The following is a 72,089-nucleotide window of genomic DNA, read 5'->3' on the forward strand; positions in this document are numbered from 1 at the left end:
CATTTGAAAGCTCTTTGAGGCCTGTGGTGAAAACTGAACATTCCCAGATAAAAACTAGAAATAAGTTATCTGTGAAACTGTCTTTTGATGTATGGTTTCATCTAACAGAGGTAAACCTTTCTTTTGATTCAGCATGTTTGGAAAAAATCTTTAAGTAGAATCTGCAAGGGACATTAGGGAGCACTTTGAAGCCTAGGGTGAAAAACGGAATATCCCCAGACAAAAAGTGGAAAAAAAACACTATTTGTGAAACTGCTTTCTGATGTGTGTATTCATCACACAGAGATAAACCTTTATTTTGATAAAGCAGGTTTGAGACACCCTTTAGGTACAATTTGCGAAAGGATATTTGGGAGTCCATAGAGGCCTATGGTGAAAACAGAATATCTCCAGATAAAAACTAGAAAATGCTAGAAAAACTAGATCGGTGAAACTGGTTGTAACATGTGGATTCTTCTAACAGAGTTAAAACTTTCTTTGGATCAGCAGGTTTGAAACATTACGCGGAATCTGTGAAGAGATATTTTGGAGCACATAGAGGCCCAAGGTGAATAACTGAATATCTGCAGATAAAAATTAGCAAGAAGCTATCTGTGAAACTGCTTTGTGATTGTGGCTTCATATCACAGAGTTAAACCTTTCCTTTGGTTCAGCAGGTTAGAAACACTCTTCCGGTAGTATCTGTGAAGAAACATTTGAGAGCACTTTAAGATCTCTGGTGAAAAATCGAATATTCAGAAATAAAAACTAGAAAGAAGCTATCTGTGAAACTACTTTGTGATGTGTGGATTCATCTCACAGAGTTAAACCTTTCTTTTGATTCATCAGCTTGAAAACACTCTTTTGGTGAAATCTCTGAAGGGACATTTAAGAGCCCTTTGAGGCCTATGGTGAAAAATAGAAAATCCCCAGATAAGAACTAGCAAGAAATGATCTATGAAGCTGATTTGTGATGTGGGAATTCATATCCCAGAGGTAAAACTATCTTTGGATTCTTTACAGCTTCATTTGGAGCCCTTTGAAGCCTGTGGTGACAAACAGAATATCCCCAGATAAAAACTATGAAGAAGTAATCTGTGAAACTGCTTTGTGATGTGTGGATTCATCTCACAGAGTAAACCTTTCTATTCACTCAACAGGTTGGAAACACTCTTTTGGTAGAATATGCAAGGGTCCATTTGAAGCCCTTAGAGGCCTATGGTGCAAAACAGAATGTTCACAGATAAACACTAGAAGGAAACTATCTGTGAAACTGCTTTGCGATATATAGATTTAGCTCACAGAGCTAAACTTTCATTTTGATTCAGCAGGTTGCAAACACTATTTTAGTAGAATATGCGAAGGATCATTTGGCAGTCCCATAATGCCTATAGTGAAAAACCAAATATTCCAAGATGAAAACTAGAAAAAAGCTGTATTTGAACGTGCTATCTGATGTGTGGATTCATCTCACAGAGATAAACCTTTTTTTGATACAGCAGATTTGCAACACTTTTTAGGTAGAATCTGTGAAGGGACAGTTGGGAGCCCATAGAGACAACTGGGAGCCCATGGTGAAAAACCGAATATCCCCAGACAAAAACTAGATAGAAGCTATCTCAAACGTTTTTGTGATTTGTGCATTAATCTCACAGAGTTAAACATTTCTTTTGATTCAGCAGGTTGTAAACACTTTTTTGGTAGATTCTACAAAGGCACATTTGGAGCCAATAGAAGCTAAGGTGAAAAACTGAATATCCCCAGGTACAGTTAGAAAGAAGCTGTCTGTGAAACTGCTTTGTGATATGTGGATTTATCTCACAGATTTTAACGTTTCTTTTCATTTAGAGGATTTGAAACACTATTTAGGTGGAATCTGCCAAGAGACATTTGGGAGACATTTCACTATTGTAAAAAAAACTGAATATCCAGAGATAAAAACTAGAAAGAAGATATCTGTGAAACCACTTTGTGATGTGTGGATTCATCTCACAGAGTTAAATCTTTCTATTGATACAGCAGGTTGGAAATACTCTTTTGATTGAGTCTGTGAAGGGTCATTTGGGAACACTTTGAGGCCTGTGGTAGAAACTGAACATCCCCAGATATAAACTAGCATGAAGATATCTGTAAAACTGCTTTTGGTGTGTGGATTCATCTCACAGAGTTAAACGTTTCTTTTGATTCAGTAGGTAGGAAACACTCTTGGTACAATCTGTGAAGGGACATTTTAGGAGCCCTTTGAAGCCTATGGTGAAAAATTGAATATCCCTAGATAAAAACTAGAAAGAATCTATCAGTGAAACAGCTTTGTGCTGTGTGGATTCTTCTCACAGAGTTAAAACTTTCTTTTGATTCAGCAGGTTGCAAATACTGCTTTTGTAGAATCCACGAAGGGTCATTATGGAGCTTATTGAGGCCTATGGAGGGAAACCGAACACTTCCAGATAAAAACTAGAAAGAAGCTGTCTTTAAGACTGCTTTGTGATGTGTGGATTCATCTCACAGAGCTAAACCTTTATTTTGATTCTGCAGGTTGCAAACATTCTTTTAATGAAATCTGAGAAGGGACATTTTGGAGCCCCTTGAGACCTGTAGTGTAAAACTGAATATCCCCAGATAAAAACTAGAATGAAGTTATCTGTGAAACAGCTTTGTGATGGATGGATTCATCTCACAGAGTTAAGCCTTCCTTTTGATACAGTTGGTTTGAAATACTCTTTAGGTAGAATCTATGAAGGGGCAGTTGGAGCCCATAGAGGCCTATGGTGAAACACCAAATATCCCCAGGTAAAAACTAGAAAGAATCTGTGAAACTGCCTTGTGATGTGTAGATTCATCTCACAGAGTTAAACGTTACTTTTAATTCAGCAGGTTGCAAACACTGTTTTTGTAGAATCTGCAAGGGACATTTTGGAGCCCATTGAGGCAGTAGTGAAGAGCTAAATATCTCTGGAGAAAAACTAGAAAGAAGCTATGTGGGAAACAGCTTTGTGAGGTTGAGATTCATCTCACGGAGTTAAATTTTTCTTTTGATACGGGAGGTTAGAAACACTCTTCAGGTAGATTCTGCGATGGGACATTTGGGAGCCCATATAGGCCTATGGTGAAAAGCAGAATACCCCCGATAAAAACTAGATAGAAGCTATCTGTGAAACTGAGTTGTGATGTATGTCATCATCTCACAGATTTAAACCTTACTTTTGATTCAGTAGGTTGGAAACACTCTTTTATTAGCATTCACAGAGTAACAATTGGGAGCCCAAAGATGTCTATGGTGTAAAATCGAATATCCAGATAAAAACGAAAGAAGCTATCCATGAAACTGCTTTGTGATATGTGCATTCATCTCACAGAGTTAAGCCTTTATATGATTCAGCAAGTTGGAAACACTATTTTGGCAGAATTTGTGAAGGGACACTTGTGAGCCCTTTGAGTCCTGGGGCAGAAAACAAAGTATCCCCAGATAAAAACTGGAAATAAGTTCTCTGTGAAACTGCTATTTTGTGTGTGGGTTAATCTGCCAGAATTAAACTGTTCTTTCAATTCAGAGTTCTGGAAACACTCTTTAGGTTCAATGAGCGGAGGGTTAGTTAGGAGCCCATTGTGCCCTAAGGTGAAAAATGGAATATCCCAAGACTAAACCAAGAAAGAAACTGTCAGTGAAACCGCTTTGTGGTTTGTGGATTCATCTCACAAAGGTAACTTTTTCTTTTGGTTCAGCAGGTGGGAAACTCTCTTTCTGTAGGATCTGCAATGGGACATTTGGAAGCCAACTAAGGTCTATGGTGAAAAACCAAATAACCCCAGATATAAACAAGAAAGAAGGTATCTGTGAAACTGCTTTGTGAAGTGTGGATTCTTCTCACAGAATTAAACCTTTCTTTTGATTCAGCAGGTTGCAAACATTCTTTTTGTAGAATGTGCAAAGAAAGGTTTGGGAGACCTTTGAGGCCTGTAGTGAAAAACAGATTATTCAGATAAAAACTAGAAAGAAGCTATCTATGAAAACTCTTTGTGATGTGTCAATTCATCTCATAGAGATAAATAATTCTTTTGATTCAGGATTGAAACATATTTTGGTAGAATCTTCAAAAATATATTTGGGATATCATAGAGGCCCATGGTAAAAACAATATCCCCAGATAAAAACTAGAAAGAAGCTCTCTTTGAAACTGCTTTGTGATGCATGGATTCATCTCACAGAGGAAAATCTTTCTTTAGATTTAGCAGGTTGAAAACATTGTTTTGTAGAATCTGTGAAAAGATATTTGAAAGCCCTTAGTGGTCTGTAGTGAAAAACTGAATATCCCCACATAAAAACTAGAAAGAAGCTATCTGCAAAACTGCCATTGATATGTCGATTCACCTCACAGAGTTAAACCTTTCTTTTGATTCACTAGGTTTTAAACACTCTTTTTGAATAATCTAGAAAGGGATATTTGGGAGCCCATTGTGGCTTATGGTGAAAAACAGAATATTCCAAGATAAAAACTAGAAAGTAGCTCTCAGGGAAACTGCTTGGTGATGTGTGGATTCATTTCACAGAGGTAAACCTTTCTTTCGATTCAGTAAATTGAAAATCCTCTTTTTGTAGACTCAGCGAAGGGGCATTTTGGAGACCATTGAGGCCTATGGTGAGAAACTGAATATCTCAAGATGAAAACTAGAAAGAAGCTATCTGTGAAACTGCTTTGTGAAGTGTGGATTCATCTCACAGAGATAAGCCTTTCATTTTATACAGCAAGATTGAAACACTACTTAGGTAGAACATGCGAGGGGACATTTTTGAGCCCATAGAGGTCTATGGTGAAAAAACCAAATAACTGCAGATGAAAACTAGAAAGAAGCTATCTGTGAAACTTATTTTTAATGTGTGGATTCATACCACAGGCTTACACCTTTCTTTTAATTCAGCTGGTTGGAAACACTCTTTTTGTGGAAACCTGCGAAGGGACATTTGGGAGCATATCAAGGCCTCTGGTGAAAAACCGAATATCCAGAGACAAAAACTAGAAAGAAGCTACCTGTGAAACTGCTTTGTGATGTGTAGATTAATTTCACAGAGTTAAACGTTTCTTTTGATTCAGAAGGTTGGAAACACACTTTTGGTAGAATCTCTGAAGAGATATTTAAGAGCCCTTAGAGGCCGATGGTGGAAAACTGAATATCCCCAGATAGAAACTACAAAGAAGCTATCTGTGAAATTGCTTTGTGATATTTGAATTCATTTTACAGACTTAAACCACTTTTTTGATACATCAGGTTTGAAACACTCTTTAGGTAGAGTCTGCAAAGGGACTTTTGGGAGCCCATAGAGGCCTATGTTGAAAAACCAAATATCTCCAGATAAAAACTAGAAAGAAGCTACCTATGAAACTGCTTGGTGATGTTTGATTTCATCTCACATAGTAATACTTTTTTCTGATTCAGCATGATTAAATAATTCTTTCTGTAGAAACTGCAAAGGGACATTTCGGAGCACTTTGAGGCCTATGGTGAAAATCTGAATATCCACAAATAAAATCTAGAAAGAAGGTATGTGAAGAAACAGCCTTGTTGATGTGTGGATTCAACTCACAGAGTTAAACATTTCTTTTGTTTTAACTGAATTGAAACACTCTTTAGGTATTATCTGTAAACGGATATTTGGGAGCTTTTTGAGGCCTATGGTGAAAAACAGAATAACCCCAGACAAAAACTACAAAGAAGAAAACAGTGAAACTGGTTTACGATTTCCGGATTCATGTCACAGAGTTAAACATTTCCTTTGATACAAGTGGTTTCAAACACTCTTTAGGTAGAATCTGTGAAGGGACATTTTGGATCCCATAGAGGTTTATATTGAAAAAATGAATTTTCCCATATAAAAACTAAAAAGAAAGTATGTGAAATTTCTTTGGGATGGGTGGATTCATCTCAGAGATAAAAGCTTCTTTTGGTTCAGCAAGTGGAAAAACTTTTTTGGTAGAATCTGTGAAGGGACATTTGGGAGTCCATTCAGGCCTATGGTGAAAAATTGAATATCCCCAGATAAAAACTTGAAAGAAACTAACTGTGAAAATACTTTGTGATGTGTAGATTAATCTCACAGAATTAAACCATTTTTTGATTCAACAAGTTGTAAGCATTCTTTTTGTAGAACCTGTGAAGGGACATTTTGGAGACATTTGGGACCTTTATTAAAAACCCAAATATCCCCAGATAAAAACTAGAAACAGACAATTGGTGAAACTTCTTCGTGTTGTGTGGATTCATCTTACAGAGTTAAATGTTTCTTTTGATTTGGAAGGTTGGAAATACATTTTGGTAGAATCTGAGAAAGGACATTTACAAGCCCACAGGTGCCTATGGTGAAAAATCTGAATGTCCCCGGATAAAAGCTAGAAAGAAGCTATCTGTGAAACTGTGATGTGTGGATTCATCTCACAGAACTATAACTTTCTTTTGATTTGACATGTTGGAAATACTGTTTTGGTAGAATCTGCAAAGGGATATTCGGGAGCCATTTGAGGCCTGAGGTGAAAAAAAAAATATTCCCAGGTAAAAACTAGAAAGAAGCAGTAGTGAAATGGCTCTGTGATGTGTATATTCATCTCATAGAGTTAAACCCTTCTTTTTATTCAGCAGGTTGGAAATACTCCCTTGTTAGAATCTATGAAGGGACATTCGGGAGCACATTGTGGCCTATGGTGAAAAATCAAATATCCTGAGATAAAATCTAGACAGGAACTATCAGTGAAACTACTTTGTGATGTATGGATTCATCCTACGGAGGTAAATCTTTCTTTTGATTCAGGAGATGGGAAACAGTTTTTAGTAGAATCTCTGAAGGGACATTTGGGAGCCCATAGAGGCCTATGGTGAAAAACTGAATATTCCCACATGAAAACTAAAAAGAAGCTATCTGGGAAACTGCTTTGAGATGTGTGGATTCATCTCACAGAATTAAACCTTTATTTTGATTCTGCAGGTTGCAAATAATTTTTATTAGAATCTGCAAAGAAACATTTGGGAGACCCTTGAGGCTTGTAGTGAAAAACTGAATATTTTGAGATTAAAACTGAAAAGAAGCTATACTGAAAGTGGTTTGTAATGTGTGGATTCATCTCAAATAGTAAAACTTTTCCTTTGACGCAGCAGGTTTGAAACACTTTTTAGGTACAATCTACAAAGGGCCATTTGGGAGCCCATAGAGGCCTATGTTGAAAAAGTGAATATACCTACATAAAAAGTAGAAAAATACATTCATCTGATAGATTTAAACCATTCTTTTGATTTAGCAGTTTGGAAACACTCTTTTGGTAGAATATGTGAGGGGACATTCAGGAGCCTTTTGAGGGCAATGACAAAAAACTAAATATCCTGATAAAAACTAGAAAGAAGTTGTCTATGAAACTGCTTCATGCTGTGTGAATTCATCTCACAAAATTAAACTTTCTCTTTTTTTATTTTTTTATTTTTATTTATTTATTTATTATTATTATTATACTTTAAGTTCTAGGGTACATGTGCATAATGTGCAGGTTTGTTACATATGTATACTTGTGCCATGTTGCTGTGCTGCACCCATCAACTCGTCAGCACCCATCAACTCGTCATTTACATCAGGTATAACTCCCAATGCAATCCCTCCCCCCTCCCCTCTCCCCATGATAGGCCCCGGTGTGTGATATTCCCCTTCCTGAGTCCAAGTGATCTCATTGTTCAGTTCCCACCTATGAGTGAGAACATGCGGTGTTTGGTTTTCTGTTCTTGTGATACTTTGCTGAGAATGATGGTTTCCAGCTGCATCCATGTCCCTACAAAGGACACAAACTCATCCTTTTTTATGGCTGCATAGTATTCCATGGTGTATATGTGCCACATTTTCTTAATCCAGTCTGTCACTGATGGACATTTGGGTTGATTCCAAGTCTTTCCTATTGTGAATAGTGCCGCAATCAACATACGTGTGCATGTGTCTTTATAGCAGCATGATTTATAATCCTTTGGGTATATACCCAGTAATGGGATGGCTGGGTCATATGGTACATCTAGTTCTAGATCCTTGAGGTAATGCCATACTGTTTTCCATAATGGTTGAACTAGTTTACAATCCCACCAACAGTGTAAAAGTGTTCCTATTTCTCCACATCCTCTCCAGCACCTGTTGTTTCCTGACTTTTTAATGATCACCATTCTGACTGGTGTGAGATAGTATCTCATTGTGGTTTTGATTTGCATTTCTCTGATGGCCAGTGATGATGAGCATTTTTTCATGTGTCTGTTGGCTGTATGAATGTCTTCTTTTGAGAAATGTCTGTTCATATCCTTTGCCCACTTTTTGATGGGGTTGTTTGTTTTTTTCTTGTAAATTTGTTGAGTTCTTTGTAGATTCTGGGTATTAGCCCTTTGTCAGATGAGTAGATGGCAAAAATTTCTTTTGATTCAGCAGGTTGGAAACACTGTTGGTAGAATCTGCAAGGGTACATTTGGGAGCCATTTAAGGACTGTGGTGAAAAACAGGATATCACAGAAAAAAACTTGAAAGAAGCTATCTGTGAAACTGCTTTCTGATGTATCGATCCATCTCACAGAGTTTAAACATTTATTTTGATAGAGTAGGTTTGAAACACTTATACAAGAAAATCTGCAAAGACACATTTTGCCGCCGTTAGAGGACCATGGTGAAAAAACGAATATCCCCAGAAAAAAAAAAGAAATTGAAATAAGCTATGCCTGAAACTTCTTTGTGATATGTGAATTCATTTCATGGAATTAAACCTCTCTTTTGGTTCAGCAAGTTGGAAACACTGTTTTGGTAGAATCTGTGAAGGGACATTTGGGAGCCAATTGAGGCCTATAGTGAAAAATTGAATGCCCCAAGAAAAAAGCTAAAAAGAAGCCATCAGTGAAACTGCTTTGTTATGTGTGGATTTTTCTCACAGAAGTAAATCTTTCTTTGATTCAGCAGGTTGGAAACACTCTTTTTGTAGAATCTGCACAGGAACATTTGGGAGCTCATTGAGGCCTATGGTGGAATATGAATATCCCCAGAGAACAACTAGAAATAAGCTATATGTGAAACTCCTTTGTGATGTGTGGATTCATCTCACAAAGTTAAACCTTTCTTTCAATACTGGAAGTTTGACATTCTCTTTAGGAGTAGTCTGCCAAGGGACATTTGGGAACCCATAGAGGCCTATGGTGTAAAACTGAATATCCCCAGGTAAAAACTAGAAAGCAGCTATCTGTGAAACTGCTTTGTGATGTGGGGTTCATCTCACAATTAAAGGGTTTCTTTTAATTCAGCAGATTTGAAACACTGTTTTGTTAGAATCTGCGAATGGACATTTGGGAACTCATAGAGACCTATGGTGAAAAACTGAATATCCCCAGATAAAAACAAGAAAGAAGCTATCTGTGAAATTGCCTTGTGATATGTGGATTCATCTCATAGTGTAAAACCTTTCTTTTTATTCAGCACGTTGGAAATGCTCCTTTGGTAGAATCTGCAACGGGATATTCAGAAACCACTGAGGCCCAGGGTGAAAAACAAAATATCCCCAGATAAAAATTAGAAGGAAGCTATCTGTGAAACTGCTTTGTGATGTGTGAATTCATTTAACAGAGTTAAATTTTATTTTTGACACAGCAACTTTGAAACACTCTTTATGTCGAACTGCAAAGGGACATTTGGGAGCCATAGAGGCCTATGGTGAAACACCGAATATCTGCAGAAAAAAAGTGGAAAGAAGTTATCTGTGAAATGATTCATTTCACAGAGTTAATTTTTTTCCTGATTCAGTAGGTGGGAAACACTGTCTTGGTAGAATCTGCAAAGGGATGTTTGGGAGCCCTTTGAGGCCTGTAGTGAAAAACCAAATATCCAGAAATAAAAGCTAGAAAGAAGCTTTCTGTAATTCTGCATTGTGATGTGTGGATTCATCTCACAGAGTATAACTGTTCTTTTCATTCAGCAGGTTAAAAACACTCTTTTTGTAAAATCTGCAAGGGGATATTTAAGACCCATTGAGGTCTATGGTGAAAAACCGAATATCTCCAAACTAGAAAAAAAAAAATGTGTGAAACTGCCTAGTGGTGTGTGGATCCACCTTTATGAGTAAAACCTTTATTTTGTTTCAGCAGGTTGGAAACACTCCTTTGGTAGTTTCTACAAAGAAACATTTCGGAGCCCGTTGAGGCCTATGGTGAGAAATAGAATATCCCCAGACAAAAACTAGAAAGAAGCTATCTCTGAAACTGCTTTGTGTTGTGTGGATTTATCTCACAAAATTTATACTATCTTATGATACAGCGGGTGTGAAACACTTCTTAGGTAGAATCTGTGAAAGGACATTTAGGAGCCCATAGAAGCCTATGGTGCAAAACTGTGTATTCTCAGATAAAAACTAGAAAGAAACTGTCTGTGAAACTTCTTTGTGATGTCTGGATACATCTCACAAAGATAAACCTTTCTTTTGATACAGCAGGTTTGAAACACTCTTTTTATAGAATCTGCAAAGGGACATATGGGAGCCCAGTGAGGCCTGTAGTGAAAAACTGAATATTCCCCAATAAAAACTAGAAAGAATCTATCTGTGAAACTGCTTTGTGATGTGTGGATTCATAGCACAGAGTTAGACATTTCTTTTGATACAGCAAGTTTGAAACTCCCTAGGTAGAATCTGCAAAGGGACATTTGGGGGCCCATAGAGGCCTATAGTGAAAAACAGGATATCCGCAGATAAAAACTAGAAAGAATCTATTTGTGAAACTTTCTAGTGATGTGTGGATTCATCTCATAGAGTAAAACCTTTCTTTTGATCACCACATTGGAAATACTCTTTTGGTAGAATCTGCAAAGGGATATTTGGAAGCCCTTGCAGCCTCTGTTGAAAATCTGAATACCCTCAGATAAAAACTAGAAAGAAGCAACCCGTAAAACTGCTATGTGATGTGTATATACATCTCATAGAGTTAAACCTTTCTTTTGATACAGCAGATTGGAAACACTCTTTTGGTAAAAACTGTGAAGGGACTTTCAGAGCCCGTTGAGGCCCATTGTGAAAAACCAAATATCCCCAGATAAAAGCTAGAAAGAAGGTATCATTGAAACTTCCTTTTGATGTGTGGATTGATCTCACAGAATTAAACCTTTCTTTTGATTCAGAAGATTGAAAACTCTTTTGGTAAAATCTGTGAAGGGACATTTTGGAGCCCATTGAAGCCTGGGGTGAAAAACTGAACATCCCAAGATAAAAAATAGAAAGAATCTATCAGTGAAAGGGTTTGTGATGTGTGGATTCACCTCACAGAGGTAAACCTTTCTTTTGATTCAGTAGGTATGGGTCACTCTTTTTGTAGAATCTGCAAAGGGATATTTGGAAGCCCATTCAGGTCTATGGTGAAAACCAAACATCCCAGGACAAAAACCGGAAATAATCTATATGTGAAACTGCATTGTCATGTGTGGATTAATCTCACATATTTACACCTCTCTTTTGACTCAGCAGATTGGAAACACTCTTTCTATAATCTGAGATGATACATTTTAAGACTTTGAGGAGTATGGAGAAAAACAGTATTTCTCCATATAAAGACTAGAGAGAAGCTATCTATGAAACTGCTTTCTGATGTGTGCATTGATCCCACATAATTACACTTGTCTTTTGATTCAGCAGATTGAAAAAAAAATTTTGGTAGAATCTGCAAAAAGACATTTGAAGGCCCATTGAGGGCTAGGGTGAAAAACCTAATATCCCAAGATAAAAACTAGAAATAAGCTATCAGTGAAGCTCCTTTGTGATGTGTGGATTCATCTCACAGAGATAAACCCTTCTTATGATTTAGCATGTTGGACACACTCTTATTGCAGAATCTATGAAGGGACATTTTGGAACCCCTAGAAGCCTATGGTGAAAAAGAGAATACCCCGGATAAGAACTGTGAAGAAGCTATCTGTGAATCTTCTCTGTGGTGTGTGCATTCATCTCACAGTGTGAAAACTTTCTTTTCTTTCAACAAGTTGGAAACACTCTTTTTGTAGTATCTGCAAAGGGACATTTGGGAGCCCATTGAGGCCTATGGTGAAAAACAGAAAATCCCCAGATAAAACCTAGAAAGAAGTGATCTGTGAAATTTCTTTTTGATGTATGGATTCAGTTCACAGAGTTAACCCTTTCTTTTTATTCACCACATTGACAATACTCTTTGTGGAATCTGGGAAGGGACATTTGGAAACTGTAGAAGCCTATAATGAAAAACTGAATATTCCCAGAAAAAACTAGAAAGAAGCGATCTGTGAAACTGTATTGTGATATGTGGATTCATCTCACAGAGTTAAAGCTTTCTTTTGATTCAACAGGTTGGAAACACTCTTTTCATGGACTCTGCATAGGGACATTTGGGAGCCCATTGAGGCCTATAGTGTAAAAGAGAATATCGCCAGATAAAAACTAGCAAGGATCTATCTCTGAAACTGCTTTTGTGATGTGTGAATTAGGCCCACAGAGTTAAACCTTTCTTATGATTCACCAGGTTGCAAACACTCTTTTTGTAGAATCTGTGAAGGGATATTTGAAAAACACAGAAGCCTACAGTGATTTATCAAATATCCCCAGATAAAAACTACAAATAAACTATCTGTGAAACTGCATAGTAATGTGTGGATTCATCTCACAGAAATAAAGCTTTCTTTTCATTCAACAGGTTAAAAACATTCTTTTTAACCTGAGAATCTGAGAAGGGATATTTGGGAGTCCTTTGAGGCCTATGGTGAAAAACAGAGTATCCCCAGATAAAAACTCGAAAGAAACTATGTGAATCTGCTTTGTGATGTGTGGATTAATACAACAAAGATAAAAGTTTCTTTTGATTCAGCGAGTTGGAAACACTCTTTTGGTAGAATCTGTGAAGGGACATTTTGGAGACCAAAGAGGCCTATGTTGAAAAACCAAGTATCCACAGATAAAAACTGGAAAGAAGCTATCTGTGAAACTGCTTTGTGATGTGTGTATTTATCTCACAGAATTAAACTTTTCTTTTGATAGAGCAAGTTTGAATCACTCTTTAGGTAGAATATGTGAAGGGACATTTGGCTGCCATTTGGGGCATGTGGTGAAAACCAAAATATCCCCAGATGAAAACTAGAAGGAAGATTTCTGTGAAATTGTTTTATAACGTGTGGATTCATCTTACAGAGTTATACCATTCTTTTGTTTTTGCGAGTTTGAAACACTCTTTAGGGAGAATCTGCGAAGGGACATTTGGTAATATATAAAGGCCTCTGGTGAAAAAACCAAATCTCCATATAAAAACTAGAAAGAATCTGTCTATGAAACTGCTTAGTGCTGTGTGAATTCATCTCACAGAGTTAAACTTTTCCCTTGATTCAGGAATTGTAAGCACTGTTTTCTTAGAATCTGTGAAGGGACATTTGGGAGCCATTTAAGGCCTATGGTGAAAAACTGAATATCCCCAGATAAAAACTAGAAGAAATCTATCTGTGAAACTGTTTTCTGATGTGTGGATTCATCTTACGGAGTTCCACCATTCTTTTTTTTTTTTTTTTTTTTTTTTTTGACCTGTTACATTTTATTTTTTTTATTTTTTATTTTTTTTAATTTATTTATTATTATTATACTTTAAGTTGTAGGGTACATGTGCATAACGTGCAGGTTTGTTACATATGTATACTTGTGCCATGTTGCTGTGCTGCACCCATCAACTCGTCATTTACATCAGGTATAACTCCCAATGCAATCCCTCCCCCCTCCCCCCCCTCCCCATGATAGGCCCCGGTGTGTGATGTTCCCCTTCCTGAGTCCGAGTGATCTCATTGTTCAGTTCCCACCTATGAGTGAGAACATGCGGTGTTTGGTTTTCTGTTCTTGTGATAGTTTGCTAAGAATGATGGTTTCCAGCTGCATCCAAGTCCCTACAAAGGACTCAAACTCATCCCTTTTGATGGCTGCATAGTATTCCATGGTGTATATGTGCCACATTTTCTTAATCCAATCTGTCACTGATGGACATTTGGGTTGATTCCAAGTCTTTGCTATTGTGAATAGTGCCGCAATAAACATACGTGTGCATGTGTCTTTATAGCAGCATAATTTATAATCCTTTGGGTATATACCCAGTAATGGGATGGCTGGGTCATATGGTACATCTAGTTCTAGATCCTTGAGGAATCGCCATACTGTTTTCCATAATGGTTGAACTAGTTTACAATCCCACCAACAGTGTAAAAGTGTTCCTATTTCTCCACATCCTCTCCAGCACCTGTTGTTTCCTGACTTTTTAATGATCGCCATTCTAACTGGTGTGAGATGGTATCTCATTGTGGTTTTGATTTGCATTTCTGTGATGGCCAGTGATGATGAGCATTTTTTCATGTGTCTGTTGGCTGTATGAATGTCTTCTTTTGAGAAATGTCTGTTCATATCCTTTGCCCACTTTTTGATGGGGTTGTTTGTTTTTTTCTTGTAAATTTGTTTGAGTTCTTTGTAGGTTCTGGTTATTAGCCCTTTGTCAGATGAGTAGATTGCAAAAATTTTCTCCCATTCTGTAGGTTGCCTGTTCACTCTGATGGTAGTTTCGTTTGCTGTGCAGAAGCTCTTTAGTTTAATGAGATCCCATTTGTCAATTTTGGCTTTTGCTGCCGTTGCTTTTGGTGTTTTAGACATGAAGCCTTTGCCCGTGCCTATGTCCTGAATGGTACTACCTAGGTTTTCCTCTAGGATTTTTATGGTATTAGGTCTAACATTTAAGTCTCTAATCCATCTTGAATTAATTTTCGTATAAGGAGTAAGGAAAGGATCCAGTTTCTGCTTTCTACTTATGGATAGCCAATTTTCCCAGCAGCATTTATTAAATAGGGAATCCTTTCCCCATTTCTTGTTTCTCTCAGGTTTGTCAAAGATCAAATGGCTGTAGATGTGTGGTATTATTTCTGAGGACTCTGTTCTGTTCCATTGGTCTATATCTCTGTTTTGGTACCAGTACCATGCTGTTTTGGTTACTGTAGCCTTGTAGTATAGTTTGAAGTCAGGTAGCGTGATGCCTCCAGCTTTGTTCTTTTGACTTAGGATTGTCTTGGAGATGCGGGCTCTTTTTTGGTTCCATATGAACTTTAAAGCAGTTTTTTCCAATTCTGTGAACAAAGTCATTGGTAGCTTGATGGGGATGGCATTGAATCTGTAAATTACCTTGGGCAGTATGGCCATTTTCACGATATTGATTCTTCCTATCCATGAGCATGGTATGTTCTTCCATTTGTTTGTGTCCTCTTTGATTTCACTGAGCAGTGGTTTGTAGTTCTCCTTGAAGAGGTCCTTTACATCCCTTGTAAGTTGGATTCCTAGGTATTTGATTCTCTTTGAAGCAATTGTGAATGGAAGTTCATTCCTGATTTGGCTCTCTGTTTGTCTGTTACTGGTGTATAAGAATGCTTGTGATTTTTGCACATTAATTTTGTATCCTGAGACTTTGCTGAAGTTTCTTATCAGCTTAAGGAGATTTTGGGCTGAGACGATGGGGTTTTCTAAATATACAATCATGTCATCTGCAAACAGAGACAATTTGACTTCTTCTTTTCCTAACTGAATACCCTTGATTTCTTTCTCTTGCCTGATTGCCCTAGCCAGAACTTCCAACACTATGTTGAATAGGAGTGGTGAGAGAGGGCATCCCTGTCTTGTGCCAGTTTTCAAAGGGAATTTTTCCAGTTTTTGCCCATTCAGTATGATATTGGCTGTGGGTTTGTCATAACTAGCTCTTATTATTTTGAGGTACGTTCCATCAATACCGAATTTATTGAGCGTTTTTAGCATGAAGGGCTGTTGAATTTTGTCAAAAGCCTTTTCTGCATCTATTGAGATAATCATGTGGTTCTTGTCTTTGGTTCTGTTTATATGCTGGATTATGTTTATTGATTTGCGAATGTTGAACCAGCCTTGCATCCCAGGGATGAAGCCCACTTGATCATGGTGGATAAGCTTTTTGATGTGTTGCTGAATCCGGTTTGCCAGTATTTTATTGAGGATTTTTGCATAGATGTTCATCAGGGATATTGGTCTAAAATTCTCTTTTTTTGTTGTGTCTCTGCCAGGCTTTGGTATCAGGAGGATGTTGTCCTCATAAAATGAGTTAGAGAGGATTCCCTCTTTTTCTATTGATTGGAATAGTTTCAGAAGGAATGGTACCAACTCCTCCTTGTACCTCTGGTAGAATTCAGCTGTGAATCCATCAGTCCTTTTTTTGGTTGGTAGGCTATTAATTGTTGCTATCAATTTCAGAGCCTGCTATTGGTGTATTCAGGGATTCAACTTCTTCCTGGTTTAGTCTTGGAAGAGTGTAAGTGTCCAGGAAATTATCCATTTCTTCTAGGTTTTCCAGTTTATTTGCGTAGAGGTGTTTATGTATTCTCTGATGGTAGTTTGTATTTCTGTGGGGTCGGTGGTGATATCCCCTTTATCATTTTTAATTGTGTCGATTTGATTCTTCTCTCTTTTCTTCTTTATTAGTCTGGCTAGTGGTCTGTCAATTTTGTTGATCTTTTCAAAAAACCAACTCCTGGATTCATTGATTTTTTGGAGAGTTTTTGTGTCTCTATCTCCTTCAGTTCTGCTCTGATCTTAGGTATTTCTTGCCTTCTGCTAGCTTTTGAATGTGTTTGCTCTTGCTTCTCTAGTTCTTTTAATTGCGATGTTAGAGTGTCAATTTTAGATCTTTCCTGCTTTCTCTTGTGGGCATTTAGTGCTATAAATTTCCCTCTACACACTGCTTTAAATGTGTCCCAGAGATTCTGGTATGTTGTATCTTTGTTCTCATTGGTTTCAAAGAACATCTTTATTTCTGCCTTCATTTCGTTATGTACCCAGTAGTCATTCAGGAGCAGGTTGTTCAGTTTCCATGTAGTTGAGCGGTTTTGATTGAGTTTCTTAGTCCTGAGTTCTAGTTTGATTGCACTGTGGTCTGAGAGACAGTTTGTTATAATTTCTGTTCTTGTACATTTGCTGAGGAGTGCTTTACTTCCAATTACGTCGTCAATTTTGGAGTAAGTATGATGTGGTGCTGAGAAGAATGTATATTCTGTTGATTTGGGGTGGGTGGAGAGTTCTATAGATGTCTATTAGGTCTGCTTGCTGCAGAGATGAGTTCAATTCCTGGATATCCTTGTTAACTTTCTGTCTCGTTGATCTGTCTAATGTTGACAGTGGAGTGTTGAAGTCTCCCATTATTATTGTATGGGAGTCTAAGTCTCTTTGTAAGTCTCTAAGGACTTGCTTTATGAATCTGGGTGCTCCTGTATTGGGTGCATATATATTTAGGATAGTTAGCTCTTCCTGTTGAATTGATCCCTTTACCATTATGTAATGGCCTTCTTTGTCTCTTTTGATCCTTGATGGTTTAAAGTCTGTTTTATCAGAGACTAGTATTGCTACCCCTGCTTTTTTTTGTTCTCCATTTGCTTGGTAAATCTTCCTCCATCCCTTCATTTTGAGCCTATGTATGTCTCTGCGTGTGAGATGGGTCTCCTGAATACAGCAGACCGATGGGTCTTGACTCTTTATCCAGTTTGCCAGTCTGTGTCTTTTAATTGGACCATTTAGTCCATTTACATTTAAGGTTAAGATTGTTATGTGTGAACTTGATCCTGCCATTATGATATTAACTGGTTATTTTGCTCGTTAGTTGATGCAGTTTCTTCCTAGCCTCGATGGTCTTTACATTTTGGCATGTTTTTGCAATGGCTGGTACCGGTTGTTCCTTTCCATGTTTAGTGCTTCCTTCAGGGTCTCTTGTAAGGCAGGCCTAGTGGTGACAAAATCTCTAAGCATTTGCTTATCTGTAAAGGATTTTATTTCTCCTTCACTTATGAAACTTAGTTTGGCTGGATATGAAATTCTGGGTTTAAAATTCTTTTCTTTAAGAATGTTGAATATTGGCCCCCACTCTCTTCTGGCTTGGAGAGTTTCTGCCGAGAGATCTGCTGTTAGTCTGATGGGCTTCCCTTTGTGGGTAACCCGACCTTTCTCTCTGGCTGCCCTTAAGATTTTTTCCTTCATTTCAACTTTGGTGAATCTGGCAATTATGTGTCTTGGAGTTGCTCTTCTCGAGGAGTATCTTTGTGGCGTTCTCTGTATTTCCTGGATTTGAATGTTGGCCTGCCCTACTAGGTTGGGGAAGTTCTCCTGGATGATATCCTGAAGAGTGTTTTCTAACTTGGTTCCATTTTCCCCCTCACTTTCAGGCACCCCAATCAGACGTAGATTTGGTCTTTTTACATAATCCCATACTTCTTGCAGGCTTTGTTCATTTCTTTTTCTTCTTTTTTTCTTTTGGTTTCTCTTCTCGCTTCATTTCATTCATTTGATCCTCAATCGCAGATACTCTTTCTTCCAGTTGATCGAGTCGGTTACTGAAGCTTGTGCATTTGTCACGTATTTCTCGTGTCATGGTTTTCATCTCTTTCATTTCGTTTAGGACCTTCTCTGCATTAATTACTCTAGCCATCAATTCTTCCACTTTTTTTTCAAGATTTTTAGTTTCTTTGCGCTGGGTACGTAATTCCTCCTTTAGCTCTGAGAAATTTGATGGACTGAAGCCTTCTTCTCTCATCTCTTCAAAGTCATTCTCCGTCCAGCTTTGATCCGTTGCTGGCAATGAGCTGTGCTCCTTTGCCGGGGGAGATGCACTCTTATTTTTTGAATTTCCAGCTTTTCTGCCCTGCTTTTTCCCCATCTTTGTGGTTTTATCTGCCTCTGGTCTTTGATGATGGTGATGTACTGATGGGGTTTTGGTGTAGGTGTCCTTCCTGTTTGATAGTTTTCCTTCTAACAGTCAGGACCCTCAGCTGTAGGTCTGTTGGAGATTGCTTGAGGTCCACGCCAGACCCTGTTTGCCTGGGTATCAGCAGCAGAGGCTGCAGAAGATACAATATTTCTGAACAGCGAGTGTACCTGTCTGATTCTTGCTTTGGAAGCTTCCTCTCAGGGGTGTACTCCTCCCTGTGAGGTGTGGGGTGTCAGACTGCCCCTAGTGGGGGATGTCTCCCAGTTAGGCTACTCATGGGTCAGGGACCCACTTGAGCAGGGAGTCTGTCCCTTCTCAGATCTCAACCTCCGTGATGGGAGATCCACTGCTCTCTTCAAAGCTGTCAGACAGAGTCGTTTGCGTCTGCAGAGGTGTCTGCTGCGTTTGTTTAGTTTACTGTGCCCTGTCCCCAGAGGTGGAGTCTACAGAGACAGGCAGGTTTCCTTGAGCTGCTGTGAGCTCCACCCAGTTCGAGCTTCCCAGCAGCTTTGTTTACCTACTTAAGCCTCAGCAATGGCGGGCGCCCCTCCCCCAGCCTCGCTGCTGCCTTGCCGGTAGATCACAGACTGCTGTGCTAGCAATGAGGGAGGCTCCATGGGCGTGGGACCCTCCCGGCCAGGTGTGGGATATGATCTCCTGGTGTGCCTGTTTGCTTAAAGCGCAGTATTGGGGTGGGAGTTACCCGATTTTCCAGGTGTTGTGTCTCAGTTCCCCTCGCTAGGAAAAGGGACTCCCTTCCCTCTTGCACTTCTCAGGTGAGGCAATGCCTCGCCCTGCTTCAGCTGTTGCTGGTCGGGCTGCAGCAGCTGACCAGCACCGTTCGTCCGGCACTCCCCAGTGAGATGAACCCAGTACCTCAGTTGAAAATGCAGAAATCACCGGTCTTCTGTGTCGCTCGCGCTGGGAGTTGGAGACGGGAGCTGCTCCTATTCGGCCATCTTGCTCCGCCCCCCCCCCCATTCTTTTGATTATGCAAGTTTGAAACACTCTTTAGTGAGACTCTGTAACGGGACATTTGGTAGTCCATAAAGGCATATGGTGAAAAACCAAATATCTCCAAATAAAAGCTAGAAAGAAGCTAGCTATAAAACTGCTTTATGCTGTGTGGATTCATCTCACAGAGTTAAACCTTTCTTTTGATTCAGCAATTGGAAATACTGTTTTGGTAGAATCTGCGAAGCTACATTTGGGAGCCATTTAAGGCCTGTGGTGAAAAACAGTATATCCCCAGATACACCTTATAAGAAACTGTCTGTGAAACTGCTTTGTGATGTATGGATTCATCTCCCTGAGGTTAACAATTTTTTTATAGAGTCTGTTTGAAATACTCTTTAGGTAGAATCTGTGAAAAGACAATTTTTTTTGGCATTAGAAGACTATGGTGAAAAACTGCATATCCCCGGAAAAATACTAGAAAGAAGTTATGTGTGAAACTTCTTTGAGATGTGTGAGGTCATCTCACAGAGCTAAACCTTTCTTTTGATTCAGCAAGTTGGAAACACTGTTTTGGTAGAATCTACAAAGGTACATTTGAGAGCCAATTGAGTCCTATGGTGAAAAACTGAATGTCCCAAGATAAAAAGTAGAAATACACCATCAGTGAAACTGTTTTGTTATGCGTGGATTCATCTCACAGAGGTAAACTTTTCTTTTGATTCAGCAGGTTGGAAACACTCTTTTTGTAGAATTTTCATAGGGACATTTGAAAGAACATTGAAATCTGTAGTAGAAATTGAAAATCCCCAGATAAAAATTAGAAATAAGCTATCAGTGAAATGGCTTTGTGATGTGTGGATTAATCTCACAGAATTAAGCCTTTCTTTTGATATTGGATGTTTGACACTGTCTTTAGGTACAGCCTCCGAAAGGACATTTGGGAGCCGATAGATATCTATGGTGTAAAAATGAATATCCACAGGTAAAAACTGGAAAGCAGCTATCTGTGAAACTACTTTGTGATGTGTGGATTCATCTCACAAGATAAACTTCTTTTTGCATCAACAGATTAGAAATGTTGTTTTGATAGAATCTGCGAAGGGACATTTGGGAGCCCATAGACGCCTATGGTGAAAAACCAAATATCCCCAGATAAAAAATAGAATGAATCTACCTGTGAATCTCATTTGTGATGTGTGGATTCATTTCACAGAGCAAAACCTTTCTTTTGGTGCAGCAGGTTTGAAAATGCTCCTTAGGTAGAATCTGTGGAGGGACATTTGTGAGCCCATAAAGGCCTATGTTTAAAAATTGAATATCTGCTGATAAAAACTGAAGGGAAGCTAACTGTGAAACTGCTTTGTGATGTGTGGATTCATCTCACTGATTTAAACCTTTCTTTTGATTCAACAGTTTTGAAACACTGTTTTTGTGGTATTTGCAAAGGGGCATTTGGGAGAATTTTGAGGCCTGTGGTGGTGAAAAACTGAAAAACCTCCAATAACACCTAGAAAGAAGCCATCTCTGAAACTGTTTTGTGATGTGTGGATTCATCTCACAGAGTTAAACCTTTGTTTTGATAAAATCTGCGAAGGGACTTTGGGGAACCCATAGAGGCCTATGGTGAAAAACAGAATATCCCCAGATAAAAACTCGAAAGAAGCTATCTGTGAAATTGCATTGCAATGTGTGAATTCACCTCACAGAGTTAAACGTTTCTTTTGATTCACCAGGTTGGAAACACTCTTTTGATAGAATCCATGAAGGGACATTTTCGGGCTCTGAAACCTATAGTGAAAATCAAAATATCCCCATATAAAATCTAGAAGGAAGCTATCTGTGAAACTGCTTTGTGACAGGTGGGTTCATCTCACAGAGTTAAACCAACTTTTGATAGAGCAGGTGTGAAACACTCTTTAGGTAGAATCCATGAAGGGACATTTGGGAGTTCATAGAGGCCTATAATGAAAATTCAAATATCCCCAGATAAAAACTATAAAGCAACTACCTGTGAAAATTCTTTGTTGTGTGTGCATTCTTCTCAAAGAGTTCAATGTTTCTTTTAATTCATCAGGTTTGAATCACTTTTTAGATAGAATCTGTGAAGGGATATTTGAAAACCCATAGAGGCCTGTGGTGAAAAACTGAATATCCTTGGATAAAAACTCAAAAGAAACTATTTGTCAAACTTCTTCCTGATGCATGGATTCATCTCACAGAGTGAAACATTTCTTTTATTCTGAAGGTTGCAAACATTCTTTTAATAGAATCTCCAAAAAGACATTTGGGAGCTTCTTGAGGCTTGTAGTGAAAAACCAAATATCCCCAGAATAAAACTCAAAAGAAGGAGAATATTCCAAGATAATAACTAGGAAGAAGCTATCTGTGAAACTGCTTTGTGATGTGTGGATTCATATAACAGAGTTAAATCTTTCTTTTGATTCCTCAGGTTGGAAGCAGTGTGTTGGTAGAATCTACAAAGGGTCATTTTGGAGCCCTTTGAGGCCTGTGGTGATAAACCAAATATCCCCAGATAAAAACTATGAAGAAGCTATCTGTGAAACTGCTTTGTGATGTGTGGATTTATCTCACGGAGTTAAACCATTTTTTTTTTAGTTATTATTCAGCAGGTTGGAAATATTCTGTTGGTAGCATCTGTGAAGGAACATTGGGAGCCCTTTGAGGCCTTTGCTGAAGAACCAAATATCCCTAAATAAAAAATGGAGAGAAGCCATCTGCTAAAATGCATTGTGATGTCTGGATTCATCTCACAGAGATAAAACTTTCTTTTGATTCAGCAGGTTGGAAACACTCTTCTGATGGAATCTGCAAAGGGTCATTTTGGAGTACATTGAGGACTATGGTGAAAAACTGAATATCCCCAGATGAAAACCAAAAAGAAGCTATCTGTGAAACTGTTTTGTGATGTGTGGATTCAATTCACATAGTTAAACCTTTTTTTTTTTTTTTTTATTCAACAGGTTGAAGCACTCTTTTTGTAGAATGTGTGAAGGGACATTTTTGAGCCTGCAGTGGCCTATGGTGAAAAACTGAATATCTCCAGATAAAAACTCGAAAGAAGCTATCTGTCTGTGAAACTGCTTTGTGATGTTTGGATTCATCTCACAGAGATAAACCTTTCTTTTGTTGCAGCAGGTTAAAAACTCTCTTTTGGTAGAATCTGTGATGGGACATTTTTTATTCTTATAGAGGCCTATGGTGAAAACTATCCCCGGATAAAAAACTAGAAAGATGCTATCTGTAAAAATTCTTGGTGTTGTGTGAATTCACCTCACAGAGTTAAACATTTCTTTTTGACTCTGCAGGTTTAAAACTCTCTTTTGGTAGAATCTCTGAAGGGATATTTGAGAGCTCAGAGTCCTTTGGTGAAAAACTGAATATGCACGATAAAAACTAGGAAGAAACTATCTGAGAAACTGCTTTGTCATGAGTGGATTCATCTCACAGAGTTAAACATTTGTTTTCATTAGGCAGGTTGCAAACATTCTTTTTGTAGAATCTGCAAAGGAACATTTGGGAGCCCTCTGTGGCCTGTGATGAAAAACCAAATACCCTGACATACAAACTAGAAATAAACCATCGGTGAAACTACTTTGGGATGTTCGGATTCATCTCACAGAGTTGACTGTTTCTTTTGATTCAGCAGTCTGGAAACACTCTTTAGGTAGTATCTGTTAAGGAACACTTGGGAGCCCATAGAGGCCTATCTTGAAAAACCAAATATCCCCAGATACAAGCTAGAAAGAAGCTATCTGTGAAACTTCTTTGTGACATGTGCATTATCTCAAAGAGTTAAACCTTTCTTTTGATTCAGAAGGTTTGAACCTCTGTTTAGGTAAAATCTCCAAAGGGATATTTGAACTTCCTTAGAGGCCTATGGTGAAAAACGAATATCCTCAGATGAAAAGTAGAAAGAAGCCATCTGTGAAAGTGCTTTCTGATGTGTGGATTCAATGTGCCGAGTTAAACCTTGCTTTTGATTCACCAGGTTGCAGGCATCCTATTAAAAGAAACTGCAAAGGGACATTCGGGAGCACTTTGAGGCCTGTAGTGAAAAGCAGAATATTCCAAGATTAAAACTAGAAAGAAGCTATCATTGAAACTGCTTTTGTTGTGTGGATTCATCTCACAGAGTTAAACCTTTCTTTTGATTCAGCAGGTTGGAAACAGTCTTTGGTAGAATATGTGAAGGGACATTTTGGAGACAATGGAGGCCTAAGGTGTAAAATTGAATATCTCCAGAGGAAAACTAGAAAGAAGCTGTTTTGAAACAGCTTTGTGATGTGTGGATTCATCTCACAGATTAAACCTTACTTTTGATTCAGCAGGGTGGAAACACTCTTTTTGTAGAATCTGCGAAAGGTCATTTTGGAGTCTATTGAGGCCTATGGTGTAAAACCAAATTTCCCCATATAAAAACTGGAAAGAAGCTTTCTGTGAAACTGATTTTTGTTGTGAAACTTCAATTCACAGAGTTAAAATTTCTTTTGAATCAGAAGGTTGGATACACCCTTTGAATAGAATCCGTGAAGGGACATTTTGGAGCCCTTTGAAGCCTGTGATGAAAACTGAATATCTGCCGGGCGCGGTGGCTCACACCTGTAATCCCAGCACTTTGGGAGGCCGAGGCGGGCGGATCACAAGGTCAGGAGATCGAGACCACGGTGAAACCCCGTCTCTACTAAAAATACAAAAAAAAATTAGCCGGGCGCAGTTGTTGGCGCCTGTAGTCCCAGCTACTCGGGAGGCTGAGGCAGGAGAATGGCGTGAACCCGGGAGGCGGAGCTTGCAGTGAGCCGAGATCGTGCCACTGCACTCCAGCCTGGGCAACAGAGCGAGACTCCGTCTCAAAAAAAAAAAAAAAAAAAAGAAAACTGAATATCCCCAGATAAAAACTAGAAATAACCTATCTGTGAAACTGATTTGCTATGTCTGTACTCATCTCACAGAGTTAAACCTTTATTTTGATTCAGCAGGTCTGAAACAGGCTTTAGGTAGAATCTGCGCCAGGACATTTTAGAGCCCATTATATCCAAAACCGATTATCTCCAGATAAAAATTAGAAACAAGCTGTCTGTGCAACTGCTTTCTGAAGGGTGGATTCATCTCACAGTTAAACCTTTCTTTTTAATCAGCAGGTAGGAAACACTCTTTCAATTGAAACTTGGAAGGGACATTTGGAAGCCTACAGAGGCCTATTTTGAAAAACTGAATATCCACAGATAAAAACTAGAAAGAAGTTATCTGTAAAACTGTTTTGTGATGTGTGGATTCATCACACAGAGTTAAGCCTTTTTATGATTCTGCAGGTGAGAAATACTCTTTTTGAAGAATTTTTGAAGGGACATTTGGGAGCCTTTTGAACCTATGGTGAAAAACTAAATATCCAAAGGTAAAAACTAGAAATAATCTATCTGTGAAATTTCTTTGTGATGTGTGGATTTATCTCACAGATTTAAACCTTTCTTTAAACCTTTCTTTTAACACAGCAGGTTTGAAACACTCTTTAGGTAGAATCTGCCAGGACACATTTGGGAGCTTATAGAAGCCTATGGTGAAAAACAGAATATGCCCAGATAAAAACCAGAAGGAAGCTATCTGTGAAACTGCTTTGTGATGTATGGATGCATCTCACAGAGCTAAAACCTTATTTTGATTCAGCAGGTTGGCAACACTCTTTTGGTAGAATTTGTGAATGGACATTTTGATCCTATGGTGAAAAACAGAATATTATCAGACACAAATTAGAAAGAAGCTATCTGTGAAACTGCTTTGTGACATGTGGATTCAGCTCACAGATTTAAACATTTTTTTTTTAATTCAAGAGATTGGAAACACTCCTTTGTTAGAATCTGTTAAGGGACATTTGGGATCCCACTGAGGCCTATGATGAAAAACCGAACATTCCCAGATACAAACTGGAAAGAAACTATCAGTGCAATTGCTTTGTGATGTGTGAATTCATCTCAAAGAGTTAATTTTGATTCAGAAATTTGCAAACATTCTTTTACTATTATTATTATTATTATTATTATTTAAGACCTATATTAACAGGTGCTTGCAGTTTGTTGACTTTTTTGAAAAAATCAAGTTGTAAACTTTTATTACAAATTAAAAATGAAGTTCTTAAAACTCTCGACTTGACCAGATACGAAACAATTTAAAAACTTTTAAAGGCGTATTGAGAAAAACCAGGCTTTTTTAAAAAACACGTTTGTTATTACCAAAAAGAGACATCTTTAGGTAAAAATAATAAAAACCCCATGCTGCATAGATAATGCAGATAGTTCTATTTCTCTGGTCAATGGGCAAAAAGCAAGCACTTAAGGTCTTCAGCTCCAATCTTTTGTTCATTTCTTATTGCTGGAATTTCATATTTCTTCTTGTTGGATGACTAAAACGGATGATGATAGAGATGGTAAGCTGGCATTTACTCAGCCCCGCCCTGCTCAGCCTCGGGAGCAGACGAATTCTCAGCTGGTGGATCGGCTGCTTTTGTCTCTTTGCCATCTTGTGGTTTAGGGTTTTCTGGGAGTCTGCAACGGTAATTGAAGTTGTGGCGGTACTGACATTGAGGTGGCTGCTGACTTTGGGTCTCATCTCCTTGATTTTCTTTATCTTCTTCATTGCCATCCTCTCTAGGCTATCTTTGGCGAAGAGGGCCACTGCAGAATCGTGGTCTATATTCCCGATACATATTCTGCCTCACTGGTCTACCTTGTTCTCCTGCACTCTGGTTGTCAGCACCCTCCATCACTTCTCCCTGCACTGGAGGGTTGGAATACTGTGGTCGACGCCCATAGCATCTCTGCATGTAGTAAGGTGGGAACCTTCGCCTGCAGTAGGGCTGTCGTTGTTGGGCCTGGCCTTCGGGAGCACTCTCTGATCCCTCGTTCTTTTCCCCACTCTCACTATTCTGGTAATTTTGCTGGTAATTGCATGGAGGACCCCTACGACATGGATAGTGTCTATAATGGTTACGGTCTGCTGCATATTTACTGCCTTGAACTGGAACACCAACAGGACCTGTAACATTTGCTGCTTCCACACCCTTTTCTCCTTCAACAACATCAAACTCCACAGTCTCTCCATCTCCTACACTGCGAAGGTACTTCCTGGGGTTATTCTTTTTTACAGCAGTCTGATGTACAAATACATCTTCCTTGGTGTCATTCCTTTTGACGAAACCATATCCATTCCTTACATTGAACCATTTTACTGTTCCCAAAACCTTCGTTGCAATGACCTTCTTGTCCCCGCCGGCAGGCACCGCCGATGTGAGGCTGCCCGGGCCACTGCTCCCTGGGCCGCTGCCTGTAGTGCCGGTCTTGATGTGGGCGGCACCGAGGGTGGGAGCGGCAGGGGGGCACGGGGGCGGCGGGCTGCTGGTGGGTCTCGGCCTTGCTGCTCATGGTTGCGGTGATGGTGACTGGGGCCCGCTGCAGCAGCTGCGGCTCCTCCCGGGGTGTGATGGTAACTAGGCCGGTGGCGGCAGTGGGGCTGCTCAGGACTCTCTGGGGTTCGCTCTCCACTCCCGCTACCGATCAAACTGGCAAACATTCTTTTTGAAGAATTTGCGAAGAAACATTCCAGAGCCCTTTGAAGTATGTCATGCAAAACTAAGTATCCCCAGATAAAAATTATAAAGAATCTATCTGTGCAACTGCTTTGTGATTTGTGGATTCATTTCACAGAGTTAAACATTTATTTTGATACAACAGGTTTGAAACATTCTTTAGTTAGAATCTGTGAAAGGACTTTTGGTAGCATTGAGGCCTATGGTGAAAAACAAAACAGCCCCAGATAAAAACTGGACAGAAGCTATCAGTCAAACTGCTTTGAGATGCGTGGATTCATCTCACAGAGTGAAACCCTTCTTTTGATTCAGCAGGTTGGAAACACTCTTTTGGTAGAAACTACAAAGGGAAATTTGGGAGCCCTTTGTGGCCTGTGGTGAAAAACCAAATATCCCTAGATAATAAGTAGTAAAAAGCTATCTATAAACTACTTGTGATGTGTGGATTCGTCTCACAGAGTTAAACCTTTCTTTTGATACAGGAGGCTTGAAACACTCTTTAGATACAATCTGTGTATTGACATTTTGGTGTCCCTAGAGGCCTATGATGAAAAACTAAATATCCCCACATAAAAACAAAGAAGCTATCTGTGAAACTGCTATCTGACGTGTGAATTCAACTCACAGAGTTAAACATTTCTCTTGATTCAGCAAGTGGCAAGCATTCTTTTAATAGAATCTGCAAAAGAAAGTTGGAAAACCACTTGAGGCCTTTAGTGATAAACAGAATATCTAGAGAATTAAAGTAGAAAGAAGTTATCTTGGAAACTGCTGTGTGATGCGTGAATTCATCTCACAGAGTGAAACCCTTCTTTTGATTCAGCAGGTTGGAAACACTCTTTTGGTAGAAACTACAAAGGGAAATTTGGGAGCCTTTTGTTGCCTATGGTCAAAAACCAAATAGTCCAAGAAAAAAGCTAGAAAGAAGCTATCAATGAAACTGCTTTGTGATGTGGGGATTCTTCTCACAGAGTTAAACCTTTCTGTTGATTCAGCAGGTTTGAGATAATTTTTAGGTATAAACTGCAAAGGGACATTTGGGAACCCATTGAGGCCTACATTAAGAATCCAACTATCTCCAGATAAAAACTAGAACGAAGCTATCTGTGAAACTGCTTTGTGATGTGTGGACTTATCTCACAGAGATAAACCTTTTATTGATACAACTGGTTTGAAACACTCTTTAGGTAGAATCTGTGAATGGACATTTTGGAGTGCATAGAGGCCCATGTAGAAAAACCGAATATCTCCAGATAAAAACTACAAAGAAGCTATCTGTGAAACTACTATCTGATATGTAGATTCAACTCAGAGTTAAAAGTTTCTTTTGAATCAGTAAGTTGAACACATTCTTTTAGTAGAATCTTCAAAATGACATTTGAAAGGCACTTGAGGCCTTTAGTGAGAAACAGAATATTCACAGAAAAAAACTAGAAAGAAGTTTTCTTGGAAACTGCTTTGTGATGTGTGGATTCCCATCACAGAGTTAAACCTTTGTTTTGATACAGCAGGTTTGAACCACTCTTTAGGTAGAATCTATGAAGGGACACTTGGGAGCCCACAGAGGCTGACGGTAAAGAACAGAATATCCCCAGATAAATACTAGAAGGAAGCTATCTATGAAACTGCATTGTGATGTGTGGATTCATCTCACAGAGTTAAACCTTTTTGTTTGATTCAACAGGTTGGAAATACTCTTTTAGTAGAATCTGTGATAGGGACATTTTGGAGACCATTGAAGCCTATGGTGAAAAACTAAATATCCACAGATAAAAAGTAGGAAGAAGCTATCTGTGAAACTGCTTTGTGATGTTTGGATTCATCTCACAGGGTCAAACCACTCTTTTGATTCAGTAGCTTGGAAACACTTTTTTTGTAGAATCTGCAAAGGGACATTTTGGAGCTTCTAGAGTCCTGAGGTGAAAAACTGAATATCTCCACAAAAAACTAGATAGAAGCTATCTGTGAATCTTCGTTGTGATGTGTGGATTCATCTCACAGCTTTATAACTCTCCTCTGATTCAGTAGTTTGCAAACACTCTTTTGGTAGAATCTGGGAAGGGACATATGAAATCACTTTTAGGCCTATTTTGAAAAACCAAATATCTGTGGTTTGAGGTCCATAGTGAAAAACAGAATATCCCAGATTAAAAACAGAAAGAAGGTATTTGTGAAACTGCTTTGTGATTTGTGCATTCATCTCACAGGGTTAAACCTTTCTTTTGATACAGCAGATTTGAAACACTCTTTAGGTAAAATCTACCAAGGGACATTTGGGAGCCCATAGAAGCCTAAGGTGAAAAACAGAATATCCCCAGATAAAAACTAGATGATTTCTGTGGAACTGTCTTGTGATGTGTGGATTCATCTTAGGTAGTAAACGGAGTAAAACCTTTTTTTTTTTTTTTTTTTTTTTTTTTAAATTCAGCAGGTTGAAAACACTCTTTGGTAGAATCTGCAAAGAGACATTTGGGAGACCTTTGATGCCCATGGTGAAAAACCGAATATCCCCAGATAAGAAGCAGAGAGAAGTTATCTGTGAAACTGCTTTCTGATGTAGGGATTTAAGTCACAGAATTAAACCTTTTTGTTTGATGCTGTAGGTTTCCAACTCTCCTTAGGTAGAATCTGCAAAGGGACATTTGGGAGTTCTTTGACACCTATGGTGAGAAACCGAGTATCACCAGATAAAAACTAGATAGAAGCTGTCTGTAAAACTGCTGTGTGATGATTTGATTCATCTCACAGTGTTAAACCTTTCTTTCGATTTAGTAGGTTGGAAACTTTTTTTGGTAGAATCTCAGAGGGGACATTTGGGAGCACTTTGAGGCCTATGGTGAAAAACCAAATATTGCAAGAAAAAAAAAAAAAACTGGAAAGAATCTATCAGTGAAACTGCTTTGTGATGTGTGGTTTCATTTCATAGAGTTAAACCTTCTTTTGATTCAGCAGTTTGGAAACACTGTTTTGGTAGAATCTGCGAAGGGAAATTTGGGAGCACTTTGAGGCCTGTGGTGAAAAACCAAATATCCACAAATAAAAACTAGAAAGTAGGTTTCTCTGAAACTGATTTTTGACGTGTGTATTCAGCTCTCAGAGTTAAATCTTTCTTTTTATTCAGCAGGTTGTAAACACTCTTTTGATAGAATCTACAAGTGGACATTTGGGAGCCCTTTGAGGCCTACAGTGAAAAACGGAATATTTCAAGATAAATCTAGAAAGAAGCAGTCAGTGAAACTTCTTTGTGATGTATTGATTCATCTCACAGAGTTAAACTTTTCTTTTGATTCAATTCATTGGAACCATTCTTTTTGTCGAAAATCTGAAGGGACATTTAGTAGCCCATTGAGGCCTGTGGTGAGAAACTGAATATCTCCAGATAAAAACTAGAAAGAAGCTATCTGTGAAACAGAATTGTGAAATGTGCATTCAGCTCACACAGTTAAACCTTCCTTTGATTCAGCAGAATGGAAACACCTTTTTTGTAGAATCTGGAAAGGGACATTTGGGAGCCCATTGTGGCCTATGGTGATAAATCGAATATCCCCAGATGAAAGCAAGAAAGAAGTTATCTGTGAAACTGCTTTGTGCTTTGTGGATTCATCTCAACAGAGTTAAACCTTTCTTATGATTCAGCAGGTTGCAAATATTCTTTTTGTATTATCTGTGAAGGGACATTTTGGAGCCCATTTAGGCCTATGATGAAAATGATAATATTCACAGATAAAAACTGAAATGCAGTTATCTGTGAAACTGTTTTGGGATTGATGGGGTGATCAGACCCAACATTAGGTCGTGGGGGCAACAAAGTCCACAGAGACAAAATAATGAGGAAAAGACAGTTTGAGAGAGAAAGTTGGACTAGGGGCCACTGTGAGTGTGGAGACTGCGACAGCCCCAAACTCTGGGAGCCCCAAACTCTGTTGGTGCTCAAACAAAAAACAGGTGGTGAAGATGTGGGGGTTGAAAGGAAATGGTGTATCAAGTGACAGAGAAACATATGGCTATTTGATATAATGGGAGTGCTAGAAGCAAAGAGCCAGCAAGTCTAGCGGATATGAGAGCCTTGCCTCAGCTTCTCTCACAACACTCAACTTTTCTCCCAACATGCCCCCTTCTCTTTTTGTAAAAACTGCCACAGCTATTGTTTTCATTAGCATAAGGAGACCTCTTTTTTTAAATAATTGAGCAAGGCAATTGCAGGATTTGCAGCCCTTAATTGTCAGTTGGCAATCCAGCTTCATTTTTCTTAGCCCTTGTTCAAAATGAAGTCTCTCTGGTTTTAATGTTTCTTACATATCTCCCCTATCCCTTTTACAAGAGGAACTTTAATCCTAGGGGTGGCTTGTATGGGGGGAACCTGGTCCATGGTTGGGATTCATGGGTCCTTCCAGTCTCCTGTTCCATGGTTGTACACATCTTGAGGGCACCTACACGTTTTGCACATCTTCTGCAAAAAGAAAAGCATAACCTCACCCCCACATTAGTAATTCTACTGAAACAGAATCAAAAACTTTGTGGTTGGCCGGGAGCGGTGGCTCAAGCCTGTAATCCCAGCACTTTGGGAGGCTGAGACGGGTGGATCACGAGGTCAGGAGATTGAGACCATCCTGGCTAACACGGTGAAACCCCGTATCTACTAAAAAATACAAAAAACTAGCCAGACGAGGTGGCAGGCGCCTGTAGTCCCAGCTACTTGGGAGGCTGAGGCAGGAGAATGGTGGGAACCCAGGAGTTGGAGCTTGCAGTGAGCTGAGATCCGGCCACTGCACTCCAGCCTGGGTGACAGAGTGAGACTCTGTCTAAAAAAAAAAAAACAAAACAAAACAAAACAAAAAAACTTTGTGGCTATATCCAGGAAGCATGTCATTGCTGAAGCATTTGTAACTCAGCATTTGTAAATAAGCTTCTGCTTCTTTGGTTAATTACCATGGGTAAAACTTACCACTGATAATGAGAAGCAGGCCCCTTCTAACAGAAGGCACAGAGAAAGCAAATCAAGGCTTAAAACCAGTCCCTAAACCTTCAATTTGCACTGTACAGGTGGACCCACTAGATGCTGTAGTTCATGATAAATCTTCAGAGGTCTGGTGGACACTCACGTGGACACCTGACTGTTACATGGAGAGACACAAGCAAATCCTCTTTCTTATAAAATTATATTTCCTATAAAATTATCTTTCCTCTTTTCCAACTCTTTTTATGTGCCTCCCTCCACCACATATCTTGTTCAGCCTTTTTATTTTCCTTTTGTCGTGTCAGGTGTTGTTCAGTTGCAGTTGTGGGTTGATCATTTTGTGAATTTAAAAAATTTAATGTGAATAAAGTTAAATGCAATTGCATATGTAGTATCTTATATTCCTCATCCCCTCCCTCTTGCTTTTGTATTTGAATTTTTACAGTACAATTAGCTCTTTCCACTATTGCTTGTCTTCATGAGTTATATGAAATACCCGCAGTATGGGTAATATTCCACTGTTGAAAAAATGTAGCCATGGCTTTACTACAGTATCCTGGGTCATTACCTGTTTTGATTTTTTCTGGGATTCCCATAACTGAAAAGCAAGATAAAAGATGTATTTTAACATGAGCTGTAGTGTCCCCTGTTTTACAGGTGGCCCAGATAAAAAGCAAATAGGTATCTAATGAAACATGAACAAAGGACAATTTTCCAAAAGCAGGAATGTGTTACATCCATCTGCCAGATGGAATTTGTAGATAAACCTCTATGGTTAACTTCTGTTCCTTGATGTGGCAGATGCAGGATTTGCCAGGCAGAAAGGTGTTGTTCAATTTCTTTAACTTGTTTCCATGATAGACCATATCTTTTTCTAAGGCCTGTGGCATTAAGTCGGGTTAAAGCATGAAATATTTGTGCATCAATAAAAGGCTGCAGACATCAATGCATCTGTCTTTTGATTAAGTTTAGTTAAAGCTCCAGGGAGGTTAGTATCTGCTCTCATATGATTGATATAGAAAGGTGAATGCCTTTGTTGTACGGCTTGCTGTAAAGAATGAAATAAAAAATTAAGTGTTTCATCAGTCACATTTCAAATTAAGACACATTCAATAGTTTGCATGGCTTGCATGACATAGGCTGAATCAGAAACAATGTTAACTGGCTGTTTTAAAGTTTTTAACACTGTTATCACAGCCATAAGTTCAGCCCTTTGAGCAGAAGCAAAGTCAGTTTGAAATACTTGCTTTTGAGGTCCTGCAAATGAAGCTTTTCAATTATTAGATCCATCAATAAAAACAGTAATGACCCCTTCAATAGGGGCTTTTTGAGTAATAGAAGGCAATACCCAGGATGTTAATTTTAGAAACTGGAAGGTTTTAGACTTAGGGTAATGATTATCAAGAATGCCAATGAAACCAGCCAAATTTACTTGCCATTCTTGAGAATTATTATAGACTTGTTGAATTTGTTGTTTAGTTAGTGGAATTATAATATGATTTGGATCATATTCCATTAGCTTTGTTGTGCACAGCCTAGCTTGTCCTACTAGCACAGCAATTTGATCTAAGTACAGTACAGAGTGAGCATTTTGGTTGTATTATGAGGTAGAAAAAGCCATTCAACTAGATCATCCTGTTGAACTATAACTCCTGTAGGCAAATGCTTAGTAGGAAAAACTAAAAACTGTAATGGTTGTATCAGATTAATCCGTTCTACTTGTCCTTGCTAATTTTTTTTCTCAGTTAATTGAAATTCCACTAATGCTTCTTTGGAGAGGGAGCATTTAAGGTTAGAATCACCTCATAAAGTAGAAAAGAGGTGAGACATAGCATAAGTAGAAATGCCTAAAGTTGGACAAATCCAATTAATGTCTCCTAATGATTTTTGGAAATCATTTAAGGTTTCTAAAATATCTCGTCAAATTTGAACCTTTTGAGGCTTAACAACACTTTGCTCTACCTTCTTTCCTAGATATTGAAAGGGAGTATAAGTGAATTTTGTCAGGGGCTATAATTAACCCTGCTGTATGTACAGCCTTTTCTATCTATTTGTAGTACAACATCAATTCTTCCCTAGTTTGTTTCACACAGAATATCGTCCATGTAATAGAAAATATAACATTTTTTGAACTGTTCTCTAACTGGCTTAATAGCTTTCCCAACATAAGTTTGACAAATAATCAGGCTATTTAGTATGCCTTGTGGTAGTACTTTCCAATGGTATCTGTCTGCCAGTTATTATTATTTATGGTGGGAACAGTAGAAGCAAATTTTTCATAATCTTGCGGGGGCTAAAGGAATGGTAAAAAAGCAATAGTTTAGATCTATCAATATGGGAGGCCAGTATTTTGGAATCATTCCTGGGGAGGGCAGCCCTGGTTGTAGCATGCCCATAGGTTGAATCACAGCATTAACAGTCCTCAAATCTGTTATCATTCTCCATTTACCAGATTCTTTCTTAATGACAAACACAGGAGAATTCTAAGGGGAGAAATTAGGCTCTATATGTCCCTTTGGCAGTTGTCCCAGCACCAGTTCTTTAAAAGCCTCCAGTTTTTTTCTGTTTCAGTGGTCATTGCTCCACCCAAATCAGTTTGGCAGTTAACCAAAGAAGAGGAACGGGAACTGGAGGCTCAATAATGACTGCTTCTAAAAATAAAACCCCAATCCAGTCCAATCTGTTTGTCCTTTTAATTCTAAAGTTTCTGATTGGACTTTTTTTTTTTTTTTTTTTTTTTTTTTTTTTTTTTTTTTTTTTTGTTAGACAAGAGTCTAGTCCTATTGCCCTGGCTGGTGTGCAGTGGTGTGATCTTGGCTCACTGCAAGCTGTACCTCCTGGGTTTGCACCATTCTCCTGCCTCTGCCTCCCAAGTAGCTGGGACTACAGACACCCACCACCGTGCCCAGATAATTTTTTGTATTTTTAGTAGAGATGGATTTTTACCGTGTGAGCCATGATGGTCTCAATCTCCTGACCTCATGATCCACTCACCTTGGCCTCCAGAAGTGCTGAGATAACTGGTGTGAGCCACCACATCCAGCCCTGACTGACCATTTTTACCTTTTTCTAGTTCTTTTCTCTGGCAAATCCCATATTTTTCATCATTTTTCTGTTATTACTACTACATAGATCCGTAGGAATAGATATTTCAGCATCCCATTATTGCAATAAGTCTCTACACCATAAATTGACAGGAATAGGTATAATGAGTCTGAATTGTCCCTTCCTTACCATCTGGCCATTGACATGGTAAAATCAAAGGACTTTGAAAAACTTCCATGGCAGCTCCTACTGCAACAGTACCAATGGATGCCTTTTGCTTAGGTCAGTACGAGGGCCATTGATTTCTAACAATAATGGAGATATCAGCTCCAATTATCTACTAGTCTTTCAAAACCTTTTCCCTGAATAATTACTGTGCAAATAGGTCTTTTGTCAGACACTTGATTAACCCAACACACAGCCTTTCCTGCTGGATTAGTATTACCAAAGCTTCCTGTTTTTTTCGTTGTGCTGCTTCCTAGTTTTATGTAAGGTAACAGCAACAACCGAACAATCCTTTCTCCTGGGGGGGCAGACCATGGAGTCAAGAAACTGACAACTAATTGAATTTCTCTGGTATAATCAGAGTCAATTATTCCTGTATGTACAGTATCATCTTTTAAATTTAAACTAGACCTTTCAAGTAATAGACAAAGTGTTCCTGAGGGTAAGGGTCCCCTAACTCCCATGGGGACCTTCTTTTGTTGCTCCCCAGGAAGTAAGGAGATGGGAATTGTGTGGTAGAAGTCTACCACAATACCGCCTGTTGAGGCAGGGAACAATTTTTGTATATTTGTAAGGGCACTGACTCTGATGGGTATGCCTCTGTTTGTTGAGGGGGTGGAGGTGAGCCCCTTTTCCCGTTTTCCAAAAGAGTTTGTCCATCTTTACTAAATTTAGAATGACACTGTGTTGCCCAGTGATTGCTGTTCTTACACCGACGACATACACCAGGGCCTTTCTGTTGATTGATGGTTGTAGTTTTTACCTTTTGATTTTCTTTTCTACATTCCTTTCTTGTGTTGTCAAATTACCCACAATTAAAGCAAGAGCCTGAGAAATGGGGCATATTCTTTCCTACTCTTAATCCAGCCATGGCCGGAGCTACCAGAGTAGCCTTATATAAGTTACCTCCAATGCCATCGCAATCCTTAATATATTCAGCTAAATGAGACTTCCCTCTCAGGGGTCCAATAGAGTTTGACACTCTGCAATAGCATTATTGTATGCAAGAAGCTGTATTACAACCTCCTGAACTGTTTTGTTACTTATGGCTTTATACACAGCCTCTTGGAGCCAATCAATATAATCAATATATCATTGTTTAAATCCTTGTTGGAGGGAGCCAAAAGAAGGATTTTTTTTTTTTTTTTTTGAGACGGAGTCTCACTCTGTCGCCCAGGCTGGAGTGCAGTGGCCGGATCTCAGCTCACTGCAAGCTCCGCCTCCCAGGTTCACGCCATTCTCCTGCCTCAGCCTCCCGAGTAGCTGGGACTACAGGCGCCCGCCGCCTTGCCTGGGTAGTTTTTTGTATTTTTTAGTAAAGACGGGGTTTCACCGTGTTAGCCAGGATGGTCTCGATCTCCTGACCTCGTCATCCGCCCGTCTCGGCCTCCCAAAGTGCTGGGATTACAGGCTTGAGCCACCGCGCCCGGCCAAGAAGGATATTTTCCCCTGTAACATGTATCCTTTCCCATGCCCACACAAAGCGCAGCTGAACAATGGTAACATCCTCCGTTACTCTTGGTTCTCTAATTGACCACAATTTAGCCCAGCTCCCATTAACTTTTCAAAGGAAATGGGCACAGGTGGCTGTGCTTGTGTGTTTTCCCTTGCCTGAGTCGGAGCTCCATCAGCCCACTAAGTTTTAAACTCCAAGTATTGAGATGGAGTGAGAACAAATTTTGTCAAAGTATCCCAATTATATGGTATTAACCTATTATCAGGAGCCATATTTTTTAGTACTTTGCACAAAAGGAGAGTTCAGTACATATTGACTAATGGCTTGCTTAAATTTCTTTGGTAACTTAAAAGGAAAAGAGACCCAATTAGCTATATTCTGTCCTCCCTGCTAGATTATAGTAATGGGAAATTGTCATGCTTCAAGGTCCCCCTCAGCTCTGGTTTTTCAAATAGAATTTTGTATAATACCAGGTATTGCTCCAGGGTTTAAAGTTGAAACTACAGGATCAGTAAGTTTTTCAGCTAATTTTCTTTCTCACCCATTAAGGAAAGAAAGAAGAGTTGGCCATTCACTTAATTCAGCAGGTGGAGCCTACAAGTTAATAAAACATAATTTTTCGTTTTCATTTCTTTTCTTTAATCTCCGGTAGCTGTTCCTCAATCTCAGAATCTGAGGTTAGTTATTTACACTCGTCCTCTTCTTCTTCATCTGAATCTGCCTTATCATCTGTTTGAAATGATTCAAGAGCTGCCTTTCTTAACACCCACATTGACCAAGTGGGAACTGGAATTTCTGCTCCCTCTTTATACAACTTTTTAAAATATCTGCCAATTATCTCCCATTTACCCAACTCCATAGTTCTTTGTTCCAGGAACCACGGGGAAAACTGCTTTACTAAAGAGCGAAACCAAATCCTGAGTACTAACTTTCACTCCCCCTCTTAGGAATAAATGCCTTAAGAAATTTAAACAAGCAAAATGTCTGCTTTCACTTTGTCTTATTATTACCCTGGTCATTCTGAGTACTCAGCTTTCCCACCAAGCTTCTTTTAGATGCTCCTGGCGATGCATCCTGGTGATGTGTATGGCTCTAGCTTTCTTTCACCTTGGTCTTTCTCATCCCACATTGGGCAACCAGGAATGTTGGAGTGATCAGACCCAAAAAAATGCCATGGGGGTGACAAAGTCCACAGTGTCAAGGGAATGAGAAAAAGACAGTTTGAGAGAGAAAGTAGGACCAGAGGGCCATCGTGAGTATGGAGACTGTGAAGGCCCCAAGCTCTGGGAGCCCACAGTATTTATTGATGGCAAATAAAGAAACAGGTGGTGAAGATGTAGGGGTTGAAAGAAAACAGTGTATCAAGTGAATGAGAAATACATGACTACGTGAGATAATGGGAGTGCTAGAAGTTAGAAACCAGCAAGTCTAGCAGACTTGCAAGCCCTGCCTCAACTCTCCCAACACCCACCTTTTCCCCCAACAGTGACATGTGTATTCATCTCACAGAGTTAAACTTTTCTTTTGATACAGCAGGTTTGAAACACTTTTTTTGTAGAATTTGCAAAGGTACATTTTGGAGCCCTTTGATGCCTGTAGTTAAAAACTGAATATCTCTAAATGAAGAAGAAGCTATCTGCAAAACTGAATTTAACAAGTAGATTCCTCTCATAGAGTTAAACCTTTCTTTTGATTCATCAGGTTGAAAAAACTCTTTAGTTAGAATCTGCAAAGGGACATTTGGAAACCCATAGTTGCCTATGGTGGAAAACAGAATATCCACAGAAAAAACTAGAAAGAAGCTATCTCTGAAACTGACATGTGATGTGTGGATTCATCTCAAAGTGTAAAACCTTTCTGTTGATTCACCAGGGTGGAAACACTTTTTAGTAGAATTGGCAAAGGAACATTTCTGAGAGCATTGGGTCCCATGGTGAAAAACCGAATCTCCCAAGATAAAACCTAGGAAGAGTTGCATGTGAAACTACTTTGTGATGTGCAAATTTATCTCACACTATTAAACCTTTCTTTTGATATAGCAGGTTTGAAACACTCTTTAGGCAGAATCTGTGAAGGGATATTTGGGAGGCTCTGGAGGCCTAAGGTGAAAAACAGAATATACCCAGTTAAAAACTAGAAAGAAGCTGTCTCTGAAACTGCATTGTGATGACTGGATTCATCTCACAGAGTAAAAAATTTGTTTTGATTCAGCAAGTTGGAAACATTCTTTTGCTAGAATCTGCAAAGGGACATTTGGGAGATCATTGAAGCCCATGGTGAAAAACAGAATATCCCCAGATAAAAATTAAAAGGAAACCATCTGTGAAATGGCTTTGTAATGTGTGGATTCGTCTCACAGAGTTAAACCTTTCTTTTCATTCGGGGGGATGCCAATATTCTTTTTGTAGAATAGGCAAACTGACACGTGGGAGCATGTTGAGGCTTTCAGTGAAAAACCAAATATTACCAGAGAAGTAGAAAGCAACTATCTGTAAAAGTGCTTTGGGATGTGTGGATTCATCACACAGAGTTAAATCTTTCTTTTGATACAGCAGGTTTGTTTTGAAAAACAAAATATCCACAGGTAAATGCTATAAAGAAGCTATCTGCAAAACTGCTTTCTGATGTGTGGATTTGTCTCAAAGAGCTAAACCTTACTTTTGATTCAGCAGGTTGCAAACACTTTTTGGTAGAATCTGCAAAGAAACATTTCTGAGCCCATTGAGGCCTATAGTGAAAAACCAAATACCCCAAGATAAAAACTAGAATGAAGCTATCTCTCAAATTGCTTTGTGCTGTTCAGGTTCATCATACAGAGTTAAACTGTTCTTTTGATTCAGCAGATTGCAAACACTTTTTTTGTGGAATCTGCAAAGAAACATTTGGGATCCCTTTTGCGTCTCTAGTGAAAAATTGAATACCTCGGATTAAAACTACAGAGAAGCTACCTGTGAAACTGCTCTGTGTTGTATGAAGTCACTTTGCAGAGTTAAATCTTAGTTTTGACACAACAGGTTTGAAACACTCTTTAGTTCGAATCTGTGAAGAGATAGTTTGGATCCCATAGAGGCATATGGGGAGAAACAGATTATCCCTAGATTAAAACTGGAAAGAAGTTACCTGTGAAACTTTTTTTAATGATGTGTGGATTCACCTCACAGAGTTAAATTTTTCTTTTGATTCAGCAAGTTGTAAACACTGTTTTGGTAGAATCTGCAAAGGGACATTTGGGAGCCCTTTGAGGCCTCTGGTGAAAAATCGAATATCCACAGAAAAAAACTGGGAAGAAACGATCTGTGAAATTACATTGTTATGATAGTATTCATCTCAGAGAGTCAAACCTTTCTTTTCATTCAGCAGGTTAAAAATACTGTTTTTGTGGAATCTGGGTAGAGACATTTGGGAGCCCATTGAGGCCTAAGGTGAAAAACTGAATATCCCCAAACTGGAAAGAAACAATCTGTGAAACTGCATTGTAATGTGTAGATTCACCTCACAGAGTAAAACCTTTCTTTTGTTTCAGCAGGATGGATACACTCCCTTGGTAGAAGATGTAAAGAAATATTTTGTAGCCATTGAGGCATGTGGTGAGAAACAGAATATCCCCAGATAAAAACTAGAAGAAGCTATCTCTGAAACTGATTGTGTTGTGTAGATTTACCTCACAATGTTTACCCTACCTTATGATACTGCAGGCCTGAAACACTCTTCAGGTTGAATCTGTGAAGGGACATTTGGGAGCCCACGGAGGTCTATGGTGCAAAATCAAATATCCTCAGATGAAAAGTAAAAAGAAGTTACCTGTGAAACTTCCTTGTAATAAGTGGATTCATCTCACAGAGATAGAACTTTCTTTTGATACAGCAAGTTTGAAACACTCTACTGGTAGAACGTACAAAGGGACATTTGGGAGCCCATTGATGCCAAGGTGAAAAACCGAATATTCCAAGATAAAAATAGATAGATGGGTGTTTCTCGGGGGTTTCGCTCAGCTCTTCTGCGTGGAAGCGAACGTGACCCACGCACCTGCATGTGTGAGACTGTCACGGCAATGGCGACACCCACGGGCACGGTCTCCTTCATGGAGAGAGGGCCCGGAAAACTCAAGACTCTCATGGAGGTTGAGTTCCACACTCCAGTCCACCCTTCCAGGCTGGCTTCTCCCTGCTGAAGAGCCCATAGAGGCTTACGGTGAAAAAGGGGACATCCCCAGATAAAAGCTAGAAAGAATCTATCTGTGAAACTGCAATGTTATGTGTGGATTCAACTCACAGATTTAAACCTTTCTTTTGACTCAGCAAATCTGCACAAAAAAAACACTCTTTTTGTGCAATTTTTGAAGACACATTATAAAAGCCTTTGAGATGTATGGTGAAAAACAGAATATCCCCAGATTAAAAGTAGAAAGAAGCTACCTGTGAAACTGCTTTGTGATATGTGCGTTCATCTCACATAATTAAACTTGTCTTTTCATTCAGCTGGTTGGAAACACTTTTTTGGTATAATCTGTGATAGGACATCTGAAAGCCCATTGAGGCCTAGGGTGAAAAATCAAAAATACCAAGATAAGGACTAGAAAGCAAATATCAGTAAAACTGCTTTGTGATGTGTGGATTCATCTGACATAGTTAAACCTTTCTTTGATTCAGCAGTTTGCAAACTTTTTTGGTAAGATCTGTGAAGGGACATATAGGAGTCCATTGAAGCCTATAGTGAAAAACTGAATATCCCAAGATAAAAACAAGAAAGAAGCTATCTGTGAAACTGCTTTGTAATGTGTGGATTCATCTCACAGACTTAAACATTACTTTTGATACAGTAGGTTTGAAACACTCTTTAGGTAGAATCTGTGAAGAGACATTTGGGAGCCCAAAGAGGCCTATGGTGAAAATCAGGCTATCCACAGATAAAAACTAGAAACTATATATATATAAGAATATGAATATATATATATATATATTCTTATATATATATATATATAAAAGAATCTTCATTGTTATATGTGGATTCATCCCACAGATTTAAACCTTTCTTTTGACTCAGTAGTATGCAAACCTTCTTTTTGTATAATATTCAAAGAGACAATTTAAATCCCTTTGAGGAGTATGGTGAAAAACAGAATATCACCAGATAAAAACTAGAAATAAGTTATCTATGAAAATGCTTTGTGATGTGTGCATTCACACACAATTATGTGATATGTGCATAATTAAACCTCTCTTTTTATTCAGAAGGTTGGAAACACTTTTCTGGTAGAATCTGTGAAGGGACATTTGAAAGAACATTGAGGCCTATGGTGAAAAACAGAATATATCAAAATAAAAATTAGAAAGAAGCTATCAGTGAAACTACTTTGTGGTGTGTGGATTCATCCTACAGAGGTAAATCTTTCTTTTGATTCAGCAGGCTTTAAGCCCTCTTTTTGTAGAATCTGCAAAGGAAAATTTGGGAGCCCTTAGAGCCCTATGTGAAAAACAGAATATCCATAGATAATAACTATGAAGGAGCTATTTGTGAAACTGCTCCGTGGTGTGTGGATTCATCTCAAAGACTTAAACCTTCCTTTTCAGTCCGCAAGTTGGAAATACTCTTTTTGTAGAATCTGCAAGGGGACATTTTGGAGTCCATTGAGGCCTATGCTGAAAAGCAGAATATCCCCAGATAAAAACTAGAAAAAAGTTATCTGTGAAACTGCGTTGTGATGTGTGGATTCATCTCACAGAGTTAAATTTTAGTTTGATATACCAGGTTTGAATCACTTTTCAGTAAGAATGTGTGAAGGGACATTTAGGGGAGCCAATGGGGCCACTGGTGAAAAAGCAAATATCCCCAGATAAAAACTAGAAAGACCCCATCTGTAAAACTGCTTTGTGATGTGTGGATTCATCTTACAGGTTTAAACCTTTCTTTTGATATAGCAGTTTTTAAACACTCCTTAGGTTGAATCTGGAAAGAAGCATTTGGGAGCCCATAGAGACCTATGGTTAAAAACAGACTATCCCCCCATAAAACAAGAAATAAGTCATCTGTGAAATGGTTTTGTGATGTGTGCATTCATCTTATGGAGTTAAACCTTTTTTTTTGATTCAGCAAGTTTTAAACACACTTTTATTAGAATCCGTGAAGGGACATTTCACAGACCATTGAGTCCTATAATGAAAAACGGAATATCCCCAGATAAAAACTATAAAGAAGCTATCTCTGAAACAGCATTGTGATGTGTGCATTCACATCACAGAGTTAAACCTTTTCACTGATTCAGCAGCTTGGAAACACTCTTTTTGTAGAATCTACAAAGCGACATTTGAGACGCTTGGAGGGTGAAAAACCATATATCCCCAGATAAAAACTAGAATGAATCTATCTTTTGAAACTGCTTTGTGAAGTGTGGATTCATCACACAGAGATAAAACTTTCTTTGCATTCAGCAGACGAAACACTTTTGGTAGAATCTGTGAAAGGACATTTGGGAGCCCATAAAAACCTATGGTGAAAAATGGAATATCCCCAGATAAGAACTAGAAACAAGCTATCTGTGAAACTGCTTTGTGATGTGTGGATGTATCTCCCAGATTTAAAACTTTCTTTTGATTCAGCAGGTTGCAAACATTCTTTTAGTAGAATCTGCAAAGGTACATTTAGAAGCCTCTTGAGGCCTATGGTGAAAAACCGAATATCATCAGTTGAAAACAAGAAAGAAGCTATCTCTGAGACTGCTTTGTGATTGTGCATTCATCTCACAGAGGAAAGCCTTCCTTAGGTACAGCACTTTTGAAACACTCTTTAAATAGAATCTGCAAAGAGACATTTTTTAAGAACATAGAGGCATATGGTGAAAAACAGGGTATCATCAGATAAAACCTAGAAATAAGCTATCTGTGAAACTTCTTTGTGATGTTTGGATTAATCCCACACAGTTAAACCTTTCTTTCAGTTTAGCAAATTGAAAACATTTCTTTGCTATAATCTGCTTAGGGACAATTGCAAGCCTATTGTAGCCTATGTTGAAAAATTGAATATCCTAAGACAAAAACCAGAAAGAACCTTTCAGTCAAACTGCTTTTTGATGTGTGGATTAATATCACAGAGTTAAAATTTTCTTTTGATGCAGCAGGTTGGAAACACTCTTTTGGGAGAATTTGCTAACAGAAATTTGGGAGCCCATTCAGGCCTTTAGTAAAAAACACAAATATCCCCAGATTAAAACTAGAAAGAAGCTATCTGAAAAATTGCATTATGATGTGTGGGTTCATCTCACAGAGTTAAACCGTTCTTTTGATTCAGCAGGTTGGAAACACTGTTTTGGTAGAATCTCTGAGGGGATATTAGGGAACTCTTTTTGTGGCTTATGATGAAAAACCAAATATCCTTAAATAAAAGCTATAAAGATTCTATCTCTGAAACTGTTTTGTGATTTGTGGATTCATGCAACTAAGGTAATTTTTTCTTAGGGTTCAGCAGGTTGGAAACGCTCCTTTTGTAGAATAAGTGAAGGAACATTCGGGAGTCATTTGATTCCTATGGTTAAAAACAGAATGTTCCCAGACAAAAACTAGAAAGAAGCTATCTGTGAAACTACTTTGTGATGTGTGGATCCATATCACAAAGGTACATATATCTTTTGATTCAGCAGTTTGGATACACTCTTTTGGTAGAATCTGTGAAGGGATATTTATGAGCCCATTGAGGCCTATGACAAACACACACACACACACACACACACACACACACACACACACACACACACACACAAACTGAATATCCCCAGATATAAACTAGAAAAAACTATCAGTAAAACTGCTTTGTGATGTGTGGATTCATCTCACAGAGTTAAACCTTTATTTTAATTCAGGAGGTATGAAACACTCTTTTTGTAGATCTACTAAGGGACATTTGGGAGCTGATTGAGGCTGATGCTGAAAAACGGAATATCCCCAGATAAAAAAGAGAAAGAAGTTATCTGTGAAATTACTTTGTGATGTGTGGATTCATCTAACAGACTTAAACCTATCTTTGATTCAACAGGTTGGAAACACTCTTTTATTAGAATCTGTGAAGGGGCATTTGGGAACTTTTTGAGGCCTATGGAGAAAATTGGAATATCCCTATATAAACTAGAAAGAAGCGATCTGTGAAACTGCTTTGTAATGTGTCTATTCATCTCACTGATTTAAGCCTTTCCTTGGATTCAGTACTTTGGAAACTTTTGTTTTGTAGAATCTGAGAAGGGACATTTGAGAGTCAATTGAGGCCTATGGTGAAAAACAGAATATGCCCAGATAAAAACTGGAAAGAAGATATCTGTGAAACTGCATTGTCTTGTGTGGATTCATCTCACAGAGTTAAACCTATCTTTTGATTCACGGGATTGAAACACTTTTTTGGTAGAATCTGTGAAGGGACATTTGGGAGCCCATGGAGGTCTAAGGTGAAAAATTGAATATCCCAAGATAAAAACTAGAAAGAAGCTATCAGTGAAAAAACTTTGTGATGTGTAAATTCATCTCACAGAATGAAAACTTTCTTTTGGTTCAGCAGGTTTAGAAATGCTGTTTTGGAAGAATCTGTGATGGGATACATGTGAGCCCATAGATGCCTATGGTAAAAAATCGAATATCTCCAGATAAAAATTGGAAAGAGGCTATCTGTGAAACATCTTTATTCAACCTTTTGATTCAGCAGGTTGGAAACACTGTTTTTTTGTAGTATCTGTGAAGCAACATTTGGGAACCTATTGGGGCCTATGTTGAAAGATTGAATATCATCAGATAAAAACTAGAAACTAGTTATCTGTGAAACTGCTTTGTGATGTGTGGATTCATGTCACATGGTTCAACTTTTCTCTTTTTTTCAGCAGTTTGGAGACACTCTTCCGGCAGTATCTGCAGAGACAATTGGGAGCCCATTGAGGCCTATTGTGATAAACCGAATATTTCCAGATAAAAACTAGAAAGAAGTTATCTGTGACTCTGCTTTGTGATGTGTGTATTCACCTCACAGAGTTAAACCTTTCTTTTGATATGACGGGTTTGAAACACTCTTTAGGTAGAATATGCAAAGGGACGTTTTGAGCCTATAGAGGCCTATTGTGAAAACTCGAATATCCCAAGATAAAAACTAGAAAGAAGCCATCATGAAACTGTTTTATTATGTGTGGATTCATCTCCCAGAGGTAAACCTCTCTTCACATGCTGCAGTTTTGAAATACTCTTTAAATAGAATCTGCAAGGGGACATTTGGGAGCCAATAAAGACTTAAGTTAAAAAGAAAGAATATCTCTAGATAAAAACTAGAAAGATGCTATCTGTGAAACTCTGAAACTTCTTTGTGATTTGTGAATTCATCTCACATAGTTAAACATTTCTTTTGATTTAGTACATTACAAACACTCTTTTGCTAGAATCTGCAAAAAGACATTTGTGAGCCCATTGTAGCCGATGGTGAAAACCCAAATATCCCAAGATGAAAACTAGAAAGAAGCTATCACGAAACTGTTCTGTGGTGTGTGGATTAATCTCACAGAGTTTAAACCTTTCTTTTGATACAGCCAGTTGGAAACACTCTTTAAATACACTCTGCCAAGGGAAACTTGGGAGCTAATTTCCCTTGAATATCCCTAGATAAAAACTAGAAATAAGCTGTTTGTGAAACTGCTTTGTGATGTGTGGATTCATCTTACAAGGTTAAACCTATCTTTTGATTTAGCACACTATAAATATTCTTTTCGTAGAATCTGCCAAGGGACATTTGGGAACCCTTTGAGGCCTATGGTGAAAAACTGAATATTTCCAAATAAAAACCAAAGAGACACTATCTGTGAAACTGCTTTGTGATGTGTAACTTCATCTCAAAGATGTATACCTTTCTTTGGTTTAAGCAGGTTGCAAACACTTTTTTTGTAGAATCTGTAAAGGGACATTTGGTAGTTCTTTGAGGTCTGTAGTGAAAAACTGAATATCTCCAGAAAAAAAAAAAAGAAACTAAAAAGAAGCTCTCCATGAGACTGCTTTGTGATGAGTGAATTCATCACACAGAGTTAAACATTTCTTTTGATACAGTAGGAATGAAACACACTTTAGTGGAACTGAAGAACATTAGAAAGCCCATAGAGGCCAATGTGAAAAAGAATATCCCCAGACAAAAACGAGAGAGAAACTGCTTTGTGATAGGTGGATTCATCTCATAGAGTTAATCTTTTCCATTGATTCAGCATGTTGGAAACACTGTTTGCATAGAATCAGTGAAGAGACATTCAAGAGTCCATTAAAGTCTATGGTGAAAAACTCAATATTCTCAGCTAAATACTAGAAAAAAGCTATCCGTGAAACTGCTTTGTGATGTGTGGATTCACCTCACAGAGTTAAACCTTTCTTTTGATTCATCAGGCTGGAAATACTTTTTTGGTAAAATCTGCAAAGGGACGTTTGGGAGCACATTGAGGTCTATGGTGAATAACAGAATATCCCCAGAAAAAAAACTAAAAGGAAGCTATGTGAAACTACTTTTTGTTGTGTGTATTCATCTCACAGAGTAAAAGCTTTCTTTTGATTCAACAGATTGGAAACACTTTTTTGGTAAAATCTATGAGGAGACATTTTGGAGCCCATAGTGGTCTATGGTGAAAACTGAATCTCCTCAGAAAAAAGCTAGAAAGAAGCTATCTGCGAAACTTCTTTGTGATGCGTGGATTCATGTCACAGAATTAAACCTTTCTTTGATAGAGCATGTTTGAAACACTCTTTGGGAAGTATGTGCAAAGGAACATATGGGAGCCCATAGAGGTCTATGGTAAAAACAAACAAAAAAACAAAAAAACAAATACCTCTAGACAAAAACTAGAAATAAGCTATCTGAGAAACTTCTTTGTGATGTGTGGATTCATCTCACAGAGTTAAACCTTTCTTTTGATTCAGCAGTTTGGAAACATTCTTTTGGTGGAATCTGCGAAGGTACATTTTGGAGCTCGATGAAGCCTGCTGTGAGGAAAGGGATTATGTCCAGATATAAGCTAAAAAGGGGCTATCTGTGAAACAGCTTTTTGATGTGTGGATTTATCTCACAGAGTTAAACCTTTCTTTTGATTCAGCAGGTTGGAAACACCTTTTTATAGAATCTACAACGGATATGTGAAAGCCCACTATAGATTGGGGTAAAAGCCCACTATAGCTTAGGGTGAACAACTGAATATCCCAAGATAAAAACTAGAATGAAGCTCTGTGCGAAACTGCTTTGTGATGTGTGGAGTCATCTCACAGAGTTAAACCATTCTTTTGATTCAGCAGTTTGGAAACACTGTTTTTGTAGAATCTGCAAAGAAACATTTGGGAGTCCTTGGAGGGCTATGCTGAAAAATTGAATATCTTCAGATAAGAGCTAGAAAAAAGTTATCTGCTTAACTGCTTTGTGATGTGTGGATTCATCACACAATGTTTCAGGATGCGTGGATTCATCTCAAAGAGTTAAATCTTTCTTTTGATTAAGCAGTTTAGATAAACTTTTTGCTATAATATGTGAAGGGACATTTGCGAGCCCACTGTAGCCTATGGAGAAAAACTGAATATCCCAAGATAAAAACTAGGAAAAAAGCATCAGTGAAACTGCTTTGTGATGAGTAGATTCATCTCACAGAGGTAAACCTTTCTTTTGATTCAGCAGGTTGGAAATACAGTTTTGCTAGGATCTGCAAAGGGACATTTGGAAGCCCATTGAGGCCTATGGTGAAAAACCAAATATTTCCAATGAAAACTAAAAAGAAACTCTCTGTGAAAGTGCTTTGTGATGTGTGGATTCATTTCAAAGAGTTAAACCATTGTTTTGATACAGCAGGTTGCAAAAACTCCTTTGGTAGAATCTGAAAACAGATATTTGGGAGACTATTGAATCCTATTGTGTAAAAAGGAATATCCCCAGATAAAAACTAGAAAGTTGCTGTCTGTGAAACTGCTTTGAGATGCATGGATTCATTTTAGAACGTTAAACCTTTCTTTTGATTCAGTAGGTTGCAAATGCTCTTTTTGTAGAATCTGCAAAGAAACATTTGGGAGCCCTTTGAGGACTGTAGTGAAAAACAGAATATCTCCAGATAACGATTAGAAAGAAACTGTCTCTAAAACTACTTCGTGATATGTGGATTCATCTCACAGAGTTAAACCTTTCCTTTGACTAAGCATGTTGGAAACACTCTTTTGGTATAATCTGTGAAGGGAGATTTGGGATCCCATGGAGGCCTATGGTGAAAAAACGAATATTTCCAGATAAAAACTACACAGTAGTGTTGAGTGGATCCCTTCAAAGGGTTAAACCTTTCTTTTGATTCAACAGGTTGAAAACACTCTTTTACTAGGATATTACAAGGGACACTTGTAAGTCCACTGTAGCCTATTTGGAAAAACTGAATATCCCAAGATAAAAACTAGAAATAAACTACCAGTGAAACATCTTTATGATGTGTGGGTTCATCCCACGGAGATAAATTTTCCCTTGATTTATCAGGTTGCAAACACTCCTTTTGTGTGATCTGTGAAGCGACATTTGAGAGCTCATTGAGGTCTAAGGTGAAAAACAGAATATTCCCAGATAAAAACTGGAAAGAAGCTACATGTAAAGCTGCTTCATAATGTGTGGATTCATCTCACAGAGTTAACTTTATTTTGATACAGCAGTTGGGAAACACATATTTTAAAGAGTCAGTAAAGGGACAATTATAAGCCAATTGAAGAATAAGGTAAAAAAGAAAATATCCTCAGATAAAAACTAAAAGAAACTATCTGTGAAACTGCTTTGCAATGTATAGATTCATCTCACATGGTTAAATTTTTCTTCCTATTCCATATATTTGAAACACTCTTTTTGTAGAATCTGTGAAGGGACATTTGGGAGAACATTGAGGCCTAGTGTGAAAGACTGAATATCCCCAGATAAAAGCTTGAAAGAATCTCTCTGTGAAATTGCATTTTGATGTATGGATTCATCTCACAGGGTTAAAATTTTCTTTTGATGCAGCAGGTTAGAATTATTCTATTGCAGAATCTGCAAAGTGGCATTTGGGAAGCCTTTGAGGCCTTTGGTGAAAAACCAAACATCCCGAGATAAAAAAGAGAAAGAAGTCATCTGTGAAACTTCTTTGGGATGTGTAAATTCATATTACAGAGTCAAACAGCTCTTTTTACTCAGGAGGTTGGAAACACTCTTTTGGTAGAATCTGCGAAGGCATATTTGAGAGCCTATGGAGGCCTATAATGAAAAACCATATATATTTAGATAAAAACTAGGAAAAAGCTATCTGTGAAACTTTTTTGTGATGTATGGATTCATCTCACAGAGTTAAAAATTTCCTCTTATTCAGAAGGTTGGAAATAGTCTTTTGGTAGAATCTGCAAAGGGACATCTGGGAGTCCATGGAGGCTTATGGTGTAAAAACAAATATCCCCAGATCAAAACTAGAAAGAAGATACTTGTGAAACTGCATTGTGATGTGTGGACTCATCTCATAAAGTTAAAGCTTTTTTATGACACAACACGTTGCAAATATTCTTTTTGTGGAATTTGTGAAGGGATATTTTGGAGCTTTTTGAGGTCTGAAGTGAAAAATTGATTTTCCCCAGATAAAACCTGGAGAGAAGGTATCTGTGAAACTGCTTTGTGATGAGCGGATTCATCTCACAAAGTTAAAACTTACGTTTGACACAGCTTGTTTGCTTGTTTGGAAAACACTTTAGGTAGAGTCTGTGAAGGGACATTTGAGAACCCACATGGGCCTATGGTGAAAAACAGAATGTCCCCAGATAAAAACTAGAAAGAAGCTATCTGTGAAACTCCTTTGTGATCTGTGGATTCATCTCACCGAGTTAAACCTTTTTATTGATTCAGCAAGTTGGAAACACTCTTTTGCTAGAATCAGCAATGGGACATTTGGGAGCCCATGAAGCCTATGATGAAAAACCGAATATCCCCAGATTAAAATTAGAAAGAAGGTACCTGTAAACCTGCCTCGTGATGTGTGGATTTGTCTCACAAGGGTAAGTTTTATTTTGACTCAGCAGGTTGGCAACACTCTTTTTGCATTATCTGCCAAGAAACATTTGGGAGACCATTGAAGGCTATGGTGAAAAAACGAATATCCCTAGATAAAAGTAGAAAGAAGGTATCTGTGAAATGGCTTTGTGATGTGTGGATTCATCTTACAAAGTTAAATTTTTATTTTGATTCAGCAATTAGGAAAACTATTTTGGTAGAATCAGCAAAGGGAAATTGGGAGCTTTAGAGGTGTATGGGAAAAAATCCGAATACCCCAGATAAAAACTAGAAAGAAGATATCAGTGAAACTGACTTGTGATGTGTGTATTCATCTCACAGAGTCAAATCTATTTTTGATTCAGCAGGTTGGAAACCCTCTTTTGGTAGAATCTGTGAAGGGGTATTTTGGACCCCATTGAGGCCTATGGTTACAAACAAATATCCCCAAATAAAATCTAGAAAGAAGCCATCTGTGACGCTGCTTTGTGATATTAGATTCATCTCACAAAGTTAAACCTTTCTTTTATTCGGCAGCTTGGAAGCAGTCTTTTTGTAGAATTTGCAAGAGGACATTTTGGAGCCTATTGAGGGCTAGGGTGAAAACCAGAATATGCCCAGATAAAAACGAGAAAGAAGCTACCTGTGAAACTGCTTTATAATTTGTGGATTCATCTCACAGGGCTTAACCTTCTTTTTGATTAAGAGGTTTAGAAACACTCTTTTTTTGGAATCTACAAAGGGACATTTGAGAGCTTATTGAGGTCTATGGGTAAAAATCGAGTATCCAAATAAAAACTGGTAATAAGCTATCTGTGAACAGCTTTGTGATGTGTCAGGTTGTCTAACAGAGTCAAAAGATTCTTCTGATTTAGCAGGCTGGATACACTTTTTTGGTAGAATCTGCAAAGGTACATTTGGGAGCCCTTTGAGGCCTATTATTAAATACCGAATATTCTCAATTAAAACTACAAGGAAACTATCGGTGAAACTACTTTATCATGTACAGATTCAACTCAACGCGTTAAACTTTTCTTTTTATTCAGCAGGTTGAACACACTATTTTGGTAGAATCTGCAAAAAGACATTTGGAAGCCCATTAAGTACTGTTGTGAAAAATCGAATATCTCAATATAAAAACTTGAAGAAAGCTATCAGTGAAACTGCTTTATGACACTTGGATTCATTTCACAGAGTTAAACCTTTCTTTTGATTCAGGAGGTTGGAAAAACTCTTTAAGTAGAATCTGCAAAGGGACATTTGGAAGTCCATTGGGGACTATGGAGAAAAATCAAACTTCTGGAGATAAAAACTAGAAAAAAACCATCAGTGAAATGGCTTTGTGATGTGTGGATTCATCCCACGGAGTTAAACCTTCCTTTAATTCAGAAACACACTTTTTCTATACTCAACAAAGGGACATTTGGGAGTCCATTGAGGCCCATTTTGAAAAACTGAATATTTCCAGATAAACACTAAAAAGAAGCTGTCTGTGAAACTCCCTTGTGATGAGTGGATTCATCACAGAGAATTAAACCGTGTTTTTCTTGTTGTTGTTGTTTTTTTTTTTTCAGCAGGTTGGAGACACTCTTCTGGTAGAATCTGCAAAGGGATTTTTGGGAGCCTGTGGAGTTCTATGAAGAAAAACCAAATATCCTCTATAAAAATTAGAAAAAGCACTCTGTGACACTGCTTTGTGATGTGTGGATTCATCTCACAGTGTTAAAGCTTTTGTTTCATTCCGCAGGTTGGAAAATCTCTTTTTGGTAGAACTTGCAAAAGGACATTTAGGAGCCTTTTGAGGCCTGTGTTGAAAAATCGAATATCCCCAGATGAAAACTAGAAAAAATCTATTTGCGAAACTGTCTTTTGATGTGTGGTTTCATGTCACAGAGTTAAAGCTTTGTTTTTAGTTGGCAGGTTGGAAACAATCTTTTGGTAGAATCTGCAAAGGGACATTGGAGAGTTCATTGAAACTTGTGAAAAATCGAATATCTCCAGATAAAAACTAGAAAGAAGATATCTCTGAAACTGCTTTGTGATGTGTGGATTCATCTCAAAAAGTTAAACCTTTCTTTTCATTCAGCATGTTGGAAACACTCTTTTGGTAGAATCTGCAAAGGGCATTTTTGGAGCCCATTGAGCTATACGGTGAAAAACCAAATATCCCCCAATAAAAACTAAAAGAAGTTATCTGTTAAATGGCATTATGATGTGTGGATTCATCTCATAGGGTTAAACCTTTCTTTTGACACAGCAGGTTTGAAACATTCCTTAGTTAGAATCTGCGAAGAAATATTTGGGAGGCCATAGAAGCCTATGTTGAAAAATCGAGTATCCCTAGATTAAAAAGTAGAAAAAAGAAAAATGCTACCTGTTAAACTGCATTGTGATGTGTGGATTCATCTCACAGTGTTAAATCTTTCTTTTGATTCTGCAGGCTTGAAACACTATTGTTTTAGATTCTGTGAAGGGACATTTGAGAGATCCTTGAGACCTGTGGTGAAAAAATGAATATCCCCAGATAAAAACTAGGAAAAGCTATATGAGAAACTGTTTTGTGATGTGTATATTCTTCTCACTGAGTTAAACCTTTCTTTTGATTCCGTAGGTTGCAAACACTCTGTTTGTAGAAACTGCGAACGGTCACTTGGAAGCTTATTGAAGCCAGTGGTGAAAAACAGAATAAAAGTAGCTAAAAACCAGAAAGAAGCCCTCTATGAATCTATGTGATGTGTAAAATCATCTCGTAGAGTTAATTCTTTATTTTCATATGGCAGGTTTGAATGCCTTTTTAGGCAGAATCTGCGAAGGGACATATGATAGACCATAGAGGCCTCTGGTGAAACACAGAATATCTCAAGGTAAAAACTACAAAGGAGCTATTTGTGAAACTTTCTTGTGATGTGTGGATTTATGTCACAGAGTTAAAACCTTCTGATTCTGTTGATTAGAAACACACTTTAGGTAGAATCTGAGAAGGGACATTTGGGATCCCTTTGTGGCCTACTGTGAGAAACTGAATATTTCCAGATAAAAATTAGAAAGAAGCTCTGTGTGAAACTGCTTTTTGATATATTAATTCATCTCACAGAAGTAAACCTTCCTTTTGATAGAGCAGGTTTGAAACCCTCAGGTAGAATCTGCAAAGGGACATTTGGGAACCTACAGAGGCTTATGGTTAAAAATAGAATATTTGCAGGTAAAAAAATGGAAAGAAGCTATGAGTGAAACTACTTTGTGATGTGTGAATGCAACTTACAGAGGTAAACCTTTCTTTTAATTCACCATGTTGGAGACACTCTGTTTGTAGAATCTGTGAAGAGATATTTGGGAGCCAATTGAGGCCAATGATGAAAACACGAATATCCCCAGGGAAAAACTAGAAAGAAGCTATCTGTGCAACAGCTTTGTAATGGGTAGATTCATCTCACTGTTTAAAACCTTTCTTTTGATTCATCAGGATGGAAACACTTGCTCTGTAGGATCTGTGTGAAGGGACACTGGGGAGCCCATGAAACCCATGATGAAAAACAAAATACCCCCAGAGAAAAACTAGAAGTAAGTTATCTGTGAAACTGCATGATTCTTTGTGGATTCTTCTCACAGAGTGAAATCTTCCTTTTGATTCAGCAGGTTGCAGATATTCTTTTCATAGAATCTGTGAAGGGACACTTGTTAGCCCATTGAGGCATATGGTGAAAAATAAAATATCCCCAGATAAAAACTAGAAAGAGGCTATCCATGAAACTATCTTGTTATGTGTGGATTCAGCTCACGGAGTTAAACCTTTCTTTTGTTTCAGGAAGTTGGAAACACTCTTATGATAGAATCTGCATTGGGACATTTGGGAGTCCATAGAGGCCTATGGTGAGAACAGAATATCCCCACATAAAAACTAGAATGAAGCTATCCATGAAACTGCTTTGTGATGTGTGGATTAATCTCTCAGAGTTAAAAATCTCTTTTCATTCAGCAGGTTGGAAACCTTCATTTTGGGGAATCTGCAAAGAGACATTTGGGAGCCCATTGAAGTCTATGGTGAAAAAAACAATATCCTCAGATAAAACCTAGAAAGAAACTATCTGTGCAACTGGTTTGTGATGTGTGGATTCATCTCACAGAATTAAACTTTTCTTTTGATTCCGCTAGTTGGAAACGCTCTTTTTATGGAATCTGCAAAGGGACATATGGGAGCCCATTGAGGCCTATGGTTTAAAATGGAATATCCCCGATAAAACCTACAGAGAAACTATCTGTGAAACTTCTTTGTGAGGTGTGCATTCGTCTCACAGAGTTAAAATTTCTTTCAATTCAGCAGGTTGGAAACACCCTTTATCAGAATCTGCAAAGGGCCATTAGGAAGCCCCTTGTGTTGTATGGTGAAAAAGAGAATACTGCCAGATAAAAATTAGTAAGAAGCTATCTGTGAAACTGCTTTGTAATGTGTCGATTCATGTAACACAATTAAACCTTTCTGTTGATTCAGCAGGTTGCAAACTCCCTTTTGGTAAAATCTACAAAGCAATTTTTGGGAGCCCATGGAAAGCTACGGTGAAAAACAGAATATCCCCAGAAAAAAACTAGAAAGAAGCTATCTGCGAAACTGCTTTGTGATATATGGATTCACCTCACAGAGTTTAACCTTTCTTTTGAGGCAGCAGGTGTGAAAGAATTTTTTGGGAGAATCTGCGAGGTGATATTTGGGATGCAATAGAGGCCTATGGTGAAACACCAAATATCTCCAGATATTTGGGAGCCCTTTGAGGCCAAAGGTAAAAACTGAATATGCCCAGATAAAAACATGAAAGAAGATGTTTGTGAAACTACTTTGTGACGTCAGGATTCATTTCACAGAATTAAAACTTTCTTCTGATTCAGCGGGTTTTAAACACTCTTTTGGTAGGATCTGTGAAGGGACATTTTGTAGCCCATTGAGGTCTATGGTGAAAAAGAGAATACCTCAGAAAAAAATAGAAAGAAGTTATCTGTGAAACTTCTTTGTGATGTGTGGCTTCAGCTCACCCAGTTAAATATTTCTTTTGATACAGCAAATTTGGAACACTCTTTAAATATAATCTGTGAGGAGTCAGTTGGGAGCCCAAGAAGCCTATGCTAAAAAATAGAATATCCCCAGATAAAAACAAGAAATTTCTATCTTGTTTTTTTGGGACATGTTGGTTTATCTCACAGTGTTAAACCTTTCTTTTGATTCCATATATTTGAAACACTCTTTTCCTAGAATGTGTGAATGGACATTTGGAATCCCATTGTGGCATATCATGAAAACTAGAATATCTCCAGATAAAAACTATAAAGAAGCTACCTGTGAAACCACTTTAAGATATGTGGATTCATCTTAGAGAAGTAAACGTTTATTTTCATTCAGCAGGTAGGAAATACTCTTTTGGTAGAATCTGTGAAGGAACATTTAGGAATCCTGTGTGGAATATGGTGAAAAACTAAATATACCCAGATAAAAACTAGAAAGAAGCTATCTGTGAAACTGCTTTGGATGTGTGGATTCATCTCACAGAGTTTAACCTTTCTTTGGATTCAGCAGTTTGGGAACTCTCTACTGCTAGAATTTGTGAAGGGACATTTGAGAATCAATTGAGTCCTATGGTGAAAAACCTAATATCCCAAGATAGAAACTAGAATGAAGCTATCTGTGAAACTGCTTTTTGATGTGTGCATTCATCTCACAGAGTTAATCCTAGCTTTTTATACAGCAGGTTTGAAAAACTCTTCAATTAGAATCTCTGAAGGAACATTTAAGAGCCCATAGAGGCCTACGGTGAAAACTGAATATCACAAAATAAAAACTGCAAAAGAGCTATCTGAGAAACTACTTTGTGATGTGTGGATTAATCTTACAGAGTTAAACTTTTCTTTTGGCACAGCAAATTTGAAACACTCTTTATATAGAATCTGTGAAGGGACATTTTGGAGGCCATAGAAGTAATATGTTGAAATACAAAATATGTCCAGAGAAAAACTGGAAAGAAGCACTCTGAGAAACTGCTTTGTGATGTATGTATTCATCTCGGAGAATTAAACCTTTCTTTTGATATTTTAGGATTTAAATAGTCTTTAGTTAGAATCTTCAAAGAGACATTTGGGAGAACATAGAGACCTATGGTGAAAAACAAAATATACCCAGATAAAAACTAGAAAGAAGATACCGGGGAAACTGTCTTGTTATATGTTGAATCATGTCACAGAGTTAAACCTTCCTTTTGATTTAGCAGGTTGCAAACAATCTTTTTATTGAATCTGAAGTGGGACATTTGGGAGCCCATTGAGGCCAATGGTGAAAAACCAAATATCCCCAGATAAAATCTAGAAAGAAACTATCAGCGAAACTGCTTTGTGACTTGTTGATTCATCTCATTGAGATAAAACTTTCTTTTCATTCAACAGGTTGGAAACACTCATTTTGTAGAATCTGTAAAGGGACTCTTGAAATTCAGTTGTGGGCTATGGTGAAAAACCAAACAACCCCAGATAGAAAACTAGAAAGAAGCCATCTGGGAAACTGCTTTGTGATGTTTGGATTACGTCACAGAGGTAAACCTTACTTTTAATTGCAATGGCTTTTTGTAGAACCTATGAAGGGACATTTGGGGGCCCTTTGTGACCTAATGTGAAAAACTGAATATCCCCAGAAAAAAAAAAAAAGAAAAAAACAAGAAAGAAGATATCTGTGAAACCGCTTTGTGATGTGTGGATTCATCTCATAGTGTTTAAACATTTTTATTTGACTCAGCAGGTAGGAAACAGTATTTTGGTAGAATCTGCGAAGGGACATTTGGGAGCCCATTGAGACCTAAGGTGAAAAACTGAATATCCCAACATAAAACGTAGAAAGAAGCTGTCAGTGAATCTATTTTGTGATGTGTGGATTCATATCACAGAGATAAACCTTTCTTTTGATTAATCAGGTAGCAAACACTATTTTTATAAAATCTGCCCAGGGACATCCGGGAGTCCATTGATGACTATGGTTAAAAACCAATATTCCCATATAAAAACTAGAAAGAAGATATTTGTGAAACTGCTTTGCCATGTGTGGATACAACTCACAGAGTTAAACATTTCTTTTGATAAAGCATATTTGAAACTCTCTTTAATATAATCTGCAAAGGGACCTTTGGGAGACCAAAGAGGCCTATGGTGAAAAACAGAACATCCCCAGACAAAAATAAGGAAAGAAGCTCTCTGTGAATCTTCTTTGTGATGTGTCAATTCATCTCACAGTGTTACATCTTTCTTTTGATTCAGCAAGTTAGAAACACTTTTTTTATAGAATCTGCAAAGAGACATTTGGGAGCCCATTGAGGCCTAAGATGAATGCTAGAATATCCCCAGATAAGAACTAGAAAAATGCTATCTGTGAAACTGCTCTATGATTTGTGAATTCATCTTACAGAGTTAATCCTTTCTTTTGATTCAGCAGGTTAGAAACACTCTTTTGGTAGAATTTGTGAAGAGACATTTGTAAGCAATTTGAAGAAAATGATGAAAAATAAAATATCCCCAGATAAAAACTAGAAAGAAGCTCTCTGTGAAATTGTTTTGTGACGTTTGGATTCATCTCACAGAGTTACAACTTTCTTTTGTTTCAGCAGATTGGAAACACTCTTTTGCTAGAATCCATGAAGGGACATTTGGGAGTACATTGAAGCCTATGGTGAAAAAATTGAATATCCCCATATAAAAACAAGAAAGAAGCTATCTGAAAAACTGCTTTGTGATATGTGGATTCATGTCACAGAGTTAAACCTTTCGTTTGATACAGCAGGTTTGAAACACTCTTTAGTAAAATCAGAAAAGGGACATTTAAGAACCCAAAGAGATCTATAATGAAAAACTGAGTATTTCCAGATAAAAACTAGAAAGAAGCTATCTATGAAACTGCTTTGTGATGTGCTGATTCATCTCAAAGAGTTAAACCAATCTTTATTCAGCAGGTTGAAAACACTATTTTGCTAGAATCTGTGAAGGGAAATTTCAAATTCATTGTAGCCTATAGTTCAAAACAGAATATTCCTGGATAAAAAGTAGAAGGAAACCATCAGTAAAACTGCTTTTTGATGTGTGGATTCATCTTACAGAGATAAACCTTCCTTTTGATTCATCAGGCTGAAAGCTCTCTTTTGGTAGAATTGGTGAAGGAACATTGGGGTGATCTTTGAGGCCGATGGTGACACACAGAATATCCCCAGAAAAAAATAAAAAAGAAGCTGTATGTGAAACTTCTTTTTGATTTGTGTATTCATCTCACAATATTAAACATTTTCTTGTATTCAGAAGGTTGCAAACACTCTTTTGGTAGAATCGGCAAACTGACATTTCAAGCCCTTTGTGGCCTAAGGTAAAAAACAATATCCCCAGATTAAAAACTAGAAAGAAGCTATCTGTGAAACTACTTTGTGATGTATTGATACATCTCACAGAGTTAAAAATTTCTTGTGATTCATCAGCTTGAAAACATTTCTTTTGTAGAATGTATGAAGGGATATTTGGGAGTCCTTTGAAACCAAAGTTAGAAACAGAATGTCCCCAGATAAAAACATGAAAGAAGATATCTTTGAAATTGCTTTGTGATGTGTGGATTCATTTTACAGGATTGAACCTTCTTTTGATTCAGCAAGTTGGAAACACTCTTTTGGTAGGATCTGAGAAGGGACATTTGGGAGCCCATTGAGGCCTGTGGTGAAAACAGAATACCCCAGGGGGAAAAAAAAAAACAAAACTAGAAACAAGATATCTGTGAAACTCGTTTGCGATGCGTGGATTCAGCTTACAGAGAAAGAAACATACAGCCTACAGAGAAAGAAACTTTTCTTTTGATACAGCAGATTTGAAAAACTCTTTAAATATAATCTGTGAAGAGACATTTGGGAGCCCCAATGGGCTTAACCTAAAAAACAGAATATCCCCAGACAGAAACAAGAAAGAAATGATCTGTGAAACTTCTTTGTGATGTGGAGATTCATCTCACAGTTAAACCTTTCTTTTGATTCAGCAGGTTTAAAACACTCTTTTTGAAGAATCTGTGAAGTGACATTTGGAATTGCATTGAGGCATACTATGAAAACTCCAGTATACACAGACAAAAACTAGAAAGAATCTGTGAAACCACTTTGAGATGTGTGTATTCATCTTAGAGAGGTAAACCTTTCTTTTCATTCAGCAGGTAGGAAACGCTCTCATGGTAGAATCCGTGAAGGAACATTTGGAGCCCTGTGAGGAACATGGTGAACAAATGAATATCTACAGAAAAAAATAAGAAGCTATCTGCTTCATGATGTGTGGGTTCATCTCACAGAGTTAAACCTTTCTTTTCATTCAGAAGGTGGTAAACACTCTTTTTATACACTCTGCAAAGGATGATTTCAGATCCCATAGAGGCCTATGGTGAAAAACTGAATATTTCCAGATAAAAACTAGAAAGAAGCTATCCGGGAAACTGCCTGTGATGTGTGGATCCATCTCAGAGGGATAAATCTTTCCATTGAAACAGCACGTTTCATACACTCTTTTTGTAGAATCTGTAAAGGGATATTTTAGAGCCCATAGGGGCATAGGGTGGAAAAAAGAATATCCCCAAATAAAAGCTAGACACAAGTTATCTGTGAAACTGCCTTGTGATGTGTGGATTCATTATACAGAGTTAAATCTTTCTTTTGATTCAGAGAGTTGACAAAACTCTTTTGGTAGAATCTGTGAAGGAAAATTTGGGAGCCCATTTAGGCATATGGTGAAAACCCGGAATCCCCAGATAAAAACTAGAAAGAAGGTATTCGTGAATCTGGTTTTTGGTGTGTGGATTCAACTCACAGAGTTAGAACTTTCTCTTGATTCAGCATGTGAAAACACTCTTACAATACAATCTGTGAAACAATATTTTGGACCTCATAAAAATCTATGAAGAAGATCAAATATCCTCAGATAAAAACAAGAAAGAGGCTATCTGTGAAACTGCTTTGTGATGTGTGGAGTCTTTTCAGAGAGTTCAACCTTCCTTTTGGTTCAGCAGGTTGCAAACACTCTTTTGGGAGATTCTGCAAAGGGACATTTTAAAGCCCTTGGAGGTCTGTAGAGAAAATCTAAATAGCTCTAGAAAATAAATAGAAAGAAGCTATCTGTAAAACTCCATTTTGATTTGTGGATTTATCTCATAGAGTTAAAACATTTTTTTTTAATTGAGTAGGTTGGAAACACTCTTTTGGTATAATCTGTGTAGGGACATTTGGGAGCCCTTTGAGGCCTATGGTGAAAAGCCAAATATCCACAGAAAAAAAAATTTAGAAAGAAACTATCTGTGAAACTGTTTTGTGATGTGTGGATTCATCTCACAGAGTTAAACTTTTCTTCTGATTCAGTAGGTTGGAAACACTCTTTTTGTAAAATCTGTGATAAGGCATTTTCCCAAACATTTCCCTTTTTGAGGCCTATGTTAAAAAACAAAATATCCCCAGATAAAAATTTGAAAGAAGCTATCTTTGAAGCCACATTTTGATGTGTGGATTCATCTCTCAGAGGCAAACCTTTCTTTTTTTTTTTCGATTCAGTAGGTTGGAAACACTCTTCTTGTAGTATCTGAATAGCAACTTTTGGGAGCTTTTTTCAGGCCTATGTTGAAAAACTATATATTCCCAGAGATATATTTGAACTAAGCTGTTTGCAAAGTTGCTCTGTGAGGTGGGGATTCATCTCACAGAGTTAAACTTTTCTTTTGTTTTGGGAGGTTACAAACACTCTTTTGGTAGAATCTGTGAAGGTACATTAGGGAGTCCTTTGAGGTGTGAAGAAAAGATCAAATATCCACATATAAATACTAGAAAGAAGTTATTTGTGAAACTACTTTCTGACATGTGGATTCATCTCACAGAATTAACCCTTTCTTTGTAATCAGCAGGTTGTAAACACTCTTTTGGTAGAATCTGCAAACAGACATTTTGTTCCCCATTAAGGCCTGTGGTGAATAACAGAATATCCCAAGATAAAAACTAGAAATAAGCTATCTGTGAAACTGATTTTTGTTTTGCAGATTCATTCACAGAGTTAAACCTTTCTTTTGATACAGCAGGTTTGAAACACTCCTTAAGTGGAATCTGTGAAGAAACGTTTGGAAGCCCATAGTGACTAAGGGTGAAAAATCGAGTATCCTCAGATAAAAACTAGAAAGAAGGGACCTGTGAAACTGCTTTGTGATGTGTGAATTCATCTCACAGAGTTAAATCTTTCTTTTGATTCAGCAGGTTGGAAAAACATTTTGGTAGAATCTGCGAAGGGGCATTTGGGATTTGAGGCCTATTGTGAAAAACCGAATATCCCCAGATAAAAACTAGAAAGAAGCTATCTATTAAACTGTGTTGTGGTGTGCTGATTCATCTAACAGAGTTAAACCTTTCTGTTGATTCAGCAGGTTGGAAAAAATCTGATTGTAGAATCCATAAAGGGACATTTGGGAGCAAATTTTGGATTATGGTGATAAATTGAATATCCCCAGATAAAAACTAGAGAGAAACAATCTGTGATACTGCATTTTGATGTTCAGATTCATATCACAGAAATAAACCTTTTTTTTTTGATTCAGAAGATTGGAAACTCTCTTTTTGTAGATTCTGCAAAAGGACATTTGGGAGACTGATGAGGCCTATGTTGAAAAACCGAATATTCCTGAATAAAAACTAGAAAAAAACTATCTGTAAAACTGCTTTGTGATGTGTGCATTTATCTCATAGACTTAAGTTTCTTTTCTGATTCAGCAGGTTGCAAACACTCCTTTGGTAGAATCTGTTAAGGGACATTTGGGAGCCCTTTGAAGACTAGTGAAAAACAGAATATCCCCAGAAAAAAACTAGAAAGTATCTATTTGTAAAACTTCTTGGTGATGGGGGATTCATCTCACACAGTTAAATCTTTTTTTGATTCAGCAGGTTGGAAATGCTGTTTTGGTACAATCTGCATAGGGACGTTTAAAAGCCCTTTGAGGCACATGGTGAATAATCATATATTCCATGATAAAAACTAGAAGAAAGCTATCAGGGAAACTGCTTTGTGATGTGTCAATTCATGCCACAGAGTTAAACATTCTTTCCATTTAAGAACTTGGAAACATTGTTTTTCTAGAATCTGTGGAGGCACATTTGGGAGCCCATTGAGGGTAATGGTGAAAAATTGAATTTCTCCAAATAAAAACTAGTAAGAAGATATCAGTGACACTGCTTTGTGATGTGTGGATTAATCTCACAGATTAAACCTTTCTGCTGATTCAGCAGGTTGGAAACACTCTTTTTGTTTAATCTGTGGAGGAACATTTAGGAGCCCATTGTGGATGATGGTGAACACTGCATATCCACAGATAAAAACTAGAAAGAAGCTGCCTGTGATACTGCATTTTGATGTGTGAATTCATCTCACAGAGTTAAACTTTTATTTTGCTTCAGCAGTTTGCAAACTCTTCTTCTGCAGAATCTGCAAAGGGATAATTGGGAACACACTAACTCCTATGGTAAGAAACTGAACATCCAGATAAAAACTAGAAGGAAGCTATGCATGAAACTGCTTTGTGTTGTGTGGAATCATCTCACAGAGTTAAACCTTTGGTTTGATTCAGCAGGTTGCAAACACTTTTTTGGTAGGATCTGTGAAAGGACATTTTGGTGCCTTTTGAGGCCTACAGTGAAAAATCAAATATCCCAAGATAAAATGTAGAAAGAAGCTATCTGTGAAACTATTTGGTGATGTGTGGATTCATCTCACAGAGTGAAACCTTTCTTTTGATTCAGCAGCTTGAAAACACTCTATTTGTGGAATCTGCAAAGGGACATTTGGGAGCCAGTTGAGGCTTATTGTAAAAAATGAATATTTCAAGATAAAAACTAGCAAGAAATTATTAGTGAGGTTGCTCTGTGATGTGTAGATTAATCACACAGATTTAAAAGTTTATGTTGATTCAGCAGGTTGAAAACCCTCTTTTTGTAGAATCTACAAAGGGACATTTGGGAGGCCACTGAGGACTATGTTGAAAAATCAAATATACCCAGATAAAAACTAGAAAAAGCTATATGTGAAACTGCTTTACAATATGTAGATTCGTTTCAATGAACTAAACTTTTCTTTTGATTCAGCAGGTTGGAAACACTATTTTTGTAAAACCTAGGGAGGGACATTTGGAAGCTTTTGGAGGCCTATGTTGAAAAAATGAATATCCCCCAGTAAAAATTTGAAAGAAGCAATATGTGAAACTGCTTTGTGGTCTGTGGATTCATCTCAAATAGTTTAGGCTTTCTTTTGATTCCACAGGTTGCAAATACTCTTTTGGTAGGATCTGTGAAGGAAAATTTGAGAGAGATCTGAGGCCTATGTTGAAAAAAGGAATATCCCAAGATGAAATCTAGAAAAAGCTATCTGAGAAAGGGCTTTGTGATGTTCAGATTATTCTCACAGAGTTAAATTTTCCTTTGGTTCTACAGGTTGCATACACACTTTTTCTTTCTTTTTAAAATTTTTTTATTATTATACTTTAAGTTCTAGGGTACATGTTCACAAAGTGTAGGTTTGCTACATATGTATACATGTGCCACGTTGGTGTGCTGCAACCATTAACTCGTTATTTACTTTAGATATATCTCCTAATGCTATCCCTCTCCCCTCCACCCTCCACACAATAGGCCCTGGTGTGTGATGTTCCCCTTCCTGTGTCCAAGTGATCTCATTGTTCAATTCCCACCTATGAGTGAGAACATGTGGTGTTTGCTTTTCTGTTCTTGCGATAGTTCGCTGAGAATTATGGTTTCCAGCTGCATCCATGTCCCTACAAAGGACACAAACTCATCCTTTCATATGGCCGCATAGTATTCCATGGTGTATATGTGCCACATTTTCTTAATCCAATCTGTCATTGATGGATATTTGGGTTGATTCCAAGTCTTTGCTATTGTGAATAGTGCCGCAATAAATGTACGTGTGCATGTGTCTTTATAGCAGCATGATTTATAATCCTTTGAGTATATCCCCTGTAATGCGATGGCTGGGTCAAATGATATTTCTAGTTCTAGATCCTTGAGGAATTGCCATACTGTTTTCCACAATGGGTGAACTAGTTTACATTCCCACCAACAGTGTAAAAGTGTTCCTATTTCTCCACATCCTCTCCAGCACCTGTTGTTTCCTGACTTTTTAATGATTGCCATTCTAACTGGTGTGAGATGGTACTTCACTGTGGTTTTGATTTGCATTTCTGTGATGGCGAGTGATGATGAGCATTTTTTCATGTGTCTGTTGGCTGTATGAATGTCTTCTTTTGAGAAGTGTTTGTTCATATCCTTTGCCCACATTTTGATGGGATCGTTTCTTTTTTGTTGTTGTTGTAAATTTGAGTTCTTTGTAGGTTCTAGATATTAGCCCTTTGTCAGATGAGTAGATTGCAAAAATTTTCTCCTATTCTGTAGGTTGCCTGTTCACTCTGATGGTAGTTTATTTTGCTGTGCAGAAGCTCTTAAGTTTAATCTAGAATCTGCGAGGGGCCTTTGGGAAGCCCATTGAAGCCTATGGTGAAAAATTAAATATAACCAGATAAAAACTAGAAAAAATCCCTCTCTGAAACTGCTTTGTGATGCGTGGATTCACGTCACAAAGTTAAAATTTTCTTTTAATACCTCAGGTTTGAAATACTTTTTAAGTGTAATTGCAAAGTGACATTTGGGAGAGTATAGAAGTTTCTGGTGAAATACAGATAAAAACTAGAAAGGAGCTATCTGTGAAACTTCTTTGTGATGTGTGGATTCATTGCACAGAGTTAAACCTTTCTTCTGATTCAACAGGTTGGAAAGACCCTTTTGTAGAATCTGCAAAGGGACTTTGGGGAGCCCATAGAGGCCTATGGTGAAAAACAGACTATCCGAAAATAAAAACTAAAAAGAAGCTATCCGTAAAACTGCCTTGTGATATGCAGATTCATCTCACATATTTAAATATTTTCTTTGCTTCAGCTGGTTGCAAACATTCTTTTTGTCGAATCTGTGAAGGGTCATTTGCAAGTCTTTTGATGCATGTAGTGAAAAACCGAATATCCTTAGATAAAGACTAGAAAGAAACTATCTGTGAAACTGTTTTGTGATGTGTGAATCCCTATCACAGAATTAAACCTTCCTTTCCATTCAGCAAGTTGTAAACATTCTTTTCATAGAATCTGTGAAAGTACATTTGGGAGACCATTGAAGCCTATGGCGAAAAACTGAATATCTTCCAATAAAAACTAGAAAGAAGCTATCTGTGAAACTGTTTCTGATATGTACATTCGTCTCACAGAGTCCAACTTTTCTTTTGATTCAGCAGGTTGGACACAATCTTTATTAGATTCTCCAAAGGGACATTTCAGAGCCCATTGATGTATGTGGTGAAAAACTAAATGTCCCCAGAAAAAACCTAGAAAGATGCTATCTGTGCAACTGCATTGTTATGTGTGTATTCATCTCACAGAGCTAAATCTTTCTTTTGATCAGCAGGTTGGAAACTCTGTTTTTGTAGAATCTGTGAAGGGACATTTGGAAGCCCATAGAGGCCTGTGGTGACAATAGAATACTCCCAGATAAAAATAAGAAAAAAACTATTGGAGAAGCTGCTTTGTGATTTGCAGTTCATCTCAAATAGTTAAATGTTTATTTTGATTCAGCAGGTTGGAAACACTCCTTTGGTAGACTCTGTGAAGGGACACCCTGGACCCTTTGAGGCCTATTGAAAAACTGAATATCCCTGGGTAAAAACTAGAAAGAAGCTATCTGTGAAGCTGTTTTGCAATGTGTGAATTCATCTCATAGAGTTAAACCTTTCTTTTTATCTAGCCGGTTGAAAACACTCTTTAGGTACGATCTGTGAAGTAACATTTGGGAGCCCACAGAGGCCTATGATGAAAAACAGAATATCCCTAGATAAAAAATAGAAATAAGCTATTGTGAAACTTCTTTGTGATGTGTAAATGATCTCACAGAGTTCAAATTTTATTTTGATTCATCAGGTTGGAAACATAGATTTTGTAGAGTCTGAAAAGGGACAATTGAGAAACCTTTTGAGGCCTATAGTGTAATACAGAATATCCCAAGATAAAAACTCAAAGAAGCTATGTGTGAAACTGCTTTGTGATGTGTGGATTCATCTCACAGTGTTAAACTTTTGTTTTGATTCAGCATGTTGAAAACACTTTTTGCTCAAATCTGTGAAGGGACACTTGGGAGCCCATTGAGGCCTACAGTGAAAAGACAAATATCCCCAGATAAACACTTGAAAGAATGTATCTTTGAAACTGCCTTTTGATGTGTGGATTCATCTCACACAGTTAAAGCTTTCTTTTGATTCAACATGTTGCAAACACTCTTTTTGCATAATCTGTGAAGGGACTTTTCAGAGTCCATTGAGCCCTATAATGGAAAAAAATATCCCCAGACAAAAAGTAGAAACAAGCTATCTATGAAACTGTTGTGTGATGCGTGGATTCATCTCACAGAGTTAAACCTTTCTTTTGAAACGGCAGGTTTGAAACAGTCTTTAGGGAGAATCTGCAAAGGGACATTTTGGCACTCATAGAAGCCTTTGGTGAAAAACAAAGTATCTACCAATAAATACTAGAAAGTCGCTACTGTGAAACTGCATTGTGATGTGAAAAATCATCTCATGGATTTAAGCCTTTCATTTGATTCAGCAGGGTGGTAACCTTCTTTCCATAGAATCTGCAAGGGAATATTTGAGATTTCTTTTAATGTCTTTGTTGAAAAACCGAATATCACCAGGTAAAAATTAGGAAGAAGCTATCTGTGAAACTGCTTTGTGATGTGTGGATTCATCTCACAGAGTTAAACCTTTGTTTTCATTCAGCATGTTGGAACACTTTTTTGGTTGAGTCTGCATAAGGACATTTGGGAGCCCATTGAGGCTTACAGCGAGAAACTAAACATTCCCACATAAAAGTTAGAGAGGAGCTATCTGTGAAACTTCTTTGCAATGTAGGAATTCATCTCAAGAGTTAAACCTCTCTTTTTATTCAGCAGATTGGAAACATGCTTTTGGTAGAATCTGTGAAGAGCTATTTAGGAGTCCATTGAGACCTATGGTGAAAAACAAAATATCCCAACACCAAAAGTAGAAAGAAGCTAGCAGTGAAACTGCTTTGTGATATGTGGATTCATCTCAGAGACTTAAACCTTTCCTTTGTTTCAGCAGGTTGAGAACATTCTTTTTGTAGAGCCTACAAAAGGATATTTGGGAGGCCATTGAGGCCTGTGGTGAAATATTGGATACCCTCAGATAAAAACTAGAAAGAAACTATCTGTGTGCTTTCTTCATGATGTGTTGATTCATCTCACAGATGTAAACCTTTCTTTTGATTCTGAAGATTAGAAAAAAATGTTTTGGTACAATCTGTGAGAAAATATTTTAGAGCCCTTTGTGGTCACTGGTGAAAAATGGACTATCCCCAGATAAAAACTATAAAGAACCTATCTGTGAAACTGTTTGTGGTTTGTGGATTCCGCTCACAGACTTAAACTCTTCTTTTGATACAGCACATTTGAAACATTCCTTAAGTAGAATCTCTGAAGACACATCTGGGAGCTCATAGAGGCCAATGGTGAAAAAGAAAATACCCCTAGATAAAAACTAGAAAGAAACTATGTGTGAAACTGTTTTGTGATGTGTGGATTCATCTCACAGCGTTAAAGTTTTTTGTTTTTGTTTTTGTTTTTTTTTTTTGATTCAGCAACTTGGAAACACTGTTTTGGTAGGATCTGTGAAGGGACATTTGGGAGATTTTGAAAACTGTGGTGAAAATTTTAATATCCCTAGATTGAAACTAGAAAGAAGCTACCTGTGAAACTGTTTTGTGATGTGCAGATTCATCTCACAGAGTTAATCTTTCTTTTCATTCAGAAGGTTATAAACACTATTTTGGTAGAATCTGCGAAGGGACATTTGGCAGCCCTTTGTGGCCTATGGTTAGAAAAACAATATTTCCAGAAGAAAACGAAAAAAGAAGTTATCTGTGAGACTTCCTTGTTTTCCTTGTTGTTTGTGGGTTCATCTCACAGAGTTAAACCATATATATATATATGAGAGAGACAGAGAGAGACAGAGAGAGAGAGACAGAGAGAGAGAGAGACAGAGAGAGAGAGAGCAGGTTTGACACACTCTTTAGGTAGTATATATAAAGGGACATTTGGAAGCCCATAAAGGCCAATGTTAAAAAATGGAATATCCCCAGATAAAAACTAGAAAGAAGCTATCTGTGAAACTGCTTTGTGTTGTGTGGATTCATCTCCCACAGCTAAAACTTACTTTTGGTTTAGCAAGTTGGAAAAGCTGTCTAGGTAGACTCTGCAAAGGGATATTTGGGAGCCTTTTGAGGCCTGTGGTGAAAAACTGAATATCCCCAGACTAAAACTACAAATAAGCTATTGTGAAACTGCTTCGTGATGTGTGGATTCAACTTATTAAGTTAAAACATGGTTTTCTGTTTGTTTGTTTGTTTTTTTGATTCAGCAGCTTGGAAATATTCTTTTGGTAGAATCTGCAGAAGGAAAATTGGGAGACCTTTAATGCTTATGGTGAAAAAAAATCACGAGATAAAATCTAGAAAGAAGCTATCTGTGAAACTACTTTGTGATGTGCTTGTTCATCTCACAGAGTTAAAACTTTCTTTTGATTCAGTTGATTTGCAAACAATCTTCTTGTATAATACGCTAAGGGACATTTGGAAGCCCATTGAGGCATGTGGTGAAAAACCATATATGCCCACATAAAAACTATAAAAAGCTTTCTATGAAAATGTTTTGTGATGTGGGACTCGTCTCATAAAGTTAAACCTGTCTTTTAAATACAGCAGGTTGGAGACACTCTTATGGTAGAATCTGGGAAGGGACATTTTGGAGATTTTTGAGTTCTGTGGTGAAAAACTGAATATCCTCAGATTAAAAAAAAAAAATAGAAAGAAGCTATGTGTGAAACTGCTTTATAATGCCTAGATTCATCTCACTGAGTTAAACCATTCTTTTGATTCAGGAGGTTGGAAGTATTCTTTTGGTAATATCTGTGAAGGGAAATTTGGGAACCCTTTGAGTCCTGGGGTGAAAAACAGAATATTCCCAGATAAAATGTAGGAAGATATCTGTGAAACTGTTTTGTGAGGTGTGGGTTAATCTCAAAGTGTTAAACCTTTTTTTGGAAACAGTAGGTTTGAAACATGTTTTACATAGAATATGAGAACAGATCATTGGAAGCCCATAGAGGCCTATCATGAAAAACTGAACATCCCCAGATAAAAACTAGAAAGAAGCTGTCTGTGAAACTGCTTTGTAATGTGTGGATTCATCTCACAGAGTTCAACCTTTCTTTTGATTCAGCAGGTTGAAAACATTGTTTTTCTAGAATCAGCGACGGGACACTTGGATGCCTATAGAGGCCTATGTTGAAACACCAAATATGCCCAGAAAAGAACTAGAAAGAAGTTATCGGTGAAACTACTTTGTGATGTGTGGATTCATATCACAGAGGTAAGTGATTACTTTGATTTAGGAGGTTGGAAACACTCTTTTGGTACAATCTGCAAAGAGACATTTGAGAGCCCATTGAGGTCTACTGAGAAAAATGAAATAGCCCCAGATAAATACAAAAAGAAACTAATTGTGAAACTGCATTGTGACATGTGGATTCATCTCACAGAGTTAAACTTTTCTTTATTCAGCAGGCTAAAAGCAATCTTTTTAAACAATCTGTGAAGGGATGTTTGAAAGCCCATTAAGGCCTGTTGTGAAAACCTGAATATCCCCAGATAAAAACTACAGAGAATCTATTTGTTAAACAGCTTTGCAATAAGTTGATTCTTCTCACAGAGATAAATCTTTCTTTGATTTAGCATGCTGGAAAAATTTTTTTGTTATAATGTGCAAAAAAAATATTTCAGAGCTTTTGAAGCCTGTGTTAAAAAATTGAAATTCCCTGATATTTGGGACCCCACAGGAGCACATGGTGAAAAACGGAATATACACAGATAAAAAAGTGGAAAGAAGCTATTTGTGACACTGCTTTGTCATGTGTGGATTCATCTCACAGACTTAAAAATTTCTTTTCATTCAGCAGATTGGAAATACTCTTTTGGTAGAATCTGTGAAGAAACATTTGTGAGCCCATTGAAGTCTATGTTGAAAAACTGAATATTCCAAGATAAAAACTGGAAAGGAATTATCAGTGATACTGCTTTGTGATGTGTGGATTCATCTCACAGAGGTAAACCGTTCTTTTGATTCAGCAGTTTGGATACACTCTTTCGGTAGAATCTATGAAGGGCAATTGGGGTACAATTGAGGCCTATGGTAAAAACTAAATATCCCCAGATACAAACTAGAAGGACACTATCTGTGAAACTTCATTGTCATGTGTAGATTCTTCTCACAGAGTTAAACCTTTGCTTTGATTTGGCAGGTTGGAAACACCCTTTCTGTAGGATCTGTGAAGGAACATTTGGGAGGCCTTTGAGGTTTATTGTGAAACAACAAATTTGTACAGATAAAAACAGGAAAGAGCTCATCTGTGAAAATGCTTTGTGAAGTGTGGATTAATCTCACAAAATTAAATCTTTCTTTTGATTAAGCAGGCTGGAAGCTGTTGGTAGAATATGCAAAAAGATATTTGGGATTCCATCAAGGCCTACAGTGAAAAAAAAATTATCCCCAGATAAAAACTTGAAAGAAGCTATCTATGAAACTTCACTGTGATGTGTGGATTTATCTCATAGAGTTAAAACTTTCCTTTAATTAAACAGATTGGTAACTCTCTTTTGGTAGAATCTACTAAGTCAAATATGTGAGCCCATAGAGTCTTATTGTGGAAAACCAAATATCCAGATGCAAAAAATAGAAAGAAGCGATCTGTCAAACTGCTCCATGTTTTCTGGATTCATCTCATGTAGTTAAACATTTCTTTTGATTCAGAAGTTGCAAACACCACTTTTGTAGTATCTACAATGGGACAGTTTGGAGCCCATTGAGGTCTATGTTGAGAAACAGAATAACCCC

General features: G+C 37.8%; 1 pseudogene; it reads right to left on the reverse strand.

The window, feature by feature from the left end:
* Nucleotides 1-25,839: 25,839 nt before the first annotated feature.
* Nucleotides 25,840-27,285, reverse strand: LOC126941735 (Y-box-binding protein 1-like; annotated as a pseudogene).
* Nucleotides 27,286-72,089: the final 44,804 nt, after the last annotated feature.

The sequence above is a fragment of the Macaca thibetana genome, chromosome 19 (genome assembly GCF_024542745.1).
Source record: "Macaca thibetana thibetana isolate TM-01 chromosome 19, ASM2454274v1, whole genome shotgun sequence".
Classification (NCBI taxonomy): domain Eukaryota; kingdom Metazoa; phylum Chordata; class Mammalia; order Primates; family Cercopithecidae; genus Macaca; species Macaca thibetana.